Source organism: Delphinus delphis, chromosome 8, assembly GCF_949987515.2.
Source record: "Delphinus delphis chromosome 8, mDelDel1.2, whole genome shotgun sequence".
NCBI classification, from domain to species: Eukaryota; Metazoa; Chordata; class Mammalia; order Artiodactyla; family Delphinidae; genus Delphinus; species Delphinus delphis.
In genome coordinates, this window is record NC_082690.1 from 21,413,849 (window position 1) to 21,485,937 (window position 72,089).

Below are 72,089 nucleotides of genomic sequence, written 5' to 3' on the forward strand. Positions count from 1 at the left end.
GCTTTCCTTCATGTGCAGTGGTGCAGAAGCAGTGCCCCTCCCCCCTAAAGGGGCAAAGGGGAGAGAGTCTGCCTTCATCTCACTCTATTCCACCAGCACCTGGAAGCCAAGGTATAACCTGTGACTCACGTTCAATCAGAAGCTCCCCCTAAATCTTTCAGTGTGGTGAGTGTGACTCACAAATGAAGGGGAGGTGTATTAGTTACCTATTGCTGTGTAACAAATTACCCCAAAACATAGTGGCTTAAAAGAACAAATATTTATTCTCTCCATTTCTGTTGGTCAAGAATTGAGAAGTGGCTTAGCTACGTGATTCTGGCTCAGGGTCTCTCATGAGATTTCCATCAAGATTTTGGCTGGGCCTGCAGTGGGCTGGGGATACACTTCCAAGATAGTTGACTCACATGGCCATTAGCAGGAGGCCAAAGTCTGTCACTGGCTGTTGGCGGGAGGCTTCAGTTCTTCTTCTTCTGTTCTTCAGTTCTTCTTCAGGGCCTCTTGAGTGCGCTCATGGCATGGCAGCTGGTTTTCATGAGAACAACTGATCCAAGAGAGAGAAAGGCAAAAACCACAATGTCTTTTATGACCTATCCTCAGAAGTCACACATTATCATTTGCACAATATCCCATTAGCTATACAGAAAAACCCTATCACTGCCGGCAGGGGGTGAAGATCTTCAGGCGCCATTTTGGAGGCTGGCTACCACAGTCACTCATGGTCAGCCAGCTGTCCAGCACAGTGTCCTGCAGTGGTGGCAGTAGGGTCAGAGGCAGCAGCCATGGTGCCATCCGGCCATACTTCTCCTGCAGCCCAGACTCCAGACCCCCGTTAAGTCCTGCTTATTTTCCAAGCTTGCTCCTCCAGCCTCCTGTGGATTCTGTTGGTTTCTACACCCTTATAAAGCCCTTGTTTTGCTGAAGACAACAAGGCTAGTTTCTGTTGTTTGCAATCAAGAGCCCTAAACGGGACAGATGATGTTGATCTCCAGGAAGCTGTTGGTGAGTTCATGTAATGAGAGGAAGGGAGAAGACAGAACTGAGGTAGAGACTTAGAGAGAGTGAAGTTTAAAAAAGGATGCCAGGGCTTCCCTGGTGGCGCAGTGGTTGAGAATCTGCCTGTCAGTGCAGGGGACATGGGTTCGAGCCCTGGTCTGGGAAGATCCCACATGCCGCGGAGCAACTAGGCCCGTGAGCCACAACTACTGAGCCTGCGCATCTGGAGCCCATGTTCCGCCACAAGAGAGGCCTCGATAGTGAGAGGCCATGCACCGTGATGAAGAGTGGGCCCTGCTTGCCGCAACTAGAGAAAGCCGTCGCACAGAAACGAAGACCCAACACAGCCAAAAATAAATAAATAAATAAATTGATTAATTAAAAAAAAAAAGGATGCCAAGTGGGACACGAGCTGGAGTATCCAAGAGAAATATATAAGAATTGTTGAACAGCCATGAGGACCAACAGGGATTTATGTAAGACCCAACTGAGAGATCAGTGCAAAACAGGTTGTTCTTTTTTTGTTGTTTTTCTAATTCAGTAAATCACCCTCTCCTTTTACTATAGGTCCTATTTGGTCATTGAGAAATTACAGACTATGGAGCCCAGACTAACTCAGAAAATTAGGAGGTTTCATATTTTTATTAATTTATTTATTTTGAACCTCAGGTGCAGAGGATTGAGTAAGTCATTCTTAACATTTGCCCATTCAAGCCCTCCCTCTTATTTTATGTATTACTTATTCTCTTTTATTCTCATATCCATCTCCCCACTCTCACCCTCACAGTCAATCATTCTAATGGCTCAATGTGTATCTGTTTATTTGTATGTATTAATGCAAATGGGTATTGTTTTGTATGCATGCATTTTTAAATTGTATAAATATTGTGTGATAGAATTTCATTTCACGTCTTACTTTTTTTCATGAGCTCTGCTTTTAAGATTCATCTATGTTGTTATGTTTACATCTAATCAATGGCTGTTAATGGCTGCCGGGCTCCCATGGTGTATATCCACTACATTTCGCCTCCCCATTCTCCAGGAACGGTTGCCCAGGATGCACTTACCTCCTCACCATCACCACAAATAACTCTGTCATGAGTATACATGTCCCCTTTGTCATCTATCTCCAGCGCTGGAGTTACTGGGTCAGAGGGTGTGTGTATGCTTAATCTGATGAAGTCATGCCTGATTACTCTCCAGAATGCCTCCACAAGTCCACCCCCACTGGAGATACACGGGGTGAACAGTTTAACGTAAAGATTCATGGCAGTGGCTGGCATGTGGGCATCATAAGAGCAGGCTCTGGGTATCTCCAACCTAGGTTAAAAGTATCATTTACTTAGAGCTATACATTAATTTTTTTCTCTCTTTGTGACATTTTGTAGGTCCCTCCCAATCCAGTGCCCCCTCCCTGAACAACACATTCCATGAAAAACCTCAGGATATTATTGTAAAGGAAGAGAAAGGAGTTGACTGATGCAATCTTCACCTCCAATTCAGTCCTCCATCATCTTCAGACACATGTGGGCGCTCATAAACACTGGGAAGCTTTCTAATAAAAGTGAGTTTCCCTCAACAGATAACCTGATACTGAGTGTATAGCTTGAGTCCTCCTCTTTTCCCAGCATCAATAAATCAGGTGGCCATGTAAGTCCTACATCTCATCTTGGAAAAAGTAAAAGAAAATGACACAAGAGCCAAAGGGAGAGCAGGACAGCACAACGGGCTTTGCTGTTGAACATAAGTAAATGCAGGTTACAGAGGATGTGGATTATCTAACGCTGGAAAACAAAGAAGGTGAATGTGCCAAAGCAAATTGGATTTCAAACCACTGCCCCACATAAGCAGAGGGCCCAAAATAGCTTCTCCAATTGTGATCAGTATTCCAACAAAAAAATAAGCTAACAGTTATTAGGACAGCTATACCTAATGTCTCCAATTTATGGTAGATGAAAATAATGATCAAAGAGTTCAAATGACTTGCTAGCAATGATCACATTGCTGGTGAGCTGTGGAGATGAAAACCAAATGCAAACTCCAAGCTGAAGTCTGGAAAGGTGATTTATAACAATGCACTCGTTCTAACAAAACTCCACTGTTGTAAAAGAATTTAGAGCCCAAGTGGAGTTCAGTGTAATAGAATCTGATCCAAGTATCATATTCATAGCTACAAGAAACATTTAAAGTAGGACAATAAATTACATATTTCACTTCCAATTTGGGGCAGCGTTTACTGGGGAGAAAAGGATAAGAGGAGATAATCTTTGTTTCTTAAGGAAAATCTACAGTTCGTTTCCTCTTTCACGTGTTTAGTCAATAGAAGAGATAATTTCACTGGTGTATTTTTTGTTTGTGTGTTTTTGTTTTTTTAGCGGTATGCGGGCCTCTCACTGCTGTGGCCTCTCCCGTTGCGGAGCACAGGCTCCGGACATGCAGGCTCAGCGGCCATGGCTCACGGGCCCAACCGCTCCGCGACATGTGGGATCTTCCCGGACCGGGGCACGAACCCGTGTCCCCTGCATCGGCAGGCGGACTCTCAACCACTGCGCCACCAGGGAAGCCCTCACTGGTGGTTTTAAAGCGACTCTCCCAGGTTTCCGTGCGTAGAGATCAGAAGAGGCTGCTGCTTTCCACACCCCATTGTGCACACACATCTCCAGCAACTCCTGGGACTCCCCAAGGGTGCAGCCTCCCTTGACCCCACCGTGTTCAGAGAGAAACAGGGCATGGCTTCCAGGCTGGGGATTTGCAGTCCACACGGAGAAGAGTGAGATCAAAAACACTATGGTTCTAGGATCCCAGGCAGCAGTCTGTTACAGAACAGCTGCAAAAAATTTCTGTTTGATTGCAGAGACAGAAGAGACCACCTGCTCCGAAGATGTGCAGTGTCTTGTCGAAACTCCTCCTGAACCCCAGGGAGTCAGTTCGGGCCCAAATCCTGCTGTCTGTGATGCTGCTCCACGTGCCCCATTTTGGGCACTGAATGGGAGGATCCTTTTCACGGTTCCAACCAGCCCAAGGGACTCCTGATGCTGACCTCTGACCTCTGGCCACTCACTGCCCATCTCCCAGCAGGATCCTAAGGGATTAGCTCAGGCATGAATAATCACTCTTGGACATCTTCTCCAGGCTCCTACAGCTTTATTAATGACGAGAAAGAACTTGTACAAGAGGGGATGCAGGTATAAGTGAAGACAAGTAAGAAACATTAAATCAGATATAGAATCCTGTCTTGATCAGTGTCACCTCCCTGCCAGTGATGAAGATTGCTGAGTAAGTTGGCAGTCGTGGCTCTAGCATGAAGGCTATGTTGTTCCTGGGAGTGATTTGCTCAGAGGAAGACACCATTGACCACCAAGCTTGAAAATTCTGCTGTCCCTGTGCTTAAAGAATACATCTGCTGCCTCTACAGGCTGGGAGTGGCCCCCATCCAGGGCCTCTGGACAAGCCCTGGGAGCTGCCATTGAGGTTGGGATCCCAGTGGGAATCAGCTGGAGTGCAGGCATCCAGGAGGCTAGAGGGCTCCCTGGCAGTGATGCCAACAGGACAAACTCTCCTGCCGACTCCCTTTCTGATTCAACTTGACTTTCTGTGAAAGAGAGGGCAAGGAGAAAGAAGGTCCAGTTTATCAGACTTTCAATACTTCTTTTGCCCTCCTACCCACTCCCCATCAGGGATTTTCACAATGTCAATTTTTCTCTCTGCTTCCTGGTTCCCCACTTCCAGATTCTCATCTGAAGTCTTCACTTGGACGGCATTGGTGGTGAATGTCTTGATCATTAAGAGCAGGTACACAGTGACTTGCTAAATTGGCAAAGGCTGGTCTCGTCAAACAAACCCTCAGGACATCCAGAACCATCCACTGGGGACTTAGGTGAGGCCTATTAAATCCTCACATTCTTTTCTGCCTTTTATGTCCCCACCCAACCCCTATCCTCACTCCTAAAAAGGGCAGAATTTCAACTCAGTGGTGCTGAAAAAGATTTGGATTGAGTGGTGTTGCCGTGGAGTAAAGGGGTCACGGGAAGGGCTGACTTATTCCAGAAAGTCCTACACGTCCTGTCTCCTGCCCACCCCTTGACCTCACTCTTTGTGCTGTGGACACACTTATCTTCTTCCAGTTCCCCAAACATGTTGAGCCCTCGCTCACCCCAGGGCCTTTTCACACTATTCACTTTCCCTGGACACCTGTTATCATTGCTATTTGTATGGCTAATGTACTGGTTTGCTAGGGCTGTTATAACAAAGTGTCACCGACTACAGAAATTATTGCCTCACAGTTCTGGAGGCTACAAGTCTGAGATCAAGGGGTCAGCAGCATTGGTTCTTTCTGAGGGCTGTGCCCTTCTGAGGTAACTGTTCCAGACTCTTTCCTAGCTTTTGGTGGTTTGCTGGCAATCTTTGCTGTTTCTTAGCTTGTAGAAGCATCACCCCAATCTCTGCTTTCCTCATCACATGGTGTTCTACCTGTGTGCACGCCTGTGTTCAAATTTCCCCCTTTCGTAAAGACACCAGTCATATTGTGTAAAAAGGCCCACTCTATTCCAGTATGACCTCATCTTTACGAATTACATCTGCAATCACCCCATTTCCAAATAAGGTCACATTTTGAGGTGCTGGAGGCTAGGGCTTCAAGATATTAATTTTGAAGGGTGGCAATCCAACTCATCACACTGGATCTTTCCCATCCTTCAAGTTCCTAGTGGAAGCCTCACATCCCCAGACAAGCTCCTTTAACTCTTCTATCCATAGCATCTCCACCACCAGACCTGGCTGTCTCATGGATCACAACTGTCAACCTTTGCTGGTTTACTCATTCATTTCTGTTTTACTGAGATTGGAAGATTGGAAGTGGGGAGGGGGAAGCATGTCTGTCCTCCTTTCCACCAGACCCCCTCAGGGCCCAGCACACTGAGTGGTTCTGTACTGTGCTTTGTGAACCGTAGTGAAATTTGAGGTGAAAGGAGAATTCAGTACTGATCTTAACTTTATTTAAATGTTGGATATTTTATTCATAAAGGATTTTTTGCATGAATTTTGATTTTTAAAATATTATATTAAAATAGCATTTACCTTGATTACTGAGTTTTTTGTGCCCCTTATATTTCATGCCAGAGGCAAGTGCCTCACTCACCTCATCTGAGTCCTGATCCCGTGTCTGTATCATTGGAAATGAAGAAAAAAGGAAGCAGGTCCTTAGCCATCAAGGACCAAGAGACTCTTCTCATTGTGAAAGGCAACAGGCAGAAGAGGATCCTCCGCAATAGAACTAGGTGGCAATGGACTTGAGGAAAACTGAGGCAAGAGTTGAGTCCTAGAAACCCAAGGAGGACACATCATCCTTTTTAATTCCTTGTTCCTCGTAACAAAAACAAATTATTTTTGTCCCAACGACCGCATTCCCCTCTTCCCCTCTGGCCTCAGTGCCAATGTCACCCCAATTCTGCACAGTCTCAGCTGCAGAGAGCCAAGTGGGAACCCAGGCTCCTGGTGCAGAGGTGTCTCCCCCATCTCCTACCTTCTCCAAGGTGCTGACACCAGGGTGGAGCCAGGGCTTCTGACACAACTATATCGCTGAGTGGCAGGGATTTCCCCAGACAGTGTAAGGATTGTTGGGCTTCCAGGTGAGAGGGAAGCTCAACGCACCTTCCCAGGCTCCAGCTCCTCAGCTAGTAACCACAGCACTGCCAATTCCTCTCTCTGCAGGGCCTCTTCACCTCCGCTGGCACCCGCTTCCTGTCCCAACTCCCCTGCCACACTTCCCTCCTTGTCCCTTCCTTGCAGCCAGAATGAGACATGACGCCAGCTCCCCACAAGAGTCATTTCCACGTTAAACAACTCTCCATAACCCTGTTTATGGGTGATAGAGTACCTGGAAAGGCGAAAAGTGAGGAATGATATCTCCCTGGTGCTGAGTGGGGCTTCTATGCCAGAGATGCTGGGAGCTGGGAGGGGACAGATGGCTCTGGAGCTGCCCCCTCACTTAGCATCAGAGATGCTCACCTAGCAGCCTGGGAAGGTGGCACCCACCCCAGGCCTGCATGTGGAGCAGCTCAGCAGCCCAGGGGGCCCTGCTCAAGTGCAGTGGCTCTTTGAAGAGTCCAGGGCCAGCTTCGTCTCTTTGCCTGGAGCCAGCAGTTTCTTGAGCACTTAAGGACCTCAGCTTCTTCCTGTGGGGCCTGACAGTGAGTCACTATGGCAGAGGGGTCTTCTTAGAGCCAGGTACCTCTCTCACCTGGAAGGAGTTGGGAATTTGAATTACTCTGTCTTTGAAGCCCACACTATGTGAGAGCTAAAGGGGGGAGGCATCATGGTACCCTAGACCTGGAGCCAGAGAGTTGCTCTCCCCCTGGGAAACTCAGTTTTATTTACTCAAAGGATAACAATGCCACCTCCTCTGAGTGAGTTGTTGTGAGGGTTAAATGTGTGATGTACATGAACGTGCCTAAATCGTTCTGTGAATGCTACACACACACACACACACACACACACACACACACACACACACACACAAACAAACATACCTCCAAAGGGGCCACTGGGAATGGTCACACCACAGGGGCCTGGCCCATCTGGAGCCCTTTACTCTCATGCCCAACCCCACCTGGAGGGAAGAGTGTGTAGACCCTGCATCCCCTCTCCTTTTTTCTGGGCTGGACCACTTTGGATGCTGCCTTTCAGAGCCAGAGTTCTAGACATCTTTGCTTAGGAACCACCTGTTTTGCTGGGCCTTCTGCCACATTTGGATCGAATGCATTCAGTGGCCTAAACAGGACCAAGAGAGAAATGTTTAGTTTTCCTTTTGTATCTCCAACCAACAGCCGATTGTATTTTATTTTTTCAGATTCTTGGCCCATTAGGATTCCACTGCCTGACTGGTCAAGAGAGACATAGGTGAGGGAAAGGCCTGGAGACTCTGGACTGCCCAGGCTCCAGGAAGAAGCTGAGTTTGACTTCAAGAGATCAAGGTATAAGACTAAAAGAAGCAGATAGAAAGGAGTGCCAGAAACCCCTCCAGGGCCAAGGGCATCTCCCCGCCATGTCCACAAGGCACAGGGGAGAGAAGGCACAGAGTCAGGAATGGCAAAGCACTTTCAGAGTCAGCCAGTTGGCCTCCTCATCCAATGTTGAAAACCATTCATCATTCATTCAACAAGCAACTTTTGCTTATCTAATCTCTGCTTGTGGATTTGGTGACCAGAAAGGAAGCTCACCATTTCCCCGGCCTGATCTTCAAACACAAATGAGAGAATCTGGGCTCATCAATGCTTTCAGAGATTTCCCCTAGAGTATAAACTCCATGAACTCAAGGTCCATGTGTGTTTTTCTCCCTGCTGCATCTCTTGTGCCTAACTCATAGTTGTCACTCAATAAATATTTGTTGAATGAATAAATGGATGAATGCATGATTGAATGAAATACCCTAATGTCAGAAAAGAGCAAATTCATACCTCCAGAGCTCTAGGGGCATGACCAGATGACTGAGCAGCAAGAAAAAAATTGGAAGTCTCAGTTGTTTTCTTAACAATTCATGCAAAAAATTGTACTTTGCATCAAAATATATCCTTATTGGGCTTCCCTGGTGGCGCAGTGGTTGAGAGTCCGCCTGCCGATGCAGGGGACACGGGTTTGTGCCCCGGTCCGGGAAGATCCCACATGCCGCGCAGCGGCTGGGCCCGTGAGCCATGGCCGCTGAGCCTGCACACCCGGAGCCTGTGCTCTGCAATGGGAGAGGCCACAACAGTGAGAGATCTGCGTACCACAAAAAAAAAATATATATATATATATATATATATATATATATATATATATATATATCTCCTTATTTATTTTTACTATAAAAATGATGTTTTAATTGATTCACCAAAGAGTACAATTTGCATGTACTTTGTAGTTTGGCCCCAGGCACACTGCCACATGCCCCTGGTGGTACACACAGCTGATGGTCTGGGAGCCTGTTGCCAGGTGATTTCCTGATTCCACCCCTGCATCTTGTTGCCCAAATCCTGCATCCTCCTTCTGATGCCATTCCATCCCATATGCTGCCTCTTGCTCTGGCCCACGCCACGCCTAGATTCTACTCTCAGGCAAAGCCTCCCAGGTGCAGCAGGAAGTAGCACTCCTCTTGCCACATTTTTTCTTTCATAAAACTCTAGGTGAGGCCATGAATAATTGTTTTTTTCTGGAGAGGGATTGATAAGCTGTCTTTCTTGGAGCTATTACTAAGCTGGCCTGGCAAGTGGACACGTGTTAATAGGAGAAAATGGGGCAGTGGCCAGGGTAGGCAGTGAACTCAAGGTAATGGAGTCAAAAGCTACAGAGAGGTCCCCTCGTGGCAGCCAGGATATGAATCATGTCAGTCCTGGAGGAGAGTCGTAATTCATAGCCCTCCTGCCCTCCCCCTGCAGCTGGACCTGCTCAGTCTGGACCTGGGCAATTTGACTCTCATTGCTGAAGAGGTCTTGCCCCAGGGTATGGAGGACACCCTGCCACCCACCTGTGTGGAGTAATGTGAAGGGCAGCAAAGGTCCCAGTCAACAGCACCAACCTCTGAATGAGCAGCCATTGTTGAACTTACTATAACCCTAGCACAGTGCTGGGCCCTGGGGCTGGCCCCTGCTCTCCATCAGCTCACAACCGGAAATGTCCACATCCCCATCTCTGACCTGAACTGACACCCCTCAGAATCACTCCTATAGTCCAAGGGACCCTGTTAGACTGGAAGTGTGCTACCCAGGCAGTTGAACAATCCGTCGTTGTCAGGGCATTATGTCCTTTGTTTGCAGAGCATTTTCATGTTCATTATGTCATCTAATCCTTAGAATCATCTTGTAAATTTATTTTAGTAATATAAACTTAAATAAGAGATTCCTCCAAGCTCACAAATCTAGAAAGTGGCAAGCTACGATTCAAACCCAGCATTTTCTAAGAACAGAGCGCTTTCTCTTTCCTCTACTCCATGCTTGAGAGAGAAGAGGTAAACGCTGACATGATGAGATGGCAGGAGCTGTGTGTGGAATGGGTCTCAGAAGGGGGTTCAGCTGGGCAGGATGTCACTATGGGTGGCTCTGAGCAACTTTACGAAGTCTGAGGGCCCTGGGACCCTGGAAGCCACTGAAAAGGGAGAAGAGGCACCAGCTGAGCCTGGGACATGTTTATCCATATTTCTTCCTGGGACTGAGACTACTAGAGACAAAATTCCCAGATGTGCATAAGGGCCGGAACACTTGGATAGTAATGACATAGAGATTAATTATGTGGCATTTGTTTTGTTTCTTTGAGTGTGTATACAGTGACAATGAGCTTCACACTACTGGGTGCTTCTGGTCCTTGGAAGCCTGTGATCTATGAACTACATGTGTCTTCCATGTGTTTTCTTTCTTCTGCCTGGGGAGGGAGCACGCATCTTCCCTTGCTCGACAACTCCCCACTGTGGTTAGGAAGGTAGGTGCCCCCAATACTCATTTACTATCCCTCTGACAAGGTGGTTGACTGATTGAGTGTCCCATTTGCCTCAAGGACAAACAGGTGACACAGAAGAAAGCGTACTGGCCTTTTTCAGGTACATTCTATCCATGTCGTGGATGGGATTCCTATTTTCCATCACTTAAACCCTTTTTATGACCTTTTGTTTTATATGCAGTTCTCTCTTTTTGTTTGGTTTTCCTGGGATGTTCACCATGGAATTGCTGTCTTCTTGATGACAAGGAAGTTTCCCTACTGTGATTGTGGTGGTGGGGGGAGAGAAAGAGAGAGGGGGGTGGAGAGAGAGAGATTGAGAAAGAGGGGGAGACCATGATATCCTTATATCCTCAGGCTGAGCTATGAGAGTTTCCTCTAAGACCCTTGAAATCTCCAAGTTGCCTTCCAGTGAGGTTCATCATATGTCCATGATGGAAAGACAATTTCTCTAACACACACACACACACACACACACACACTCCATAGTATCTGCACAGTAAGCGTGTGGCCATCCCAGGAGGACCAGGATTAGGTGTGGCATTGATTCTAAACTCCCAACAGCACTTCCTTTTCCCCAGCCCTTCTCTCATGGAGAAAACCTGAATTCTGTTTCCCTGACAACCAAACTCCCTCTCTCCCCATATTTTTTAATGCTGTGGTGATAAGGTGTATTTAAACCCAGCAGCCATGTTCCCATGGTGATAGAAGACCCCCAGTAAGTTGCCATGGGAACAGGAGATGGCTTTGAAAGAGGATAAAAGTAAGTCGGCTTTGCCAGTGATGACAGCAAAGTTAGAAGCAGAGAGGCTGAATAATATGTCTCAAGAAGGCATCAGGTCATGGGTAATGGTCCAGCTTAGTCTATCTGAGGCCAGCAGGAGGTCGGCAGGGAAAGTGGGAATGTGACACCAAGTTTCTGGCTCTGTTTGCGAGACAACTCTGAACAAAGCAATGTGAGTGCTGGAATTTAAAGACAAGTTCTGTCCATTTGCTCTGATTTGCTATTTTCTCTTGTCTCCCATCTTCTGAAAGGATTTTAGGAAATGGAAGAACTTGGTGAGGCAACTGAAATGTGAAGACCAGAAGAATGCGGGCATTTGTTTTCTTTAGTGGCTCTATGACATGGAAAAACTAGGTTCCTCTGAGTTCTGAGTTCTGGTACCCCAGAACCAAGCTGCGTTACCCCTATTTTGTCTTTTTCCCAACATTTTATTATTTCCAAACATACAGCAAAGTTGAAAGAATTTTACAGTTAACACATGCATACCCATCACCCAGGTTGTACCATTAACATTTTACTATGTTTGTTCTGTCACGTGTCTATCCATCTGTCCATCACTCTTTCCCTTGACTGATTGCACACAGCCAGTAGGTGAACTAGGATTCAAACCGGGGCAGTTCCTTGCCACCTCTTTCCTTTGCATTATACCATATTCAGGGTGACCAGCCATCCCAGTTTGCCCAGGAAAGGACTAGGAGCGATCCTGGGACACAGAACTTGCAGTTTTAACATCAGTACAGCCCTGGGGAGTTTTACCCTGTAATCCCTACATAGTATGTTTTGAGGAATTAAAGGTGTAGTTAAGGGGGAGGGACATGCAGGCAGACATGCAGCAACTTCATGTGTAAATAACTATAAGCAGATAGAGAGACAAAACTGCGTGTTGGAGAGATATGGAGCTACCGGAACGCTCACACATTGCGGACAGGAGTGCAAATTGTTACAACTCCTTGGAATGTGGGGTTTGGAAGCATCTACTAAAGCTTAAACATACACATACCCTATGACTCAGCAATTCCACTCTTAGGTGTACCCCCCAAAATGAGAGCATATGTCCACCAAATAACAACAATAACAAAACCCCAACGTGTAAAAGAATGTTCAGAGCAGCTTTATTCGTGTTAGCCCAAACTAGAAACGATTCAAATCTTCATCAAATATCTATTCAGGAGAATAGATAAATTCTATATATTCCTAAAATGAGCTACACAGCGTTAAAAATAAGAAACCTATTGATACATGCAACAACATGGATGAATCTTCAAAACATAATGTTGAATAAAAAAAAACAGGCATGAGGGAGTACATACTGGATGATTCCATTCATATGAAAGTCTAGAAAAGACAAATCTCACCTACAGTGATAGATGTGAAGATGGGGTTACATCCAGGCAGGGAGGAGGTGTTGTGGACACGGTAGGGGAGGGCGCTGGGTGGGCAATTACATGGTATATTCACAAAAAAACATTCACTGAGCTGTACGGGTAAGATTAGTATACATCTTACTGAGTGTAGGTTATATCTCAATAAAAATTTTTTCAAAAAGTTTAAAAAGGCAGACATTAGAACTCCAAAAGCAAACATAAAGTGAAAAGTATAGGGAGAGAGCAGTAAATCATGGAGCTAAGAGCAAAAGCTACAGTGTGGTTGCCAGCAAGCCCAAAGGGAGCTGGAAAACACTAGAGTGCATTACCAAATTACTCTTTCACTCCGGAAATTTGATCTGTGAGTCTGTCAGTACCAGGAATTTTACATCACACTGTGAAGAGCCAAAGCAAGTGGTTTGAAATAGAAAGGTACTGTATTTTAAGAGTAGAAAAGTCACCTTCTCTCCTTAAACAGGAAAGAGCAAAAAGGTTTTTCTCTTGTCTGAGCTGAGGAATTATTTTGGAAAAAAGAAAAAAAAGACATTACCCTTGGGGCAGATTCTAGGAAATTAAAATCTGGAAACAAAGGCAAAGCTGTTTCTGTCTTTCTCACCCCTGAGGAAAGAACCTAGTCTGGGAAATTTCCATCCCCCTAGCACAGGAGGGGCATCTGCTGGGGACAGATGACCTCAGATCTCAGCCCGAGTCACCTCTAACTCTGCATGTCTGGAGCCAGCCCCGAGGGAACCAGGGTCGGGGGAGCCACATCTGTGCCTTCTGTGTACGCATGCCAAGCTTTCCAGCCATTTCCAGGGGCCCTAGAAAGTCAGGGACAGCAGTTTGGAGGCACATTGCACAGAGTTTTCCTCTCTGGGTGTTTTGCTCCTCAGAAATGAAAAACTCACTCTGCTTTTGGTAGCTCCTGGTTCCCGCAGCAACCATCCTCTTCAAACAAAACCTCTCCTGCCCCACAGAGAGCTGGGGAGGACAAGGGCAGGAGATAGCTAACTACCTCGCGCCCTTTGGGCCCCTCCATACCAGATACCTCGACTGCATCATTTCATTTTGTCTGGATTAATTTTGCTTTGCTGCATGAGTCTCCCTTCCTGTCTGGAGCCCAAAGCACATAACTAGAGGAGACTTCCAGAGAGGAACACTAATTGTTAATACCTTTAACATGCCTGCTTCTCACAGTGAGAGCAGGAAAAATATATATTTTCATATCACATCTATATCCATCTATATATTTTTTAACATGTCATCGTGCCACTTTGCCCAGGATTGTCATTTTAAGTGGCTGTCTGGCCTCACTCCAGGGCTTGATGCAGCGGGGTCAGGTGGCCTCTCAGGCAGCTGTAATTTTTATGCTGAGCTCCCAGAATGCGATGGGCTCGCTTGGGGAGGTTCTGCCACATTGCAGAGCTGGAGTGAGTGGCTCTCAACTGGAAGGGCACAGCTTTTAAAGAGAAGGAGAGTCTTGTCCTTTTCCTCTCTCTCTCTTCTCTGGAAAAGAAGAAAAAACCTCTGCCTGGACTGAGGGATTATTGCCAAAGACACTCAAGAAACACATGTGCAAACACCCCAACCAAAGATCCCTGGGATGTGGTTATTTTTTTCTTTTTTCTTTAATTGAAGTATACTTAATTTACAATGTTGTGTTAGTTTCTGGTGTACAGCAAAGTGATTCAGTTGTGTATGTATACATAGCCTTTTTCAGATTCTTTTCCATTACGGTTTATTACAAGATATTGAATATAGTTCCCTGTGCTATACGGTAGGACCTTGTTGTTTTTCTATTTTATGTATAGTAGTGTGTCTCTGTGAACCCCAAACTCCTGATTTATCCCCCACTCCCCACTTTCCCCTTTGGTAACCATAAGCTTGTTTTCTATGTCTGTGACCTGGAACACTATTAACTGGAGTCAGAAGGCGAATGGAATTGTAGCCCTGAGTGTTTGTGCACCTAGAAGTGATTTAGGATTGAGGCAAAGAGTCTCAATGCTTAAGGGCCACTGGGACCTGCAGGTGTGTCAGCCCTTCCCAGGTAACTACCTGCCCTCCTGCCTATAAGAAGGAGGCTCCATGGCTTCGGTGTGGGAGTACCAAGAGTCCTCCAGGGTCCCGAGCTTCTCTCTGGAGCCGAAGGGAATGTACCCAGAAGTGATGAAGAAGGTAGATAATGGATTGTCCAGACCACAGAACACCTGGCCTTTAGACTAGGGGCTAAAGAAAGAAGAAGTGGGCTTTAAATTCTCCTATAAAGGAGCACCATCAGAACCACTCTCCCCTCTTCAACTTTGGGGACCAGGATCCAGCTCCAGCTTTTCCAGGCTCTCATCTCCCTCCTCCCTCCAGGCTGGCCTGAAGCTTCCAGCTCTTGGGCAACTGTTCCTGGCCCCTCAGATTCTCTCCTATGGTACAGCCCCCCTCCCTCCAAGTGGCTATTTAGAGTCAGGGAAAGAAATGGAGGAAAAAAAATTCTTATTAAATATGTGTATTTCTGCTATCCCTTCTGGTGGGATAATCCCTAACAAACCACAGCTGCAGAAGACCAACTGAGCAAATGACGAAAGGATATAAATATCTTGAATTACTGTATCTCAAATTCAGTTTTCCTGCTGCAGTCCCAAAGAGCCAGATTTCATTTTTAAAAGAGACTTGAGAGAAGAAGCTTGGGCTCCTGACAAGGCTTTAGATACACAGTAAATGAAATAAGGCCTTAAGTTGAGTCAGCAGCATTGCCCTGTGGCTGAAAGTGAGTGCATGTGTTTTTGCATGTGTGCACGTGTGTGTGTGTGTGTGTGTGTGTGTGTGTGTGTGTGTGTTGGTGGTCAGGAAGAAGAAGGCTGGAGAGCTATGAAGATGAGCTTTACCACTTAACATTCTGATTTCCACACCCCTGATATAGGACATTTGTTTACATGAGAAGGTGGGAAGGGAAATTAAACAATGATTTTCCAATCCCTCAAGAGCTATTATGTAGCAAATGCCATCCAGCTGTTCTCCACCTCCTGCCCCCATTTCCCATCTGCTGCCTATTTTAGGTGGGGCTTACAGGACAGGACCACTCACCATCTTTTGGTTGGCAAAGTCCCGGGTAGTTTGGCTTGTGGGTTCTATATAGACTGTCTCCTTGGAGATGGAGTTGGCAGGACCTGGCCTTTCCAAATGGACTGGAATCTGAGTCTATACCATCTGGGTGGTAGGCTCTGCATAGCGGGTGCCTGAACCCAAAGCCAATATGAATAGTGCATTGACCCTCTCAGGGCACAGTGCCATGCTGCCTGTGCCAGATACCAGAGTCACTCTCTGGATCCCCTGGGAGCAGTTAAGAAAAGATCAAGACGGGTGATTTGGAAGACTTCCCAGTAGGCATCTGGCCTCTAGCCATGGAAACCAAATCAAATCTTGGGCTGGAAGAATATGGTGCATGCATATGCAATTGATTCATCCATTCAACTGATATTTACAGACCCCTATTAGGGGAAGAGTGTCTATGTCAACTTGCTGGCTTGGGCTTTATTGTTGCCTATGTTAGTTTGCTCTGTGGTCATCCTGACACAGGGTAGCATAGCCTTAAATGTTTGAGTAATTTCCACCCCTGTGGCCATTTTTCGACTCCTGTGACAGACCTCTTCAATCTCAGGTTTGCCTTTACTTTTATTGGGCCAACCAGTAAGCCAGGATGAGGGACTTAGAACCTAGGCGCACGTGGCTCACAAGGTGGATGGGATTGGGGTCATGTTTCCCATCCTCCCTCATTCCAGCACTACCTCTGGCCAGTGACGCACCTGGAAAGCAACTATTCTGATTTCTGGTACCAGAGCTGGAGGCTTTAGATGATCTGAGCACTCGGGGACCAAGAGAGATGCTATATGTTTATTAACCCGATGATCTCTCTTCCATGCCATTTATTCTACTTCCCTGGAGAGTTCTATTTATTAGTCATCCTGTGGCCATATCACACCAAAGCTCACAGAGAGAGAAGGGCCCTGGCTCCATTTTACAACTCCTTTTCACCATACCTGCTCTGTACTTTGGGCATACATCCCAGAAGTAGAAGGAGATCAGTTCTTCACCTGCTTCCATTATTGCTCTCTCCTCTTTCGATTACAGATGTTTGTTAACCTGACTTGTTCCCTCCTGAGTTCCTTGAGGGCTGCTGTGCTCATTCCCAAGGTCTTGGGCTGTACTTTTCATGTAAGGAGAGCTCAATACATATTTGTTAAATGAGTGAACGAATGAATGGATTACAAAATGATACAAGTTGTACCCTCACAGCACTTTCGTTTAAAAGAAGTTGAAAGGTCAGATTTGCAAAAAAGCTACCCTTCCATTCTCCTGGATGGAAGAGAGTAGTAACTCTCATTTTGCATTCTCGAGAAGGCAGGCAGATATATTTGAACTTAATTTGCAAAGCTGCTTTAAGCCATTTTTCTATAAACCAGCCCAACAGAATGCTTTTGTCTAGGAAACAGAAAGGCCAAACAGATGTCAATGGGCTAACCTTTCCCACACCACCATCAGGACAAGAAACAGTTAGTCCTGCCAGTGTTACTTAAGCCACTATCTCTGGATTTGATCACATACCCTAGTCATTAACCATGAATCCAACTCAACCCATCCCAACACATATGGTGAAGCACTTAGACTGGGTTTCTTAATTCCTACATTTGCATTGTTGTTTGGCTCCCCTACCTTGGCTGTCAGGGACCATGCAACCTCTTAAAGACCCCTAGAGCATGGAAAATATGACATCCCTGGTCTAATGCAAATAGCCCCAGGCCAGACAGATGTGCCTATAAGATTGTCAAATCCCCTGCCATTTGCTTCTGTCACCTTATTGACTTTCCATTTCTTTTTTTAAATTGAAATATAGGTAATTTACAATATTATATTAATTTCAGGTGTAAAGCATCAGTATTTTTACAGATTTTACTCCATTATAAATTATTACAAGATAATGACTGTAATTCCCTGTGCTGTATAATATATTCTTGTTGCTTATCTACTTTATATGTAGTAGTTTGTATCTCTTAATCCCATAGCCCTAATTTACCCCTCCCCCCTTCCCTGTTGCTGTTGGTAACCACTAGTTTGTTTTCTGTATTTGTGAGTCTGTTTCCATTTTGCATATATACTTATTTGTATAATTTATTAGATTCCACATATAAGTGATGTCATACAGTATTTGTCTTACTCTGACTTATTTCACTAAGCAAAATGTTCTCTAGGTCCATGCACATTGTTGCAAATGGCAGAATTTCATTCTTTTTTATGGCTGAGTAATATTCCATTGTATAGATATACTATGTCTTCTTTATCCATTCAACTGTTGGTGGACACTTGGGTTGCTTCCATATCTTGCATATTATAAGTAGTGCTAACTTTCCATTTCTTTTATTCTCTGCACACCTTTCTCAGCTCCACCTCTGAAGATGCAAATACTTATAAAAAATGCACTGAGTGCTTTCTATGGGCCAGACACTGTGTTAGGAGTTTCACACATTACTGAACATCACTCTCACCACAACGTTATGAGATCAGTACAATTATGATTTCCATTCTATGTGCAAGACAAGGAGACAGAGGAAGGATGAGCCACTCATTCAAGTCACACACAAGTCAGTGTCAGAATTAGAGTTCAAGCCCAGGTCCTCCTAACTCTAACGGCAACTCTTTTAACCACAACACTGTTCTCCAACAATTTGCTCTGATCTTGAAGTAACTTGTTCTAATACTGGAAATTCAACTCTGGGATCATCTGCAAACCTGTCTCATGGAAAGACTAAGAGTCTCCATCACTGCTTCTCTAGTACTAGTCCTCTCCCAGTTCCCACACACCCCCAGCACGGCTCTTCTGTGCATCATGAAAGGCATGATGAATAAATAGCAGTGGTGGGCAAACAGACGGTGCCACAAAATACTTGTTCAGCTAATTGATTGGTTGCTGGTTTTCTACCCCAGGCAGATAGGCCATCTGGTCCTAGTTCTGGAGTCACTACTTTGTCTCCTGAAGGGTGGTTCCTGGGGTTCTTCTGATTCTCTGCCTTTTGTTTGGCAGGCTGTCACCCACCTACCCAATGCCCTGCCCACCCTCAACCACAGAGGCACAGCACGCTTTACCCACTCTCCTCTCTGCCTGAACTGTGTAAATTCATAGACAAGAATCTGGGAGAGTTATCCAAGTGATCCCCACCTCGTGGGGCATCTCAACGGTCAGCACACACTGGAGCCCCTTGGAGTGATGTATTTCAGCAAGCACTGGTTTCTAAGGGAAACAAAGGCACTTGAAAAGCACTTTCTTTTTCAGGGTGAATGTGGCAGGTTAGGCAGAGTACACCTCCCCAGCTCCATCCCCTCCTAACAGTACAGAACCTCTCAAGAACCCAGCACTTGGGAAACAATCCTCCTCAGTAGAATGCAAAGCTGCACTCCCCCGGCACCCTCTGACATCACAGGCAGCCTCAGCCTCTGCCATCCTGGGGCCCTGTTTTTCACTAATATGCTCATCTTTCAACTGCTTTAGCATTTTGCTTTCCCAAGCCTCTTAATCCCTCATAATTGAATATATTTTATGCTGATGAGCAGTGGTATTAATCATGCCTCTGGGCCATGCCTAAAGGGACATTTTATTTCATTCTTTCTTGGGCCTTATGCCAGCCTGCACTTTTTTCCACCTCTAGGAAATAGGCTCTCTCCATGAGGTTGCAGTGTGAGCTAGAGGTGAGGAAGGACTTCCTGACCTTTTGAGACCCAGAAACTAAGCACCCCAAGGGAATAGACTTAAAAGAGAGATTTTTAAGAATGGAGACACTCTTTTCCCTTCATTGTCATGCAACCAGCTAAACATTTCATCTTGGAACCCTGGGGACAAATCAAATGATTCATGGATTCTTCTCTAAGGCTGAGAGTGCAAACTCCCGTATCCTACTAGGTTTCTGTATGTTCTCAAGAGGGAGACAAAACAAGAGGGGTGAGTGGGGAAGATTTACAACCTGACTGGAATTCATAAGAACACAAAGTCAGCTGAGGGTCCCCTGAAGATTAAGGATGGAACCAATTGCCTGCGAAGCTTCCACTGATCTGACCTGGTGGCCACACCATTCCGCCAGAAGCATTTTTTCCCTCAACTTCAAAGCTGGGATTTTGTTAAATTAAAAATGTATAAAGCCACAACCTTGTTTTCTTTCAATTTTAGTGCTCACGGAACTAGAAAGGATTGATATGCCAGTAATAGCAGACAAGAGGGAGAAGAATTTATGACCCCAGAAGTGCTGAGGCAAAGCAATAGAAAGAAGCATTTAAGTCTTTCTATTAAAGTAGCTCATATTAAAAAGTAATAGAAGCTGGGGTGGCAGAGGCCTTACTTATTTCATCAGTGATGCCAGCAGTCAGCAACTTGTCATGGCTGGAGAACAGGCAACAACCGACTACCCCATGAATGAGACAACACTCAGCACAGCCTGTCAACGAAAAGACGACTGTAATCTGGGAACACGGAAACAGACAGTTTAAAGACTCACATGGAGGAGACAGGAGAGACAGCAGCCTCACTGTCTGATGCTGTAGAGCAGGGGGATCTTGGGTTTCTGTCTTAGTCTTTTGGGGCTGCTATAACAAAGTACTATGGACTGGGTGGCTTAAACAACAAGCATTCATTTGTCACAGTTCTGGAGGCTGGGAAGTCCGAGATCTTGGTGCTGGCAGTTCAGTTCATGATGAGAGCCCTCTTCCTGGCTTGTAGATGGCCACCTTCTCACTGTATCCTCACATGGAGTAGGGGGTGAGGCGGAGGGAGAGGGATTGAGAGAGAAAGAGAGAGAGAGAGAGAGAGAGAGAGCTAGCCCTCTTGAGCCTTTTATAAGAGCACTAATTCTTCATGAAGGCTCCACCCTCATGACCTAATCACCTCCCAAAGGCCTCATCTACAAATTCCATCACACTGGGGATTAGGGTTTCAACATATGACTTGGCAGGAGGTGGGGAGTACACAAATATGCAATCCATAACAATTTCATTGCCCTTGAAGTGCCAAACTTTAAAATTAAACAAGAAGAAGAGAATTCAGCAGTTAACCTTAGAAAGCTGGGGTTTGTTTCTTTCCAAGTGACAGTCCCTGGAAAGTCTGGCCTAGTCATAGTAGATGTGACTCACTGTGCTTTCACATTCTTCCTTACCAAGGATATGGAGGACTTAGATGTGAACACTTTGACCTTTCCCTCTTGCTGTGAAAGGACACAACTTTCCTTAGCGCCTCCCCTCCTTCCCCAGAGAGTGAGAGAATGAAGCATAAATAGGCACAGGTTTCCTTTAGCTTTAATTAAAAAAAAAAAAAAAAAGCAACAACAATGAAAACCTCCTTCATTTGATAAATGTGTCCCTTTAGCGTCACCTAATTTCTTTCTTTATACACAGATGAGTTCCTCAACCTTTTGTGCACAATTTCTTTCTTTTTTTTTTTAAATTTATTTATTTAATTTATTTATTTTTGGCTGCGCTGGGTGTTCGTTGCTGTGTGCAGGTCCTCTCTAGTTGCAGCAAGCGGGGGCTACTCTTCGTTGTGGTGCGCAGGCCTCTCACTGCAGTGGCCTCTCCTGTTGCAGATCACAGGCTCCAGGCACGCAGGCCTAGTAGTTGTGGCTCGCAGGGTCCTGAGCGCAGGCTCAGCAGCCATGACACAAGGGCCCAGTTGCTCCCCGGCATGTGGGATCCTCCTAGACCAGGGCTCAAACCCCTGTCCCCTGCATTGGCAGGTGGACTCTCAACCACTGCGCCACCAGGAAAGCCTGTGTACAATTTCTGACCCTGTGTCTGCTCCATCCATTCACTGCCCAAATCCCTAGAGCCAAGCATCCATTCTGCTAGAGTTGTTCCCGCCCAGGCTACCAATGGTTTCCAGGCACCAAGTCCCAAGGCCCCTCAGCATCCTTTGGTACTGTAGACACTACCTTTGCTTCTTGAAATTCTTTTTCTCCTCCTTTGACCTCAGAAATGATATTGTGGTTCTCCTTCACATCTTTGATACAAATTTGCATCTAGGGATGAACATGACCTCCTACTTTCTCATTATAGCCCTTGGGTACCTCCCTTTATTTATTTATTTATTTTTTGCGGTAGGCGGGCCTCTCACTGTTGTGGCCTCTCCCGTTGCGGAGCACAGGCTCGGGACGTGCAGGCTCAGAGGCCATGGCCCACAGGCCCAGACGCTACGCGGCATGTGGGATCTTCCCGGACCGGGGCATGAACCTGCGTCCCCTGCATCGGCAGGCAGACTCTCAACCAATGCGCCACCAGGGAAGCCCCCTCCTTTTATTTATTGATGACTTCAGTACCTGGATATCTCTCTACTACTATGACTATGATGACGACTACTACTACTATTACTACTGTCATTATCCTTGGGGACTTCAATATCTACGTGATGACCCATCGAATACTCTGACTTCTCAGCTCCTTAAGCTCCATATCTCTGATAATAATGTCCTGACCCCGCCTCAGCCTCATTCACATGGCCACACCGAAACCTTCCCATCAACAAACCACCTCTGAAACCTCCACTTCAAACATCACCCTCGCAGAGCACAATCTCCTGCTTTCCCCACACACTCTTGTACTCCAATTCCAAAATTTCTATGACCTCATTGGAACCTCTAATTCATTGACCCCAACGTGGTTTTTCAGACCACCTTATTCTCCTCATATCCTCACCAAGATAGTGGCAATTGGAATTGAGAGATAGGATATTTAAGACTTTGAATTTTCAAGGGTAGATGACTGTTGGATGTATGGAGTGAAGGAGAAGCAGACTCTTGGTATCTTGCTTGGGTGACTGGTCTCAAGAACTGAAATAGGGAATGCATGTTAAGGAAGAAAGGAGTCAATGATGAGTTTAGGTTTGCACAAGTTGAGTCAAGGTGTCTGGTGGATTCCAGCAGGCACTGGTTGTACAAAAAAGTACAGAGCCAGAGACTAGGAAGTCATCAAGGTATAGGACTTCATTATCTTTCATTTATATGACAGTAGCCTCCTAATTCAACTCCCTGCTTCCAGGCATGCCCCTTCCAATCCACCCTGCATTCTAAAACACAAAATTCATCCTGTCACTGACCTACTTAAGACAACTTACCACCTCTTATTGCCTTCAAGTTAAAGTTTGAGATATACTGGGACTTTCAAGATCTAGCCTCTGGTACCCAGCCAAGCCTAATCTTCCACCCATTCACCATTTGCTTCCAGTTCACTAAATATGATATATGCATTCCTGCATTTTATCTCTAGTAAACTCCTATTCATTCTTTAAAACTCAACTCAAATGCCACTGAGTTAGCAAGGCAGAATCCCTGCTTCCACCTCTCTTGTTTCCTCCCACTGTTAGTTGTATTTACATCTTACAGCACTTACCACACTGGTTGTGTAATGCATGCGAACTCGTTCCATTAGACAGTGAACTCTTTGTGGAAAACAACTTTGCTTTGTTCCTCACTATTTCTCCCCATGTTCAGCTGAGTGCCTAGTACATCATAGATTCACCATTTGTGTTGTTGGACTGAATGAGTAAAAGCCTTCGCTGGTGTTTTGGTCCTTGATGCCACCGTTCTACCCCCATAGTTTCTTTGCCAGAGAAACAAATGAAAAATTGATGATAAAACAATCCCTAAGGATTCTAAAGGAAAGGAGAGGAGACCATTCTGTGTTCTTATTTCTTCTCTTCTCTTAACTTCCTGTATGCAAATAAAACTCTAGCTTCAATCAGACCTAAGAATCTCTACTCCTCCTCCTGCACAGCCAGAGATAAGATGAAGACAAATTCCTCTAGGACCAGAGGTTTTTCCTTGGACTTCTGTTGGAATTTCAAGCAACTCAGGAGGGCAACTACTATTTTGTATATCCTCTCAGGATACAAATAAGTGTGTGGGAACTCCTGAGACTTCTGAATTTGCGGATTTCTCCCCATAGTGCAATTTAACTGTTTTGAAAGAGTATTTTGTTGTTAAAGAATGTAAAGGAAGTATGACTATAGTCTTGGCTCTGCTCCTGTGTAACCCTGAGAGAAATGTTTGCTGTCACTGGGACTAAGTTTATCATTTGTAAATAAAGGGGTTTGGAATAAATAATCTCTAACATTTATCTCAAATTAAAAAGCTTATGGGACTTCCCTGGTGGAGCAATGGTTAAAGAATATTCCTGCCAATGCAGGTGATACAACTTCGAGTCCTGGTCTGGGAAGATCCCACATGCCCCAGAGCAACTAAGCCCATGAGCCACAAGTACTGAAGCCTGTGTACCACTACTACTGAAGCCCGTGCACCTAGAGCCCGTGCTCCACAACAAGAGAAGCCACAACAATGAGAAGCCTGTGCACCACAACGAAGAGTAGTCCCTGCTCCCCGCAACTAGAGAAACACCTGCACAGCAACGAAGACCCAGCACAGTCAAAAATAAATAAATAAATAAATAAATAAATAAATAAAGGCTTATGAGGGCTCTAAGTTCCAGTAGGATAATAGTAGGTACTTAAGTCCAAATCAATTCACACATCTCAAAAAAAAAAAAAAAAAGAAAAGAAAAAGATCAACAGAAGAGTAAATACACTCATAACCCAGCTATAGCATAAGTAGGAAGCCAAGAATAGTATGAAATTAAAATTAAAATCATGCACAAGTCAGGAAATAAACCAAATCAGCAGAGTCAACTGGAGAATGCATGCCAGAGAGGAGAGAGAAACAAGGGGTGGAGGAGGTGAAGGAGGTGCAGGGACCAGAAAGAGAAAGTACCACCCAGAGTGGGGAAGTGATGAGAAGAATTTGGAGACTTATTTTGAGCTCTGGCTACTGGGACATCAATTGGAAAAGGCTTGAAGATGCGAGGGGCCAAAGGCAGCAGTCTTGAGTAGGGGTTATTTCTGAGGAAGAGAAAGAAGACTTCCAAGGAGCATCATTTGAAGGCTTAATAGCAAAGGGAAAGAAGGAACAGGAGGTAGATATTAATGGTACTACAGAAACTAAAGAGAATCACCAACTCAGACGGCACTCCAACCCCTCTCCTATCTCAGGAGAAAATTGCATTTTGTATCTCAACAAGAGGGTACTCTTGAACTAACAAAATTCTTGTAAGTCTTACCCTGAAATAATTTTGGTAAAACTTCTTCATCCCTGTCTTCATGCAACTGTTACTGCTAGTCTGGGAAAATAAATAGTTCAAAGTTAGCAGAAAATTACAGAGAGTATCCATACAAAGTTACTATAAAAAGAAAAATCAAAATGAGATTTTAAAATATTTCAGTTGGTGAAAATTCTCCCCCAAATCCAACCACGAAGCAGAAGAAAATTATACCACAACACCTCAACCTGGATTAAATATCCTCAAACAGGCATTTGCATATATAAAAACAATTCAAATTAGATATTATAAAACGGAAAACAGGGCTTCCCTGGTGGCGCAGTGGTTGAGAGTCCGCCTGCCGATGTAGGGGACACGGGTTCATGCCCCGGTCCGGGAAGATCCCAGATGCCGCGGAGAGGCTGGGTCTGTGAGCCATGGCCGCTGGGCCTGCGCATCTGGAGCCTGTGCTCTGCAGGGGGAGAGGCCACAACAGTGAGAGGCCCACGTACAGCAAAAAAAAAAAAAAACAAAAAAAAACGGAAAACAGAAACAGACCCAAAACAGAAAGATATGAAATAAGTGTTCACTAAATTTAGAAAACAAATTGAAGAAAAAGACAAAATCATCTTAGAAATGAAAACTAAATTACAAAGGGCCCAAGAGAGAATATAATTAACTAAAAATATAATAAGAGACATTAAGGAAAGACACAAAACAGTCAAGAAAACAAAAACGATGGAAAGATGGTGTTTAAAAAATAATTAGAGAAAAAGTAATTACTATAGAATACAGCAAAGATAATCCAATATAGATAATTGGAGTCTCTGAAGAAGAAAAAAATAGAACAGAAATAATATTTAAATCTATCATTCAAGAAAACTTTGCAGAAGTAAAAGACCAGGATCTGTGTATCGAAACGCCACACCATGTACCTGGGAAAACTAACTGGAATGCTTAAGTTAACACTATCTGGACCCAACTTAGAACTTTAATCTCGCCTTGATATTTGAAAGAAAGATTTGAAGTTAGGCTTCTCCATTTCTGCCAACAATGGAACAATACTTTCAAGAAACTCAAGAAAAGAGTGTGAGCAAAGAATTTTATATCCAACCAAGCAGTCCTTCAAATACCAAAGCTAGAAGAAGAAAAGTTTTAAACATACAAAAATGGAGGGAAATCTGTACTCAGAAACTTTTTCTGAGGAATCTACTAAAAGTCAAGCTTCATCTAACCAAGAGATGTCTGGGAAACTTCAAGAAAGGAGTTAGAGAAAGTACTGAATATGTTTAATTGTTGCTCTAAGACTAAAACCAATGTGGGTCAAGTGTAGAAGACCATAATGCAAATGCTAAATGTTCTATAAAAGTAAATATAATTCAAAATTTAAAAAGACTGAGGAAGTGACGGATAAAGAAGAAAGAGAATAAACTCATTGATGGTCACATAGGTAAATAGAGAGGAGTCAAAGGTTACATTTAAACTTAACAACTAAATAGTATATCTCTAAGTAAGAAAAAACGGGGTTATGGGTGTCATAAAAAGTATAAAGTACTAGAACAACCATAAAAATTCTTAACTTCTGAGAGAAATACAAAAAAGAAAAATAAGCAAAGAACAGATAATAGAAAGGAACACAGTAAATACAACATAATGCTTATAGTAAATATAACAAAAATGATGTCAAAGTTGGAGCCAAACCTTATTCACATTAGTAAATGTAAAGGTACTTAACTTATCTATTAAAATAAAGAAACTTTTGAGTTGGCTCAAAGAGCAAAACCCTATTATGTGATGAATACAAAAGATAAATGTAAAATGAAGTAAATCAAAAATGCTAAAAATAAATTGTTGGGGAATTGTATCAGGTAAATGGAAACAATAAGAAAGAAAGGTTCTGATTCTAACATCAGACAAAGTAAAATTCAGACCAATGATCTGAATAGAAAATGCAGAAATAGTCCAAGTACACACGGAAATTTAGTATATTATAAAGCTGATGTCACAAATCACTGAGAAAAAGATGGACGTTTTAACAAATGGCATTACAACAACTGAAGCACCTCTGAGAAAATGATAAAATTGGCTTCTTTCCTTCACATCATTAGCAGAAAAAACTCCAAATGCACAAAAGATCTAAATATAAAAGATGGAACCGTACAAGTACTAGACAAGGGGAAAGTCTTTCTAACTACGATTGAATATCCAGCTACAACTTAAAAAAATAAACTCATTATTTAACTACATTTTAAAAATCTTCCCCATGATAAAAAAACACCATAAGTCTAAAGACAAGTGAGAAATTGGGAGAAAAAATTATAACATGTATAACAAATAAAAAACTAATATCTCTAATATATTAATATTGAGAATAAATATTTTAAAACCTTATAAAAAGTATTAAAAGTTATAAACAGTTCAACAAAAAACATAAAATGTCTCTTAAAGATATTAAAAGATATTCCACTACTATATATAAAATATATATACATATAAAATAGGTAAACAAGGACCTACTATATATAAAATAGGTAAACAACAAAGACCTACTATACAGCACAGGGAACTATACTCAATATCCTATAATAGCCTACAGTGGAAAAGAATCTGAGAAAGAATATATAGATGTATATTTATATATATATGTATAACTGAATCACTTTGCTGTACACTTGAACACAACATTGTAAATTAATTAACAAAAACTAAATAAATAAAAAATAAATTTATGCACATACACACACAAATATTAAAAGATGTTCTACTTCATTCTTAATGAAGAAAGGCAAATTGAAACTAAGTTATTTTCTCACCTAAAAATTTAGCAAACATTTCAAAATCTTGACAGCCAGTCTGTTGGCACTCTCATATGCTGTTGATGGGAATGAAAAAATGGTACAACTCCTATGGAGGGGACTCGGGCAATATCTGATACAACTACAAAGACATTTGCCCTCTGGCTCAGCAGTCCCATTTTCTAAAGTTAACCCTGAAGATACCCCTCCAACAACTACACAATGAAAACAACCACAAGGTTTTTCTTTGTTGCACTGTTTGTGATAAAAATGATTGGAAATGATCTAAATGCACATCCACAAGAGTCTGATTAAATAAATGGCAATACCATCACATAATAGAGGACTCTACAGCTGCAAGAAGGAATAAGGAAGGTGTCTATGAACTGCTACTGAGTGATTGATGTATTGTAAACTAAAAAAAAAAAAAAGCAAGATGCATAGGACTTTTTACAATACACTGACTTTCGTGTAAGAAATTAGGGGAGATAGGAAAAAATACATACGTATATACATGTATATATGTATGTATTTGTTTATTTTTACAAAACAAAACACAGGAAGTTGAACCAGGAAATAATGAAATTGGTTACGTAAAAGGGGGTGAGTAGGAATGAGGTTAAAAGGATTAGGGAGGGGTGGGAGAATTCTGAGTATGATTTTTATATAGGTGTAAGAAGTTAACATTTTATGTATTTTAAAAAGTAAGTTAAATCAACAAGGAAGAAAGAAGTGGATTTACATATTCAAAACATTAAGCTAAATCAGTAAAAAAATCTAGAGTTGAATACAAATAAAACAAATAGCCCTAATTGTACATCAAAATAATAAAGTGACCAAATAGAAAAAAAAAAAGGTAATTCAAGTAACTTTTGAATAGAATACATTGGCTGAATACCCTCAATGAAATATATTCTAAGGACAAACAAAACTGTAATGCAATCTTGAACTTTAATTTGTTGTTGGTAGTGGTGTCGATGTTGAATTCCAACACTATTTTGTTTGTATTGTAGAAGCAGGCAAATCCTACTTGCCAGGGTTCAAGATACAAATGTAGGCTGGGGAGGAGGAAAGGGAGACCCTGTGGCATTGAATTGGAATTCAGTGCATCAGTAGAAATTCATGATTGTGTATGAGTGATATATAATATACATGTATATACATATGTATGTTTTTTTCAACCTAGCTCTGTTCACTGAAATGGTCCAGAAAAATGAAATCTTACTTTCAGTGAGCATACTTGGTATTGTGAGTTGAATTGTGTCTCCCACAAAGATATGCTGAAGTCCTAACCCCAGATACCTGTGAATGTCACCTAATTTGGAAGTAGGGTCGTGGCAGATGTAATCAAGTTAAGATGAGAGCATACTAAATTAGGATGAGCCCCTAAATCCATGACTGGCGGCCTTATAAGAAGACAGCCATGTGAAGACACACAGACACACAGAGGAGAGATAGTCCTGTGAAGACAGAGACAGATATTGAAGTGAGGCAGCTACAAGGCAAGGAACACCAAGGACAGCTGGGAAGCACCAGAAGCTAGGAAGAGGCAGAGAAGGATTCTTCCTTAGATCCTCCAGAAAGAGTATGACTGCCAACATTTTGATATGAGACTTCGAGCCTCCAGAATTGGGAGAAAATAAACTCCTGTTGTTTTAAGCCAGCCAGTTTGTGGTATTTTTGGTATAGCAGCCCTAGGAAACTAATATATCCAGCAACTAAACCTTGGATTCTAAATACCATTTGACCCACACACAAAAATAGGGGCTCCTTAAAGAAATACCTGGTTCCAGAGGTCTGGGGCATCTTATTGTGCTGGAAAGCAAGAATGTGCTCAAAAACTGATGGGACTATGACAAAAAGACCTAGGAACCAGCTTAAAGAGGCTCTCATTAACCAAATCTGGAAGAGTTTGAGTGTTAAAAAGAATAAGGAAATGTGATTGCCTAGAGTGATTACAAGAATTAACAAGGAAGGGATACAAGGAAGCTTTCTGCAATGATGGAAGTGTTCTGTATCTTAGCAGGGGTGTGAGTTACATGAATATATATGCTCATCAAATTCAGCTAACTGCATATTTAAGACCTGGACATTGTACCATGTGTAAATTATATCTCAATTTAAAAAAAAGAATAATGACAGTAATAGATTATAACATATTGAACTTAATTTTTTCTAATTCATGAGTCCATAATGATACTAAAAACAAAAGTTGAAGGAAGGAAAGCTCTTTTTCACAGAAGAATGCCAGCTAGCACATGTAGAATTATAGGATTAGAAAATCTGCATTTTTCAACCACCAATGCAATACTTACTTCAAGCAAGGATAATCAATGTAAGCTAAAATATTAAATGAATGGTTTTGGAGATCAGGACATTCAAATAGTCTCAAAGTACCATCCAACAGGTAAGGGGAAAGGTGCCTTTGCAATGAAGAAATCTGGCAGACACCAACTTAACCAAAAGATCAAACCTAACAGCAGTAAAAATGGAACAGATCAACTTTATGTGCCTTTGGATATGCTCTGATTGGGATGCAGCCCCACCTGTATTACACCTGCCAAAACCCATGAAATTGAATCTAATCATGAGGAAGCATTTGGACAAATCCAAATCCTCAGGCATTCTTCAAAGCCACTGGTCTAGATTCTTCAAAAGGTCAATGTCATAAAAGACCAAAAGAGAAGGGGCTACTGCTCTAAATTAAATAAAATTTAAAAGACATGAAAAAGTAAATGCAATGCTGGACCATTGACTGAATACTAAAAAAAAAAAAAAGCTATAAAAGTCATTGTTAGGACAATCATGGAAATTTGAACATATGTTATATATTAGGTAAAACTATGGTATCTTTGTTAAATGTCCTGAGTGTGATCATTATAATGTGGCGATGTAGAACAGTACCCTTTTTCTGAAAAGAAAGAAAGAGAAAGCAAGCAAATATGGCAAAAGATGCTAACAATTAGAGAATCTATGTGAAGAGAATATGAGTATTTATTGTACTGTTTTTTTCCAATGATTGGTTTAGTATTTTTCAAAATAAAATAGTAGGCAAAATGCTATTTTAAAGGAAAGGAATCTATAATTTTTGCTAAGTTTTTGCAAAATACCTTTTGCATCTCTCTGTCACTTTCTCATCTTACTGCCCCCACCCTAGCTCCCAGCCTTATCATATTATAGACAGGATCATTGGAAGTTACCTCACAACACCTTTTCCTCCTCCAAAATAATTTTTCTAAACAGAGCTTTTGTAAAGAAACACCTCTGCATAATTTTTTTTTTCCAATAGGTCCAAGTTGTCCTGGGGCTAAATTCAAAACCCTTTAATCTGGCAGTTTCATTAGTTCTGAACCTGTGTTTCAAATTGTTGGCCTGACAACTCCATGTGAAAACAACAGTATTCTCAGATTTAACACATCCAGCACAGAGTTTGACACCTCCCCCTCCCAACCTGACTCTCTGCTCTGTTTCCTATTATTTAGTGGTGTCACCATCCTCCCAGTCACCCAGGCTGGCCCTCTCAGGATCAGCCTAAATTCCTAGCCGTGCTTCATACCCTACACCAAGCTCTTACGGTCTGTTGAATTCATCCTCTTAATCTCTCTTACATTAGACCTTTATCAACTCTAAGCTCTAACCTATTAACTGCCTACCAAATGGTCTCCCTGATGTTCCATAATAAATGTTAAATAATTATCTACTGATGGAGGCAATGAGGAAATGAAGACCCTGACTCTAATTATTACCCTTTCCACCCCCTTATTCTCCCCAAACAGGCTTATGACAAATGTCTCTCAGAAAGAAGGAACAGCAAAGAAGTTATTGCCTACAGTCTTAGAGGAGAAAGTGTCACAGAATTCACTGCCTTGTCACCTGGGGTCCTGAATTCTCAGTGTGACCAATGGGACAAGGAGATTAAAAAACAAACAAACAATTCAGTCCTAAGGCCTGCTGTCCTAATTCCCATTTCAGAAAGCAAGGGCAAAAACCCAGCTGGAACATTCTAGCTGTTTGAAGAGCACAGGCTTTGCCTGCCTCTAAATCATTACTTGCTGCAATGTGCTGGGTGTTCATGGTGCTTGTGAGGCACAAGCAAAATGGAATTGTGCCCCATCTGGCCACCCACTCCTGGCTATGGTGGTTGAAGACAGATGCTCTAAAGCAGGGTTTGGCTAACTGTGTCCAGCAGTTCAAATGTGGCCCATGCCCTGTTATTTATAGCCCTCTAGCTAAGAACAGTTTTTACATTTTTAAAGAGGTATTAAAAAAACAATATGTGAAAGAGACCATATATGGCCTGCAAAGCCTAAAATATTTACTATCAGAGTCTTTGCAAAAGAAGTTTACTCTAAAATCATACAGGCATGAGTCTGAACCCCATTTGTGACCTTCAGTAGCCGTGAAACCAGAGGCAACTGTTTCACCTCAGCCTCAGTTTTCTCACCTGTATATGTAGATGAAATATTCAGGATGTTGTAAGAATTAAGTGAGCTGGCGTTGGTAATCTATTTAATATAATTCTTGGTACATAAGTACTCCATAAATGTTACTGATAATTGTAATAGCGAAAAAAATTATTAGTTAAAACAATCACATCTGCCTTTTAAAGAAGAAAACATAATTCATATTAAGGAGGATATAAAGCTCTAAACAGCTCCCTTCCCTGGCTGAGATTCATGGGGGAGGATGAAGGGAAAGATGGAAATTTCAAAACTTCTGCCGATTATTCCAGGCTGCCAAAGAGGCGACTTGGAATATATAACCTACTGTTTAGTAGAGGACATCAATGTCTTTGCATATATAAACAGGGGATCAGAGCTGAGCAGGGGATGGGGAGATAAGTTGATCTACAAAATAAAGAGAGGAGAATTGGGTTGAAAAGTGGGAATCAGGCTTCCTGTCAGGGCATGATGGCAGATTGAGCACACGATAAGATCTCCTCCTTTGCTGAACTCACAGAAATAGTAGAAAATGTAAAAATAGTAGAAAAAATAAATACACACAAATTCAGGTTCAAAGGCAAGAAACAGTACTCTCAGTAAAATGGAAAACAGAAAGATATCCCTAAAAAGAAGAAGCGGAACTCTTTAGCTTAATCCAAGTACCATGACAGGACAATTAGGGTGGCATTTCTAGCTTTTAAAAGCTCAGGGTTCCTACGAGTAGGCTATCAATACTAATGCGGGTCAATGACCGGATCCCCCAAACAAGTCCAATCTTCTAATGTTTGACCCAAATCCTGCTTGTATGAATGGCTTAAGAAACTAAGCCATAAAGGAGGTGGTCATACAGGACTTCTATTGCATGGGCAAGATAGGACACAGAGAGAGAGGGAGAGACAGGGAGCCAGGACAGTGGCACCATTGGCTTTTGAAAGGCCATTCTACTTTTCAGTGATGCTGACTGCCTGAAGGTAGAGGCTAGGTAGAAAGTCCACCTAAGGTTCCTCTTTCATACTCACAATTAGGCAGAAGCATCAGTTGAATGAATGCTCTGGTCACTGAAGATGGAAAAGAAGGCTCCATGGGGTGTCTTGCTGTGAAATTCCATATCTCTAATGGCAGAATTGACTGCCCTAACAGCAAACAACAAATTAACCAGAAAGCAATGTCAAACCCAGAGTAAGAGTTCTCTGTGGTCAGTATAAATTTTTTGTCCCGGCAAAAAGTGAAGAGTCCCATAGAGTCAATAGGCCAACAACACCTAGCCGATGTAGTCATATAAAATGGACTCTCAATGGGCCCATGCTGCTAGCAGTTGATACCAAAAGAAAATGCATCTGCATAATAAGGAGGTGGAATTCTCTAGTAATGACCACTGCCAACATGTACTAGTGAGACAAGGGTCAGGATGGAGGATAAGACAACTTGAGTCACAGCATCCATGTTAAAGACAATGGCAAGAAGAGGAGTTTTCTGGTTGTTATCATCCTAATAGATTTGGATACTCACCCTATCCAATAGGCTTAATATCTTTCCACAGGTGCCTCTGCCAAAGCAGTTTGGTCTTAATGGGAAATATGTCCCCCCGAGAGGACCAGTGAATGAGGCCATTATCCACAGTCCAGGAGTCATTCAGCAGGAGATGGAGGGAGCGGACAAGTGGGCAACCTTGGTGATGACTTTATGAAGAGCCTCCACCCCACCCCCCACTAGAACGAGGCACCAGAGCCCTTATACAGTCATGTGGAAATCTCTCAGGGATGGATAATCACAGTTGCTCTCATTCTCTAATCATATCACACAGAATCATCCAGAACCAGGGCAGATAGTCTTCCTCACCCACTCAAAAGTCAGATCTACCATAAAGCAAGAGGCAGTTAAGAACAAAGAACCCCTGAGGGTACCACATGCATGGCCAGGGGATAGCTCACCACCACTACATGGAAGTGAAAGATATCCGTGGAAGGATGCCATGATCCAGATATACCACTTCTACCCAAATACAGTCATCTGTGGCATGGCCAAGATTGTTTTAGTCCAGATAGGATATAACCTAAGTAAAACACTAAACACTAAAATGTGGGGTGCATGTGGCTTCGTTGCTTTTCTAAAGTAAGTGGGCCTAATGGCCATGATATAGAGGCTCAATTTTAATGAGACCTCTATAAGCAGATAAAAGTTGACTTTCCACAGGAGTATCTAAAGACTAATAGTAGGAGTTTTCTTACATAGACGTTCAGGAATCATGTCTTCAGGGAGGAACCTACCAGAAGCTCAAGAAGGCATATGGATCTAACATAGGTGCAAAGGAATGTGCTGCAGAATAGCATGCAGCCAGGGTAATAGGATATCCAAACAGGGCTCACTTTACCAGCCTCCACACCAGCTCAAGACCTCTTGTTTGAGTGTCCGTTCAAAGATAGAAGGCATGCGTGAACTCTGGTGGATGGCTTTGTGCAAGAGGCTGAGAGCAGGACTATAGATGCACCGTCAAACAACAACATGAGTAGGTGCTGGACCACCTATTTGGAAAAGGGCTCCTGCAATGACACTTTAGCCTGGAGTCCTGACAATTCAAGGCCTAGACAGTGGTGCTGGGATCCTGGACTTTAGATTAACTGTGAAGCCATTCCCTAAGAAGCTATCTCCTTGTCACATGGGACATGAGATCTTGATGATCAGCAAATGATCCCTGAATAAGGACACATCAATATGCTATCTCAGGACAATTCCTGGGATAGGGTGGGAGTTATATCAAGAGGAGAAAGGTCTCATTGCACTATAGAGTGACAGAGGGATGGACAGTGAACGTGTATTGGTGAGATTCCCAAGTAGTGGTTAGAGTGGAAAGGAATAGAGTAGACAGTTTTGGCTAGATCAATGGCAACATACCATTGGAGTGGACAGCTATGATTTGCTCAATCGTGGTGATGTTATCAGGGAACAAAGACAGGCAGGCAAAGCTATATCAACTAACCATCTCCAGTAAACAGTGAGGTTCCAAAAGCCACTGCACTTTTTAATTAACCATGCCAGGAACTGAAGGGTGATAATGGTAAGACTTCAAATGAACTTCATCTGAAGAGGCTCGTGCCATTAAGCTTTGCGGGGGAAGTAAGATTCAAAAGAAGTAATGAATAAATGAAAATCTGATTTTATCCATATCTTAATCTAGTGATGCTGAGGACTTCTCAACCCGAGGGAAGATCTCTGGTAGCCAAGACATGAAGAAATGCTGTGTACTAACGTGAGAGAGCCTGGAACAAATATAGGATAGTTATAATATACAAGATAGTTATATTTTCTTATCTGGTTAAAATAAATCCTGAAAGACCTTAGCAAAGCTAGGCACAACTTGACTACAACGTTTCTGTGTGTCTAGTCATAAACCACCTGCACCTGTACGGGGTAAAACAGCTATTTTTCTTGACAAAGGCTACCACCAGCAGCTCTGGAACAAATCAGGCATGAATCAATAATGACCTTTCTTCTTGTCCCACAAAAAAAGAGTTGCCACTCATTGGAAGCAAATTTAATACCATAAATGGAAGCAAACACACAGGACAACATCCTAAGCAAAAGTGGTGAGAAAACATCACCAAGGGTGGTCGGGATTTATGGGGTTGTTGTTGCCTGGATGCAAGAAGCACTCCGGTGTCTCAAGTCTCGAGTTTAAGACTTTTTCTAGATCCTGTTTTCTAGATCCTGTTTCACCCCTGGGGGGTTGAAAGCAGCTTCTACAAGAAGCAGCCCTTGAGAGGAGGTCGGGGCAGAGCTGTGCTGGCCTGCTCCTCCTGTTATGCTCCGGCCCAGAGCTCCTCCCAGGTCCCCTCAGGGTGGCGCTGTGAGAACCTTATTCTTTGTGCTCCTATTGAGCAGCAAGCTTCAGTGATGATGCTGATGATTGGATGGATGAAGTTCATAAATATTTCATTGGGGAAGCCAGCCCCCGAGATGGCCCCAATGATCCTGGCCCCATGGCCCCTGCTATAGTCCCCTCCCACACTGGGCTGGGCTATCCTGTATAACCAATAGGATGTTGCAGAAATGATGGGGGGTGTGTGTGACCGCCAAAACTAGGTCATGAAAGACATTGTTCTTTCTTGGGTTACTTGCTCTGGGGGAAGACAGCTGCCACGTCATGAGGTTACTCCAGCATCTCAGTGGAGAGATTTATGTGGTAACAGATTGGGGGCTCCTGCCATCAGCCAGCACCAACTTGCCAGCCATGTCAATGGCATCTGGAAAGTGGATCCTCCATCCCAGTTAAGCTTTTAGATGATTGCAGCCTCAGTTGACGTTTTGACTGCAACCTCATGAGACACCTCAAGCCACCCAGCCAAGCTGCTCCCAAATTCCTGACCCACAAAAACTGTGAGGGATGGAAAAAAAAAAAGGTGTATTAGAGTTACTTGCTGCACGGCAATAGATAACTAAAACTCACATAGATAGAAAGCAAGTAGCTTATGAGATATAGGCAAAACACGTAAGATGTGTGAAGTATAGATGATGAGTAAGTAGCTTGTGAGACATATGCAGAATTCATAAGATCTGCTAATTGTAAATAATTATTTAGTAACCTGTAAGACATGCTAAAGATATACAGAATAAATGGAATGTACGATGCAACAAGTAAGAGTGTTTCTTACAGACAGAATGTGGTGGAAAGAACAGGTTATGCTATCCCCCCTCTGGGCTGACAGCTAGGTCATGCTTAAACCAGCAAGCCATTGGTTGACATCCATATGGTCTCATTTTGGCCCCATGTGCTCTGTGCAAGAAATGCAAATAACATTCTTGGCTGTTCAGAAGGTTAATTGGCAAGCTATAGCTGTGGCCAATCATACTTATTCTTGCCCTTGTGATCCTCTTATCAGAGAGCAAATGCATGCTTTGTCCCAAGGGACCCTCTGTGTACCGGGCCTTAGGGCTCAGATCTTAATTCCCATCCTCATAACCACCCCATCAGCAGGCAAGGCTGATGCAGCAGAGAGAGGGGACATAGAAGCATTGTGTAACCCAAGATTCAGGGAGTATGGTCCTTCCACCTGCTTCCCCCGCCTAAGTGAGTTAACCCACCCCAGCCCTCTCCCCTTGTCTCTTGATTTATGTTTTAAATAAATGTAAAGAAACCATGTATTTTGATCACCTTAATTTGGTCTGTGAGCCTTTCTGTTCTGAGACCTCTGAGATAACTGACGTCATAGAGTACTTATTGCATCAGGGTAATTTCTCACGTAGGAGGGATCGCACTTTACTGCTCTGAGCCTCAGTTGTCTCATTTTTGAAAAATGGAGCTAATGCTACATACTGGGAAGCACTCTAAGAACAAATGAGATACTTGTGAGAAGGCATAGCAAAAGTGCCAGGCACAAGGTAGGCACTCACCAAAAGCAGCTCCTTCTGCCTTTGTGTGACCCCGTACAGTGGCTAAACTCCGCTTTGTCGTCAATTAAAAAGGTATCATAATACCTACCCCACAGAGCTGCTACAAGGATTAAGTGAAAACATTTTTGAAAGCACCTAGCACAGCGCTTGACACACCATAGACGGTCGATCCATTTTAAAATTCTGTTTTCTTCTTCTTACAAACCAAAAAGAACAATAATAAAACAGTATAATAGCTGTTTCAAAAACGTGGGAAATCTCTCTACCCCCACCACCAACTCAGGTTACCGCCCTGACTACTTCCCCTGCCCCCCATCACTTTGAAGGGTTAGAGCTTTTGTTCCTTTATGGAGAATTACAATTCATCCTAGAGGAAGAAGCCAAATGACTTAAATTCCACCCTAAGACACAAATGACTAACAATAGATCCTTGCACAGAAAGAAAGATTTTATAGGGAGAGGGAGGAGGGAATAAGAAGACAGGGTTCACAGGAAGGGCACTCAGAGGTGAGAGAAAGAGAAAGGCTTCAAGACCAGAGCCTGGAGACAGGCCATAACAGAGGCAACCTTAGCTGCCAAGGGAGCCCCTCCCTCTGACAGCCTCTCCACACACAGCCCCTCCCTCAGACAGCCCCTCCCTCAGACAGCCCCTCACACAGACAGCCCCTCCCTCAGACAGCCCCTCACACTGACAGCCCCTCCCTCAGACAGCCCCTTCACACACAGCCCCTCCCACAAGCAGCCTCTCCCTCAGACAGTCCATCCCCCACACAGCCCCTCCCACACACAGCCCCTCCCACACGCAGCCTCTCCCTCAGACAGTCCATCCCCCACACAGCCCCTCCCACACACAGCCCCTCCCACACGCAGCCTCTCCCTCAGACAGTCCATCCCCCACACAGCCCCTCCCACAAACAGCCCCTCCCAGAAGATGAAGATGTTCAGCCCTCAAGGTTGTAGGAGTCAACGGGCAAGAAAGGAGACAGCATCCTGTGGAAAGGAGCTGCAATAAGTTGAAATGGTCCACCTCCTTGAGAAAAGACCACCTCCTCCTCTCCTTAGGGCTTCTCCTTGGCCTCCAGAGGAGGGAAGGGAAGAGGATTGTGAGATTTGTGGCTCAAACCAAAAGTGGCCCTTGAGTGGGTTTCAAGCTCGACCACCAGAGTCCCAGACCAATCTGCAGCCATGCAGGAGGCGGTAGAGTGCAGTGAAAAGCACATCAGGCTTGGAGTCAAAAGTTCTGATTGCAGATTTCAGCTTCACACCTTTTTAGGGCTGTGCCCTGGCGTGAGTCACGTACTGTTTCTATCAGAGTCACCAGGGTAAAATAGGGATCATCACATACCTGCAGAGCAAATTCATCTCCAAGCTAGCTGAGCCAAGCCTCTGGCCCCTGCCTCTCAGGGCCCCAGTGAGGGCAGACTGTTCTGGGGGAAGGGGGAAGCCAGGTTGCCAGGGGGATGTGTTCATATGTAAGCACTTCTGGTAAATTGCCTAAAGAGATCTCAGAAGAAAGAGATCTGAATTTCCAAAGCTATAGTCATTTTTTTATGTGTGAGATGAATTTTGCATCATACTAAATGAATATTCACTTTTATATCTAATTGTATGTCTGTTTGCTTTTTATTAAAGCCCCCTCCCCCTAGATTGTACCAACTTCAAGTCTCATAAAACCTGGACCCACACTTAAAGGCCTCAGAAGGTTGTTGTGTGGATTAAATGAAATGGCCACAAAAGAGTGACTGGCACAGAAAGCTGGAAATAAATGCTTATGAAGTCAAATTCTGAGGTCCCTGCTCAGTACCCCTCTACCCAGGTGAGGTGGGGTAGGAGGAGAAAGGCAGCCAGGAGACCTCCCCCTCCCCCGGGCTGGGAAACAGAGTGAAGAGCTGGCAGGGAGCCTGCTGCTCTCCAGCCAGGGCCCCTCTGGTCAGCCAGGGCCAGATGATATAGTGGCTTGATTCAGTGGATAAACATCCAATGCAGCTTGCTGGAGGCCCCCAGCCTCATATTACTGTTGACACAGAGCAGATTCCCTTTCTCTAAACCACTGTTTATATTTTAGCCAAGTGTCCTACATAAATCTCCGAACCAACCAGCAGACTCTGGCTGCTACAGAAGTAACCAACTAGAAAATAGCCTAATAAGGAGCTTGCTGCAGAAACTGGGGGTATCTCCATACAGAAGGCTGCCTTGGGGGCACTGGCCAGGAAACCCTGATAGGAGACCTTCCACAGCGGAGCGCCAGAACAGGGTTGGAGGCAGCTTCAACTAAAAGAAAGGTTCTTTTAAAGAACTTGTCTCAACCGGGTTCAGAGAACATTCTGAAGCCCCGGTTCAACAGCTCTAGGAATAAGTAAGTTCATTTGCAACATTTTTTTTTTTTTTTAGATTCCACATATAAGCGATATCGTATGATATTTGTCTTTCTAATAAACTGATTTACAAAACAGAAACAGACTCACAGGCTTACAGAATGAACTTACAGTTACCAAGGGGGTTGGGTGGGGCAGGGGAGGGATAGATCGGGAGTTGGGGATTGACATGTACACGCTGCTATACGTAAAATAGATAACCAACAAGGACCTACTGCATAGCACAGGGAACTCTGCTCAATATTCTGTAATAACCTAAATGGGAAAAGCATTTGAAAAAGAATAGCTACATGTATATGTATATTGGCATCACTTTTCTGTACACCTGAAACTAACACAATATTGTTAATCAAGTATACTCCAATATAAAATAAAAATTTTTTTAAAATAAAATTTAAAAATAAATAGTTCTAGGAAATATGTAGGCTTGGTTCCAGTTCAAACTTGTATAGGGGATTTTCAGAAGAAAAATAGAACACAACTTTGTAATCGCTTTGTGGTTCCATAAATTAATATTAGGCCTTGGTTCAGAGCTCAGCACAGTTGTGTGGTAAGCTGCGGTTTGGGGCTCATGGTCTGGCTGAGGTCTTTGATTGCAAGGCCCAACGCCTGGAGAGCTGGGGCTTAAAAGGAGCAAAGGAGCAATCTTCTCCTTGCAGTAGGAGCTCACAGCTGCCTCCAGTTCATCTTGACTCAGCAAGGGGCAGTTCAGAAACTGCTCCCGCAGCTGTATACACAGGTCTCTATTTCTTTTCTGCCGAAGTCCTGCATGTATCATAAACAGCCTAGTCCAGAGTAGCTGTTATTTTAAATAATAATTAAAAAGAGTAAAAGTCATCCTCAGGGAATGGAGGAGGGGAGAGGGAGTCTTTAGATATTCTGGACTTGATTATAAATCCTAGAGCTTGGCTGCTCTGCGGGGATCTCGTTTCTCTAGGTGGGCCTTCTCTACATGATTAACTCACTACTGCCATCTAGTGGATTTGGAGGCCTTTGATGATCCAGCTCCTATGGAAAAGATGTTGGGCGTTGATCTTGAGAGAAGCTATGCTTAATTAGGGCAGCAAAACTGAGGGTGGCCTGTAGGTAAGATTATGGCTCAGTCACCCTGGCATATCCCCACGCGTAAGTTCTCCTCTTCGACGTAGATTAAAAGAGAAAAAGGAAAAGTTAAAAAATTCAGTGCCAATTGGTCATCAATGTTCTGGAGTTTATTTGGCAATTGAATCAAAACTGCCATGGGGAGGCTTACAGACTTAAGTCAATGCTGAGGCTGTGGATAGCCAGCCTTGCTACTCTATTCCAAGCTTTCCGTGCAGGCTGCAGGGGCCAGACTGGATGATGGATGTGGCTAGGACGATGGGAGGAAGGCTTCAGCCAGGAAACAGAAACCCAGGTCCTGCAGCCATTCTCAGAGAGAGCTGTGCCAACCTGTCTGGGCAGCCCTCTGGGCTCAACCCCAGGTGGTGGGTATGCCCTTCCTTGAAGAAGGAGGAAAAAAGGAGCCTGGATCCCTGTAACTTCCCTCTATCGAAGCTTCTGATTACCTAGAGTGGTTGTTCTGAGGACAGAGCAGATCAAAGAACTGCTGATCTAGAGCTTTCAGGGAGCTTAGGAAAGGGATCAGATCAACTACATCAGGAATCAGTCAGTCTTTAAGATGGACAAGAAGCTTGGTGTGGGCCAAGACATTTGAATCAACCACCATAAGCTACACAAAGCATTTCGTTGAGGTCTGTAAAGATTTCTGTCTCAGTTATTGTAGCTTCATTTTCTCCTGGGTTACAACCAAGCCCTTTCCCCTGTCTACTGAGGCTATGAGGTTTCTGTCCAAAGCTGGGAATGGACCCAAATCACGACACCCTCCCCAACCCAGTCTTCAGTTTTCTCATCTGGAAAATGAAGACGTGGGTTTGATTACCCCTCAAATCTCTTCCAGCTGAATTTGAATTCTTCAAATCTAAATTTTCTCTTGTAAGTTTTAGTTGGGTTTCAGCTGCAGTCAGGGTCTGGAGTGGACCGAACTCAGGATCTTTTACTAACACCTGGAATGTCTTCTAAGGAGTGTTCATCCAGAACAGGAGGCTTTGGGGACTAGAATATGAACTTGAACGACCGGCAAGGGAGGTGTGCTAAAATGATTTTTGTAGAGCTGGTCTACTGATAAGACAGCCTACCTGGGTTCCATCCTGCCTTTAACCCATCATGTGACCTTGACAATCATTCATTCACTTAAACTTCGCTTTCTAGATCAAAAATTAAAAATAATAACCCTCTATCTTGTTTCCTTCCCAGGTTTGTTGAGGGAGGGAAGGCCTAAACAGACGCAAGAAGCTAAAAAGCTCAATATGGATTTTAAATGCCACTTTTCTGTTTAGGTTGGATTAAATCTATTTAATATTATAAATCTCTTCCAGATGATACCTAACAAACAAACAGCCAAACAGTCCGTGTCTGGAAGATCGCAGACTTTGCCTTTGAGAAAAAAAGCTAGGCCAGGCCTGAGCTAAATCAGTCTTTCTAACCAACAGGGAAATGCTGACCCTCCTTTGAGCCCATTCGTTCCTACCCTTGGAGCCTCGTTGCCTGGAACTGGCACGATGAGGTGAGGACAGAAGATGGTCTGGAAACTGCTGGTATCTTGCTCTTAGTGGGTGGTAATGAGGAGAGCTGGAATTCACGTTTTTACCTGGAAGATCTGATGCTGCTTCCCCTCCTCCATTGTGAAACCTCTCCATGAAAGAGCAGAGAACCAAAAAACCTGCAAGACATGATTCATAATTGTCAATAACATTTGTGTCATTTTGATGCTCTAACTCTATTACATTAATTGCTTTCCTCTCTACACTTTATTTTAAGGTGAACATTAATTGATTCCCAACTGTAATCACAATTAGGGTGAGTTATCCTGATTAATGGAAAATGTGATTAATAGGTAGGAAGGTGTAACTGTTTCTCCTTCCCAGGGAAGAGATGATAGATGCTATTATAGCTCTGCCGTAGGCTGCATTTTCCTCAGGAATTCAGAGCTAATGCACAGCTATCCATCACCAAATTCCATTGTTCTGTCCAGTTGACTAGACACAGCTCCCTTCAGCCTGGCCTGTTTCTCCTTGCCCATTGACTGGCCATGCTTCCTTGGGGAACTCTCCTATTCCAGACCACCAGTGTCTCAGAGATAAGAGAGATGCTGGTATGTCAGCTCTGAATTCTGAATCACAAATTCTGGTGCAGTTAAGATGGGCCAGGTGATGGGTGTGTACACCCAGGGCCATACCCAGAAAAGACAATGAAGTAGGCAGAGGAGGAAAACTCTGTGCCTGGTACATGATAGCTCTTCACCGCATGGCATTTGAAAAGGAGAATGGGCAAATGAAATTTCTCTTCCCTTCCTGTGCCCTTTGCTATCCAGCTCCCTGGCTGTGGGTTGTCCTGCTGTATTTCTGGACTTCCCATCTGCCACCCCACCCGGCCTTATCCTCCTGAAGAGGAGACGCTTCTCCAAACCTCTCTTCTTACACCCAACCTCACCTGCCCTCCGTCCTGCTCTATCGGTGCCTTTCTGGGAGACAGGGTAGTTCATTGGATATACTGATCGGTTTGGTGACCAACAGGGAAATGCTGACCCTCCTTTGAGCCCATTCCTTCCTATCCTTGGAGCCTGTTGACTGCTACTGTTGTTGATTACTGTTGACGTAATGAACTCTCCCCAGTAATCCTGTAACGGGAAGCTTAATACTCCTCTTTGTGACTACTTTACATCCGTCATACTTCCTCCCCAGACTCGTCTCTGGGCAGCGTCCGCTCCTGCCAAGCTGTCTCGCACACCAGTCACAGATGTCCTATAATTCAGTCTCATTAGTCCAGTGGCATATTCTGCGTAGAAGCTTCAGGCTATGTGGAAAGGAGGACTAAAAGACTTGCTTTGAAACATCAATGCTTGTGGTATTTGTTTATTTAGGGCCTCTCGTGGAGAATTTTTGTGGGGAGCTTATGTCTGCACTCGCATTATCAGCCACTGATAGTGTCCAAAATTCATACTTCTGTGCCTTTCCCAGGGGCAAGAAGATCCTTTGCTCTGTCATCTCTCTGGTGACACTCTTCTCATCCCCCAGCTTTCAGCTTAAACCTAAGCTCTTTCCAATCTGGGTGCCCTTCTAGCCAGACGGATCGCACCTCCCTCCCCTGGGCTCAGACCATACCACTACACGGTCCACACAGAACAACAGCCTCACAACCTTGTAACCCAGATGCTTGCTGTCCCCCTTCTGTACCAGACAAATGTCTGGGCCCCTGCAGACCTCAGTGCAGCTTGTACCTGCCCAGAGACAGCCAGCAGAGGGGTTGGGTGGAGACTGGAGTCCAGCTCTCACTCTGCACCAGGGGTGCTCCCTGGCCTGGGGCTAAACCTGCCTGTGTGAAGGGACCCTTTTTCTTTCTAGAAAGGCTATTAGCTGTTAGCCCTGGCTGATCAGCCCAGGGGCGCCTCATTCCCTGCAGAGCCCAGAGATGCTGATGAGCTCACAGCCGCCCCACTCTGGTTCTGTGGGCATGATTCTACTGGCATCACCCTTGGGCATGACCCCAGCTCCTTCACTGTTTTTCATAAATAATCAGTCACACTAAGCATTTTGTGGCTTTTCTGTAGACTTTACTGAAAATCTCATGGGGAAGGAAAGGGAGAGTTTTGCGTCATCCATACCAATAGCACACAGTCTCGCTAATCCACCTGGGCCGCTGTGTTCTCCCCACCAATAAGCATCATCAGACCTCCTCCTCCTGGCCCTGCCGCTTGCAGCAGCATCACCTTCCCACCCTCCACTCCTGTCCCGTATCTTCTTCCTCCCAGATTCCCCCTCCTCCTTACACCTATCTTCTGATCCACGCCCACCCCACCTCCTACCTCAAACTGCAAACTGTCCTCTATCACAGCTCAGCAAAAAGCAGCCAAGATGCACATTTCCCCATTTTACTGTTTCCTCCCGTGCCCCACCCTCAGACTAATAACGAGTTTAAAAATACCCTTCTAGGGACTTCCCTGGCGGTCCAGCAGTTAAGACTCCGTGCCACCAAGGCAGGGGGCCCAGGTTCGATCCCTGGTCAGGCAACTAGATCCCGCATGCCACGACGAAGATCCTGCACATGGCAACGAAGATCCTGCGCGCCGCAACTGAGACTCAGCACAGCCAAATAAATACTTTTTTTTTAAATACCCTTCTATTATAATTTATGAGTTAACCTACCAATTCAAATGTGATCTGACTAGATTCAAACTCCTGCTCCTTCACATATTGGCTGTGTGGCAAGTCACTTACCTTTTCTGAGCCTCAGTTTCCTCACTCATAAAATAGAGGCAATTGTCACGCTACATCAGAGGGTTCAATAACCTTCTCGTGCAGTTATGAGGATTGAGTGAGATGATGCACATAAAGAGCTTGGCGTATGTGTTTGATAGGTAGGTATTAGCATTAGTATATTACTAGGTATTATTATTATTAGATATTAGTGGAGTGATTACTGAACATGAGCAGTTGCCAGCATGCATGGGATGATATTAGGTCCATCCCTATCCTCCAGCCATAATCACCAGCAATATTATTTCTCACCAAAAATCATGCCAGGTTTGTATTTACACATGAGACCCAGGAACTGCTTTATCCAAATCGTAAGCCAGGATCTTGCCCACACGTGTCAGTTTAGTCCCAGGATTGTACATTTTTTAAAATTTATTTATTTTTGGCTGCGTTGGGTCTTCGCTGCTATGTGTGGGCTTTCTCTAGTCATGGCAAGCGGGGGCTACTCTTCGTTGCGGTGCGTGGGCTTCTCATTGTGGTGGCTTCTCTTGTGGAGCACGGGCTCTAGGCGCGCGGGCTTCAGTAGTTGTAGCACATGGGCTTAGTCACTCGGCGGCATGTGGGATCTTCCTGGACCAGGGCTCGAACCCCTGTCCCCTGCATTGGCAGGCGGATTCTTAACCACTGTGCCACCAGGGAAGTCCAGTCCCAGGATTTTGCCTTTTAAGGGTCTGTGGTTGCTGGGTCTTCCTTCAGCCTAAGGGCCTTGCTGCTCTTAATTGTTTGGTTTCAAAATAGCTCCGCCCTTCCAGGCATAGGAAGCTGTAGGCTAGGTCCTGATGGACCGTTAATAGATGCGTGTGGGCATGTGGGCATGTGTGTATGTAAATGTTTAACCACCTCAGAGGGACTGAGATTCAGAGCTGCAGACCTGTACTTGAAGGATTATGTTACAAGCTGGGGCCCTTCAGCGAAAGCCTTGCTCTGAAGCTGCCATAGAGACAACAGATACATTTTCAATTCAATTCAGATCAACAGATATTTTATCTACTAAGTGCCCAGCCCTGGGGCAGACGGTCTGATGGATCACCCTGTGTTGCTACAATAATACTGTATAACAACAACAAAATACACAGCAGCTGAGATTTCTTTCTCATGCATTACATTTCTTTCCCACACAGCTGGGGTCATCTGGAGTCAGATGTTCTAAGGTCTGTGGGTCAGCTGGAGACAATGCGTTATGTGTTTCTCATCCTCTGTGGACCCATAAGCTACTCCAGGAATGTTCTTCTCATGGCCTTCACAAAGAGGAAAAGCTCAGGCCCAGCCATGCCAGCCTCTGTTTTGTCAGATCTACAAATATTCCATTGGCCAAAGCAGTGATGTGTCCAAACCCCAAGTTAAGGGACAAGAAACTATTCTCCACCTACTATTGATACCGAACAGGGTTCTTGGCCTTCCCCAATAAATAGAAATTGATAAGAGGCCAGACAAGAAATTCAGGCAAAGCTTTATTGGGGCACCTGCTGCAGTAGGGGGTGCAAAAACAAGTAACAGTTTCCCTTGCTAGCTCCCCAAGGCGGTGGGCCTGGGGCACCAGCTGTTTCCTTATACGGGGTGAGAGTAGAGATATGTCCAGGGGTCAGGCCAGAGGGGTGTCTTAGGTGGTTTGCCCACCACCCTTTGGTGGTGTTGAGTGCAGGGGGCATGTGCAGTACCCTGATTTTGCCCTTGACACCCTGTTTTGGCTCCTAGCTCTTCAGAAGTGGCAGTTGGGTTGTTTTTTTGTATCTTGTTGTCCATAATTTGCCCCAGCTGCACATGCACACAGTTATTTTCAGTCCCTCATAGTTTCTTTGTATTCTGTTGCTCGAGGAGAGGTGTGTCCAGGTACAGCCCTGCAGCCCGGCAGCAAAGGGTCCCAGGTCCCAGCCTGTCTCACTTTGAGGCCAAACCAAGCACCCAGCCAAGCCCCAAATCTATAGAGGAGGGAAATATACCATCGCCAGTGGCAGAGAGTGAATATTTCTGCACAATAATCCAGTTTACCACATGCTTCCGTGAGACTCAGTATGAAAGAGAGCTTCATCTGAACCCCAGAAGTGAGTTCAGGCTTTACCAAAAGAAGAGGTGATCGTACGTTGTGATTGTGATTTGTGTCGTCATTGTTGTTGCTGGCTTATGTTTAGTTATATCGGGGGCAAGCAGATCAAGGAGGAAGCAGGATGGGTCCTCAGAGCCGGTGTTCTGATCCATTCTCTGGATATTTAGAAGCATCTCAATAGCAATGCTCAGGTTACAGCTTTAAGTGTTCAAGCAATCAGGTGCTGTTTGAAGTTTCAATTTCTCATTGAGAGTGTGTGTGTTTTATTCTTTCCAATATGGAGATCATTCTCTTTGAAGAACTTAATCAAGGGTTTTTGGCCTAGGGTTACTGATAATAAAAGCAGAATGTTAAATGTAGGGTCCACGGTTTCATCAGGTTGTCAAAGGCCGGTAATTGGAACAGGGGAATACTATCCTGGCCTTCCACGAAAAGGATTAACAGGAACTTCAGAAACAAAAGCTCAGTGTGGAATCCCAGTAAAAGTCCAGACAAGATCATGAGGGAGACGGTTTCTGAACCCTGATTAAATAAATGGTGGTCGCGTTCTCCACGACTCCATTCAAAGTATCCAAGCCACATTTGCTTCTTTCCTTTTGAGAGGTCCGTAGATTTTGGTAAGAAATTTGGCATTGATGTCTATAATACTTCTGTAGTCAGGCTAGAAATATGAGCAACATAATAACACAGTTAGGTCAAATCTTTGTTGTTTAAAGTGCTATGTAGGCAATGTTGATTAATGTCACCCTGAAGGTGACCTCAGGACTCTGTCCTTGGCCCTTCCCACACTTGTATCAATTACTTGAATTAAAAAAAAAAATCAGAAAGCGTGCTAATCAAGTGCGTAAGTGACACACTGCTGGGAGGGTCACTAAAACGAGCACAAACTCACACCCAGAGAAACAGGCTAGAAGTGATAGAGAACATTTAGCAGAGATAATCACAAAACCCCACATTTAGGCCCTGAAGCAGCACAGGTTGTGAAAGTCGTCTGCCTCGACAACAGTTTAAGTAGAAAACATCTGGGGGTTTCAGAGGGTATTGGAGCTCAGTGCGAATCCAAACTCAGGGTGATACAACTGCCCAGAGAGCTGAGAAAATTTGAGAAGCCACATTCACAGCAATCATGTTCCGGATCAGAGAAAGTCATAGTCCTACCAGACACGAAGCTGATTCAGGCACTTCTGTCGCCCCAGAAATGACCAGGGGTAATTTGATTCTTTAGATAGCCAGAAAGACATTCTCCTCTTCTTTCATTTTTGTCTGATTTCCCTTCCTGGAGCTCTACCTTTAGGCACAGAGGGCATAACATTTGATTTAGCAAATAATCATTTCATGCATTCAACAAATATTTATTTAGCGCCTATCATATGTAAGCACTATACTGAACACCTCTTCCAATGCTGGGGGTAGGGTGAGAACCAAGGTAAACACCAGGAGTCCACAGTAATGGGGGAAAATGCACAGACACACACATTACAATGTGAAAAATGCTAAAATGATGGTGTTTGCAAAGTGCTGTGTTAACACTGATTGCCCCCAGACAAGAAGTATATTCTCGGGCCACAGGAGGTATCTTGTTGTTTTAAAGAGAATCAGAGTTTGAGTCATTTCATTTCCAGGGCCAAGCACAGAGTCTGACACAGAGTAGCTATTTCCTAAGTAACTGATGAATGGAGGCCTGGGAAGGAAGACTTCCTGGCAGATCTGAGAGCAAGTCCCAACCCCGCCACCTCCCGGCAGTGAGAAGGTGGGCAGGCTGAAGCAACTCACTGAACCTTAGTTTCCTCCTAAGTAAAATAGGAATGACCATCTTTATCTCCCAGGGTTGTTTTGCAGATTTAATGGAATGGGACAGGCTAACAGATGTAAAGAACCCATAATGCTGGAAGATACTTGGGCCCTTGTAAGAATAAACTTAATACTAAAGTATTAATACTTAATACTAAATAAATACTTAATACTAAATAAAATTAATACTAAATTGTCCCTGTGACTCATCGGCCAGCAAGATCATTACTCTGGGCATCATATTTTAAGAAGGGCATTTACAAACTATAGTCTGTTCAGAGAAGAGACCAAAATGAAGGGAAGTCTAGGTAGCAGGAAAGATCAAGGGGCAAAGGAGGTGAAGAAAATTTAAGGGCCTTCCTTGGTGAAGGGAAGAGCCCCAGAAGTCAGCACCCAAAGGGGGAGGAATCGGAGGAGTTCGATTCCAGCTCAGGTAGGGAAGAGCATTCGGCAATGACAGCTGCCCAGAATACAGTGAGCGGCCTTCTCAGGCGAGGAGCCCCCGTCGCTGGGACGCATAAAGGCGAGTCTGGAGGGACATCTGCCAGGGGTGTTCATACCGTCACTTATTTATTCATTAGAGTGCCTACTGTGTGTTCTCATGTTAGTCTAGGGAATTTTGGATTAAAAAGGAAAAATCTTGCCCCTGAATCTAAGGCACTCACAAAAAGCAAACCACTACGTTCATTATGCTCTAAGCGGCTGCGGGAATGCAGAGGATTTTGTCGGAGGGATTTTGCATCTGGGTGGGAGGTGGAATGGGATGACCCCTACGGTCTCTTGGCTCCAATTATTCTGTGATCCTTTGTAAGTCATAATCTCTGTCTGCAAAGCACTTACTCATCTAATCCACAGACTTTCTTCGAAATTAAACCTGGGCCTGGAGACCCAGGCCCCCAATGCTCGAATGGTAATACTCCACAAAAACAATAAAAATGATTCCTGATACCAATAGCACACTTCCCCCATGAATCTGCTGGAAGAAGTTTTCCATCTATTATAACATCCGAACCTCACATCTGACCTATACATAAGATCATGTCTAAATAGATAAGGAAATAGAACAACAACAGCAACAATATCTGAGACTCGCCTGACGTTATCCAGATCGTTCACAGCAGGGCTGGGTAGAACTCAGCTTTCCTAAGGCTCATTTACTGCTCTTGCCAATGGACCATAATGCATTCAGGGTTCTCCTTTGGTGGCTTTTATCCTGGAAAGTTTCTCTTCCTCTGCCTTCTCCCCTCCTCCCTACTCTGTTACTGCAAGCACAGAATCCGGCAGATGAATGACCTGGCTGATCTCCCAAGTTTTCCTCTGAAATGTAGACCCCAGCATCCTTTCCATTTGGAATTCCAAACACAGTCACTGCCGTGTCAGAAGGATATTAACTGTTTAAGCGGTGGACCTCGCCACCAGCCCAGAAGAATGATAAGCACGAGCAGGGAAGGAAGGCTCCGCACTGCCTTTGTTCAGCTCTAAGGGAAGATGCATGACCTAGTTTGGGTTGGTGATGCTGTTTTTTAGAAATAAAATATAGGGATTTGGCCTGTGCTGAGCGAGTGAGCTCTATGGGGAAACGGCCTTCTCCGAGAGACCAATAAACGTCTGCTTTGGCTTATTTATTTGGCTTTCATTGGAGGCTGAAGCAGCAACCAGTGGGCAGGTCCTGAGGCCAAGACTTCTGCAAATGTTGGGCCAGTTGGGCTGCTGGCAGTTCCGTTGTCACTTTTTATTCCTCGGAGTGAATCACTCTGATAGCCTAACAAGGCTGCTGAGAGACAGCGTGAGGCCCCTGTATTGACAGTTGTCCCATCAGACTGAGTAGCATGCTGTGGCTTCATGGACAGGGAGAAAACCGAGGAAGGATGCGGGTGCCTGAGCGGAGAGCTGCACAATAGCCTGAGCGCGTCCCACTGCCAGGGGCCCTGGAGTCACCGCGGAGCCACTCCCCAGGCTGGTTTGGAATTCTCTGACTTGACCCATCAGGTGATTTATGTGATTTGCTTCTAGAAACACCAGAGAAAATATAGGAAAACCTCTAGGCTTTCACCCATGAAAGATCAGGCTTTGAAGGAATTCCCAAAAAGGAATTTCATATGTTTGGCAATGGCAGTATCATTGGAAGATGATCCACACCTACACTCACCCACATCCACGCCCCACCCCCCCGCCCTGTCACACACACACATTTAAGTGCACTTCCTAAGCCCCTTCTCTTGCTTTATTTTTTTCCATAGCACTTAACATTTGCAGAGTCATGTGCTTGTATATTGTCTAGAGAACTGGCCTGCATGAAGCCAGGACTTTGTTGCTCATCGCCACAGCCCATCCATAAAACAGTGACAGGCACATAAGTAGTTCTCATTAAATAGCTGTTTTTTCTCTTGTGGCCTGAAGTCCTAGTACTGCTGGATATTTATTAACTTAGTTTTCAAAGGCTTCAAAGTTATTAAAATGCAAACATCCCTAGAATAGCCCTTTAAGTCTTAATAATAGTTCTCAGCTAATAAATTTTCAGGGCAGGAGACTCTTCCATGACATTATGGAACATAGATACTTTCTAGAATTATGCTCGAGAGGGAAGCATACAGGTCAGGAGGACCTGAAACAGGAGGGGGAGAAACAGGGAGGAGACGGTAGGTGAAGTCTGAAATGTGGCCTCTTGATGATTTTGCCTATTGGTCCTGCCTAGGAGTCATGTTTGAATGTTTGACTCTCTAGCCTCTCCCAATCCAGCATTAGCTCCCATCACATGTAAATCAGCTCTGGTGCAATGACTCTTTTCCTCTCCTCTCCATTCTCACTGTTGACCCCAGAGAGCAAGACCTCATTGCCTGTTCCCTGATGTCAACGGCCAATCCGCTGCCTCCAGTCTCCCTTATGAGCCATGCATACCACTTTCAGGCCAGCTTGATAGAATACCACTTCCACCTTGCTGCCCTGTAGTAGACATTTTGACTGCTTATCAATATTTCTGATTCTCCCCCACCCCCACTTTTTTTCTGGCCATCCCCTGCAGCTTGCGGGATCTCAGTTCCCTGACCAAGGATTGAACCCAGGCCATGGCAGTGAAAGCCCGGAATCCTAACCACTAGGCCACCAGGGAACTCCCCCTGATTCTCCCTTTATAGGCATATGATAAGTGTGGGACTAGTTCTGCTCATTGAACTGGGAGCAGAAGTGATGGGTGCCTCTTCTGGACTTGAGCATTTCACTGCTAATGCAAGACCCTCCAGAGCTCTTTCTCTGTGGCACACTGACCATGAACATTTGAGATTAGCCTGGGTCCCTGAGTGACCAGGATGAGCAGACCCCCCCCCCACCACTACCCCATGATGGACATGGGGCAGAAAAAGTAACATCTGTTGTTTGAGGCCCTGCTAATTGAGGATTGTTTCTTACTGCAGCATAACATAGACTATCCTAACTGATACATGCCGCCCACACAAGAACCTACCATGTCTCTCAGTACCCATTATTGTGTGTGAGGTAGTACACAGGCTGTGAGTAAACAGACCTGCATCTAAATCCTAGTTTTGCTGCTTACCATTAGTTAAAGACAAGCTACATAACCTCCTAATTCTCCTCATTTGTTAACTTCGAATAATAATAATACTTCCGGTTGATGAAATGAAATAACCCAGGTGTAGTGCCTGGCCAGTATTAGCCATTCGACAAGTGTGCCTCGTATGGATAAGTTCCCTTCTTCTTCCTCTTCTCTATGCTGACATTTGCATGTTTCTAGCACCTGCCCTACCTGGCCCACCTGACTCCTCTCCCAGTCCTTTCCTTCACAGCGGAATCTCATGGTATCAGGAACAGCGGTTCTCAGCCTGCCATCACCGTCAGAGTGCTCTGTTAAACTGTTCGTGACTCACCCTCACCCGAGACCAATGTAATCAATCTCTAGAACTGGGGCCTGGCCTTGGTTTCTGGAAGAAGCACCTCAGGGGATTTAAATGTGCAGCCAAGATTGAGAACCTGATCTAGAAGCATGCCGTATGCGTTATGAGTATAGATTCTGGAGCCGGTTGCCTCCTGCCACTTCCTGCCCATGTGACTCAAAGTAGGTTTCTCTGTGCCTCCATGTCCTCATTTGAAAATGAGGCTGAGAATACTAAAGCCTTTGCCTTGCGGGCTGTTGTGCAAGTTAGTGGAATAGCGTGTAGAGCACTTCCACAGCGCCTGGCTCAAGGTCCATCCTCGAAGAATGTGATGGCTCCTTCCCTCCCACGGTTCTCAGCTCTGCATCCCCCTCTCCCTCCTCTCAATCCCACCCCTCCCTGGAGCTTTTTCCTGTAACTCCTTCCATGCTTTCTCTTCTCCAGATATGACTGCACGTGGAGCGTGCACTGCTTTTCAGCCTTCAAACACTCAGCAAACTGCTCTTCGACCGTTTTTTTGTTTTTTGTTTTGCAGTACGTGGGCCTTTCACTGTTGTGGCCTCTCCCATTGCGGAGCACAGGCTCCGGACGCGCAGGCTCAGCGGCCATGGTTCACAGGCCCAGCTGCTCCGCGGCATGTGGGATCTTCCCGGATCGGGGCACGAACCCGTGTCTCCTGCATCGGCAGGCAGACTCTCAACCACTGCGCCACCAGGGAAGCCCATCTTCAACCTTTTAAGTCTGTCTCCTCAACGAGACCAGAAACTGCTGGAAGACATGGTGATGGCCCACTCTTCCTCTTCTTCTCTGCTTCATCCCAGAGGCCTTTCATGTGGGAGAAGGAGAGACAGTAGAAACTTGTGCCAATTTCTGAGGAGGCTGGGCTCGGAGGCCCACCAGGTTGGTATCTGTTATCACTGCCTCTTCTCTTTCCAGTGGTCTGCTGTGAGCAGAGATATAGTGACTGATGGTTGGGAACTGAAGCCAAAAAAAACTTCTCAGATTCCTATGATTCCTTCCACCCTCATCCAAATGTCCTCAAGTAGGGAGGGGAAAGGGAAAAAAGGAACTAACACTTGCCACCCCCTGTGTCCCAGCTTCAGGTTCTAGGTGCTTTACCTAGTTTTGCATCAACTCCTTGTCACAACTGGTGGATAAGTATTGTCCCAGTTTCCCAGATGAGGCAAGAGTCTCAGAAAAGTGAAGCGACTTGCCTGGTGAGGGTGAGAGTCAGAATTGGAACCAAGTCCGACATTTATTCATTCACTTATTCACCCACTTACAGGATTTAGAGTTCCTCATGATGATGACAGATGATGGTAGCAGGAATTGAGGTCGAAGCGAGGAATGTGAGAGAGTTGAAGCTCAAGGGAGGGTGTATGTATTAAAATTGTAACCCGGGAATTGTTTTATTCAGCCGTGGTAAGACAGCAGACATGAAAATGATTGTCATGAAGGAAGAAGTTTATACTCACAGATCCCTAAAAATGGCAGGCACAGCATGCCACCCAGGGCCACATGGGGATGGACTAGGGTCAGTCAGGAAGCAAAAGAAGGAGAAGGAAGGGCATGGCCCAGAGCCTTTCCTGGGGTTCTAACAGGAAGGAACAGGCAAGGCAGGTTAGGTACACTGAGTAAGCTTAGAATTGGATAGTCTGAATCATTTCAGGTGGCTCTGAGCTAGAGTGGTCCTAGCTGTCCAGCACCTGGCCCTGGGGTGAGTTTGGGCAGGAAGAATACGGGCTTAGTGCATGAGAGTTTGAGAAAAGAGGTGGCTGGGGGTGTGGGCTCTGGATTGCTTGGCTTGTAATATCAGAGGTACAGTCTTAGGGGAGCTGTTGGTGCTCTCTGGGGATTAGCTAGCCAGGCCCTCCTAAATGCCAGAGCTTCAAGAATACAGAAAATGAGAAAATATAGACAATACGGTACAGGGAACTCTGTAGATGAAAACAACTGAAAGAAATAAAAGGTAACTTCATTCCACAGCTGAAGCCACAAAAGACAAACTTTCCCCTGAGTTGAGTCTGCAAATGACAATGAGGGTGCTCGGAGAATGCCAACACCTACTCTGGGGTCCATGCAGCAGAAAGGACGCCGCATCCTTTGGGAAGAACCAAGTTTTGGTTAAGGCCTAAGGATAGAGGACGGAGTCTGGAAATGTAGGGAGTTAGGACTGAGTGACAGCTCTGGAGAGAACCATGGCAAGAGTGTGAAAGAGTTAAGGAGTGGAAGACAGAACACAGAGGCTGAAGAGAAGGCAGAAGGCAGTAGGCAAGAGGGTTGCAGGGACTGAGGAACAAAGGGTCATGGCTGCACTGACCACCCTGGGTCATGGACCCACAGAGGCTAAAGTCCCAAGTAGTTCAAAAAGCCTGATTAAATTAGCAGTTTGTAATCAATGCTCATTGGTTTGATAATATGTAGCTAAGAAGTTCATGATTTCTTTTTCTTTTTTTTTTTTTTTTTTTGCGGTACGTGGTCCTCTCACTGCTGTGGCCTCTCCCGTTGCAGAGCACAGGCTCCGGATGCGCAGGCTCAGCGGCCATGGCTCACGGGCCCAGCCGCTCCGCGGCACATGGGATCTTCCTGGTCCAGGGCACAAACCCGTGTCCTCTGCATCAGCAGGCGGACTCTCAACCACTGCGCCACCAGGGAAGCCCCATGATTTCTTTTTATTATGAGAATTCTGCACAGGCAGCTATAGAAAGGATTTCTTGGCCTCTGAATGTCTTACTCTCAGTAGAATTACCAAAGCTCAGGATGGCTCAGGGATTTAAGGCTTCAGTTGTGTACATGGAGAAGGCTGACTTCTCCCCACAGAAACAGGAAAGGATGAGCTGAATCCCTGGTACCTCCACATGGAGTCCATGTGGCCCATATTTTGGGGGGTGTCTTTGTTTTTGAATCTGTCACTATGCCAATGGACAAGATGAGCACTCAAGATATCAAGATACAGGAGACAGAGCAAGTGGGCATAAGAGGTCGTTGATCTGAGATCACTTCTGAGACTTCTAGGCTTGAAAATCAAGGAGCTCCAGGTCGTCATACCAGGGCATGGAGAGGCTGTACCCGAACATCCTCCTTTTAACCGGAAGAATCAGTCATTGCTCCGTTTTCCCTGTGTGGCCAAGTGGAGAGCCTGAAGCTTGACCTCCTCCCATGCCTCTGCACCTGCCTCCTAAGACTTCATTCTTTCCATGTTGCATGACCCCTTGCTAGTGCCTACCTTTATTCTTTCCCTCCCTACCGCACCCCACACTTCGTACTTGCCCCACGTGACTGCTTTTTAATATGCTTATTCATTCATTCCTCAAATGTAGAGCATCTACCAAGTATCAGGCACTGCACCAGAGGTTGGCAGCCCCTGATTTCCATCCTCCAGACCAGCCCTCAGTCAACCCAGATTCACGAAGGATTCGCTACATGCGAACACAAGGACCAGAGTAGGTCCCAGATGCGATGCAGGAGGGGAAGAATGATCAATTCAAACCCTGACTGGCTGGAGCTTTCAATCTGTGGAAAGGTCTTCATTCTGCAAGACAAGACGAGCAGTGGATGGGACACTGCTAAGAGGTGCGTTTTCATTTATGAGAAGAGCAGAATCAAAATCCCGGACTGTTCCATTTAACTCATGTTTGATCTTGGATGAGTTTCTTATTCCTTGGAGAGCTTCAGTTCATCAGGCTGTAAAATGAGAATAATAATGATCCGCCCCTAAAGTTGTGTTGAAGATCAGATGAAATGTTGCCTGTGGAAGTGTTTTATAAACTGTGAAGAAAGATGAAGCTTATTATTTATCTGCAAGTTAAAAAAAAAGTGTGCCCCCCAAACCTCACTCCTGAAAGATAAGCCCTAGTGGTGAAAATGTTCCCCATCTTATCCAGATCTCAAAACCAAAGAAGCTGGGTTCTGAAAGTTCTGTAAACATAGCCCTGGAGGAAACACCACACCCTCTTCCAAGTTTCTATCACAAACTTCAGTAGTTCCCAGAGAGCCACGGGAGTAGGGACTACACAGCTACCTCAGATGCTCACACCCCATTAGGGCCTCTATACCTCATGGAAAGCCTCTTTAGGAACACACCTGGTCCCAGAGAGCAGCGCTGAGTGCCCATTTAGATCTCAAGCTGCACAGCTGTGCAGCAGCTGATATTTCCCCAATTATGGTGGCATTAGTGAAAGTTATTGGAAAGGACTTTCTCCCACCATTGACTAGTACATGTTTTGCTAATTTGCCTGATGATACATTTATGATGGTTGCTTGCTGATCCTCTTCCACAATCCACCTTTAACAGCATGTGTGTTAGGAGAGGCCAGTGTTCTCCAATGGGCCAACTTTATTTCATAATGGTTTATTATTGTATTTTGTTCAGGGAGTGCCTGCAAAATGAGAAAGTGGCCTGCAAAACTCTCTCATCGTGAGTGTAATTACTGACTCAGTGCTTAAAAAGAAAGAGAAATAAATAGTCATCTTTGCTAATTGAAACAGTAAAATATGTGCAGTTAACTATTCTGTATAAAATTTTAAGAGGAAAAAAACCTACAAACACACACACAAAAGTACACACTCACACTCAAAATGGAGCATTGCCCCTGAAACTATGAATTATAACTATACAGGACTCTGTCTCCTCTTTCTTACTTGCTCATCTGTCTTCCACAGCCCCGTGTGTGTGTGTGTGTGTGTGTGTGTGTGTGTGTGTGTGTGTGTGTGTGTGTGTTTGAAGCTCAGTGTACTGGTGAGTTATTTTTCAGATTCTTTTGGCAGAATTGTTTGATAATTCAATCCATTTCCCTTGGGGGAATTTACTTCACTTGTTTGCATTTCTTGTGCTTCTTTTATGGAATGAAATATGAAAAGAAGGCTTTGTTCGCACATGGTTCTGCAATAACTCCACTCCCTCTTTTACTTTCTTTTTTTCCTCAGGTTCTTTGTGCCTCTGGCCATAACCATAAAACATAAACAAATCAAGGGTTCTCAGGACAGTTGTGTGCTGTTTGGGTTAGGGGTGGGAGAGTGGTGTTGTCATCCATAAGAAAAGCCAATCATCATGTAATTAGTTTCTCTGGTAATGATAAACTAACTGCTGGCCTCTGCTGGTTCTGCCTCCATAACTGAATCAGAAACACTGTGTACGAAGGTAGAGAAAGCAGCTGAAGCTTCGTGGATAATTTTCTGGCCAATTTGGTAGTCATGAATTTTAAAAGCATAGGAATAGGAGGCTGTGTGATATGCGGAAAAATGGAAGCTTAATGGTCAAACAGTCTTAGCTTCAAACCCTACCTTTACTGTAAGGACATTCCAAGATGGAGCAAACCTGAGAAAGCCTCTCTCTCTCTCTCCCACTGATTACAACTAAAAACTATGAACCAAGTACAAAAAGCAACTCTCTGAAGACCCTAAAGTAAACCACAACAAGCAGATAGCAAAGAGAAATTAACACTAGGAGATACAAACCATCTGAAGATGAGTTCCTGGGCATTTCTTTCCCTTTTCTCTCACAGCATTGCCCTGAGCATGGCCCCCACCTGGAGTTGTACCCCGCTGGTGGCAAGTGCAGCCAAAACTCTGATTGAAACGCCACTTTTCTGGAACTAGAGAGTGTGAGGGGAAAACTGGAGAGAAGAGAGCTGGAGAAGAAACTCTTCTAATTCTGTGTATGAACCCACACAAGTCCCAGGACACCCCTAAACTGCACATGCATGGGACCTTATAACAAGGGTGTTGAGAACTGAGCTGAAATATGAATCACCACCCACAGAAGGTAAGACAAAACTTACAATCTGAGCCTAACTGATCTAAACTAAAATAGAACAAATAAAACTAAATCAACCCTCTCTAGAGGGTTTTAATCATTATGCAGTAGGCACAACATAGCATTTATACCATCCAGGATACAATTCAACATTACTCGACTAAGAAGCAGAAAAATGTGACCTAATCTCAAGGGAAAAGACTATCATCAGACACAAACCTACAGCTCATCTGGATACTGGAGTTATCAGACAGAGACTTGAAAGGCTTTAAAACAATTATTAGAATTATCTTGCATGAGGTAAAGGTAAACACACTTGAAAAGGATGGAAAACAAGTTCTCAGAAGAGAAGTAGAGATCATAAAAAAAGAACCAAATGGAAATTTTAGAACTTAAAAATAAAACATTTGAAACTTAAAAAAAATTTTCCCACTGGATGGCCTCAGTAGAACTTGGAGGTAGAGCAATAGAAACTTCCCAATCTGAGAAACAGAGAGAAATTAAAACAAACAAATGAACAGAGCATCACAGACTTGCAAGACAATACGAAAAATTTGTTGGTGTCCCATGAGTAGAGGAGAAAGGGTGTTCGAAGAAATAGTGACTGAAAACTTCCCAAATTCGGTGAAAGATATAAATTTACAGATGCAGGAAGCTCAGCAATCCCTAAGGAAGACAAATTCATAGAAAACCATGCCTAGACACATAATAACCAAACTACTGAAGAACAGAAATAAAGAAAAAATAATGAAAGTAGCTATATAAAAATGTTATTATAGGGAAACCAATTATTTACAATATGATGGATTTCTCATAAGAAACCATGGAGGCCAGAAGACAGTGGAACAACATTTTAAAGTACTGAAAGATAAAAATGTCCACTCATAATTCTATGCTAGCAAAAATATTCTTTATAAATGAAGATCCAACAAAGATATTCTCAGATGAAAGAAGACTCAGAGAATTCATAACCAGCAGACCTGCTATAAAAGAACTGTTAAAGGAAGTATATCCGGATAAATATAAAAAATATTTTTCTCCTCTTAAGGTCTTTAAAGTATTGAAAGTTGAAAGTGGAAATTATAACGTTATTTGGTGGGGTTTTCAATGTATGTAGGGGTGATATATAAAACAATTAAAACATAAAGAGACCAATATGGTTCTAATGTTTTTCCATTTTATTTGAAGTGGTAAAATATTAACTCTAACTATACAGTAAATGGTTAGGAATGTACTTTGCAATCCTTAGAGCAACTACTAAAAAAATAATACAAAGGGAATAGTGGAAAAGCTGATAGATAAATTAAAATGGAATACTAAAATAATAATAATCCAAAAGAAGTAATTAAAGAGCTAATAAGGGAACCAAAAATAGAAGGGACAACAGAAAAAGAATATTGTCATGGTAAATGTAAATCCAACCATATTAATAATTATATTAAATTAAGTAATCTAAACACAAGTTGAAAGATAGAGATAGGAACATGTGTATATGTATAACTGATTCACTTTGTTACAAAGCAGAAACCAACACACCATTGTAAAGCAATTATACTCCAATAAAGATGTAAAAAAAAAAAGATAGAGATCAATTGGATTTTATTTTTAATCTACTTTTACTACTTACTAACTGTAAGACTTTGGAGAGTCATCATGGTCTGATGAGGCTTTGGACCTACTGCATAGGTGTGGCTCTGTAGTAACCTGGTCTCCTTGAAGCATATAGTGTTTGCCTTTCAAAAAAAAAGGACGTTGGAAAATTACTTAATCTTAATGGTTCATAGTTTCTTTATCAGTTACAATATCTACCATGTCTATAATATCTACAATATATGGCTATCATGCAGATAAAGTGAGGTGGTGTTAGTTAAATGCCTAGTGAAGAGTAAGTGCTCAATATATGACATCACCAGTCTGCTAATGGCCATTAACAGTGACCACTAACAGTTACTAAATTCATTAACAGTGGTCCAGGGCCACTACTCATTTGGCCCTATATTCTTTGGACTTTGAGGAAAGCACTAACAGGATGGTGTGTTTGCAAAAGATTAAGTATGTATCATCCCCCAAAGCATGGTTTCTCTTCTCCCACCCTGAGTCTGACACAAAATTACTATATAAGTTTTCTTTAGCATCACTACATATTTATAATGTCTTTAGCATTATGGATTGGTAAATTTTATAGATTGAGACCCCATTTATACATATTCCATCAAATCTAAACATTATTTTTTGGACTAACTCCTTCTACCCTCATTGAAATAATGCCTGCTTACTAAAGAGTAATAATCGATTTTACTTCCCATAAGCATATTTGAATTTAATAATATTAAATGTCATAGCAAGGACCCAGGCCCCTCAAGATCTGCCTTTACTGATTCATAAAATTAAGACATTTGCTAATGAGCACACAGCCTCTATTGGAAGGCACAGCAGTGATCCATTCTCCTTGCTGAGAAGGTAGGCAGCTGGGATTCCAGCCAGAAAACACAGGGACGTAGAGATTGTCTGTACATTTAACAAGGCAGCGTTGCCCAGGTGGCAGAGAGGGCATGGACCTTGAGATCCATCAGTGGCTGTCAGATTTGCTCAGTGAATATTGATTGTTCCAGAGGTAAAAATGCAAAGTTCATCTCAACAACTATATATTGAGGGCTACCCATGTGCAGGGTATGGAGCCAAGTGCCAGGAATGGAGGGATGAATCAGTAGGATGAGTCAACATGACTGCTGTCCTCAGATGGCCGAAGGTCTGCTGGGGGAGACAGCTGGTCGACAGACCATTTCAGTCAGATGTCATCATTGCTCCATTAATACCCCGTTGGACCTGCCCTCTGAGAGACCACGTTCCCTCAGATGTCCCAGAGATCAATCTGGAGAATCCCTGTTCTGGGAACTACTGGGTTTACTTCCGTCAACATCGTACACACAGGGAGGTCTGGGGAGTCGATAGGTCCTGGTGGTGTTTGCAGTGTCATTTACCATTTTTGTCGCCTATCCTAGGAGCCATTATAATATTTGCTTAAGTATTTAAATCAAGTCCTTTACTTTAAGCCAGTGGCTGCTGAGCTTTAATTAAAGCATATTTGCATACATTAATATCACCCAGCTTCTCTACATTTTAACTGTATTTTTGCATTCAAAACATGACATTTCAATAACAATAGTTGTCAGTGCCTGGGTTCCTATTTATGTCACAATTACAGGTCCTGTTAATTACAGCCCTGGCTGGCTTCTCCAGCTCCTTCTGACAGTCCAAGAGTCATGGCTCGACTCTTTCAGTCTGTGCATTTCACTGTTTATAGAGCAGCTCCACCAAGCTGCAAGAGGTTTAAAGACATTGGGCTCCCTTTATCTCCAGCCCTGCTGATGTTCTGGACCTTTGGGAGCCAAGAGGAGCAGATGCAGCTTTGGTATCAGAGACTGCAGGGCATCCTCTGGCTAATGTCTCAGTCTTTACTAAGGATGGATCTGATGTATTTAAAGCTGAGGACCAACTTGAACTTTGATCCAGGCTGGGATCTTCTCTGATGTTGAAGCAGTTAAAAGAAAGAAAAGGATTTTGGTGGACTGTGAATGCTGCGAGTTGCAGGTGACGAAGTGATAGGGCCCTTCCCACTGCGTGAGTACTGCTGAGTGTCCCTGGAATCTAGGAAGTGGTGGGAGTGGAGAGCTGCTGCTTAGTGAGCGTAAGTGATGGGCTGGCTGCTCGGCACCGTGGATGGTACAGTCCCCTGGTGAATTCCTGCCCCTTCTTGAGGATCAGGTCCAGGTCACCACCTCTCTTGACGAGCAGAGTCAGTCACTCCCTCCTCTGTGCTCTCCAGGAATCTTGTCCTAGTTCTGTTAGCACTGACGTCTCATTGTTATTTTTCTCTCTCTTCCCAACTGAACCATGACTCCTTAGGGGAGGGGCCATACTTTGTCTCCCAGTTAGCTAACACATAGGGGCCCCCAATAAACATTTCTGAGAATAAAGTGAATAAGAAACCATAATACCAGACCTCAAGTGTCTGAGCTGGAGCCCCCAATCAGGTAAAGACCATACCTACCAGTGGAAAGGCCAAGATCAAGGCCACGACCACACCTGATAGAGGGCAAGCCTGTTCCCTCTAGTGGCAGAGCCCAGCCAGGCCAGATGCTGCAGGGCATCCGGGAGCCCATGACATTCATTCTGCCCAGACAGTCTCACCAAGTAGACTATGCTGAACTCCACACCCCTACCCTATGGCCCCCGTGGAAATGTTCGGAAATCAGAAACACAAGTGGCTTGCGGTGTCCCCAAACTGCAGAGACAGCCAGAGACCGTAGGCCCTTCCAAAACCTCCTCGGTGGGCACAGTGCCTTTCTGACCCCTGCGGTGAAGCCAGAGGAGGGAAGAGTCAGCCTGAGTCTGACATTTCCAAACACTGAGGCTAGAACAATAAACAGTGAGCTCCCCAGGCAAGGACACAAGCCTGTTCTGCGTTTCTCATGTTTCTATCAAAACCCTCCCCAGCAGGAACTTCCCTGGCGGTCCAGTTAAGACTCCGCACTTCCAGTGCAGGGGGTGCGGGTTTGATCCCTGGTCAGAGAACTAAGATCCCACATGCTGCATGGCATGGCAAAAAAAACAAACAAAAACAAAACCCTCCCATGCAGTCCCAGCCCCCAGATGGTAGTTTGTTTCTGTGGGCCCCTGAGCAGTCACTGACCTCCAACAGCAGGCAGAGCTTCCTGGGCCCAAAAACAAGGTGACAGTAAATAATCTCTGCAGCTCAGAGAACAACAGGACACTGTGAGCCAGAAACTGCTTTGAGCCGGATTGGAGCCCTAAGGGGGCAGGGATGGTAGGGCCGCTGGAGGAGAGAATGTCACTTGCGTTTGAGCTGTCTGCACTGGACAGGGAGGCTTGTCTGTCCCACTTTAGCTGCCCCTTTTTTAAGCCCTGTCTGTGTACTGCCTTCTCTGCCAGGTTTTCTGTCTCCCTGACTATCAGTTCACCTCAACAAAAATATACAGAACGCAGATTAAGTGACAAGCACTGGGGATTTTGGAGATAAAAGATGAATTAGACTCAGATTCTGTCTTAAGAGAGTTTGCCATTTAACTGGAAAAACAAATAGGTAATACTTCTATAGAATGGTACATGGTGATTTTGGGGTGTACAAAGTACCACAGAAGAGACGAGGACCACTAGGCAGAGCCTGGGCTTCCAGGAAGCCTTCCTGGAAGAGGAGACATCTGAAGTGAGTTCAGAAAATAAATAGTATCCAGATGAAGAAAGATGGGAAAGGTATTTCAGGCAGCACAACCAACAGGAGCAGAGGCACAAACATGTGAAGCCCCGTGGTGTGTGCGGGAAGCTAGAGACAATGTAATGGGACTACATGCACCGAGCAAGGTAGAATAAGGAGGGGCAAGGCTGGGGCACCAGCGGGATCAGGTCTAGAGGGTTTTGTAGGGTCCTTCATGCAAAGGCAGGAGCTTGGATTTTTTCCTGAGGAAAATGGGAAGTCCCAGAACAGGTTTAGGTAGGGAAGTGACATGAGATCTGCTTTTCAGAAAGATGGCTTGGACTGTGATGTGAAGAATGGGTGATCAGAGGACACTCCAGAGGTACAGGGACCAGTGAGGGGGCTGTCACTGCAATCCAGGAGAGAGTGCATGTGGTGGCAAAAAGTATGGGTGGGGTGCATCGGGTGAATCTGAGCCATATGGAGAGAACAGGTTGACCAGACTTGGTCATGAGGCTTTAAGGGGAGAGAGAAGTACTAAGGACAACCTTGATCGTATAGCTCAATATCAAAAAAACAAACAACCCAATTAAAAATGGGCAGAAGACCTAAATAGACATTTCTCCAAAGCAGACATACAGACGGTCAAATGGCACATGGAAAGATGCTCAACATCACTAATCATTAGAGAAATGCCAATCAAAACTCCAATGAGGTATCACCTCACACCAGTCAGAATGGCCATCATCAAAAAGTCTACAAATAATAAATACTGGAGAGGGTGGGGTGTGGAGAAAAGGAGCCCTCCTACACTGCTGGTGGGAATGTGAATTGGTGCTGCCACTATGGAACACACTATGGAGGTTCCTTAAAAAACCAAAAATAGTTACCATATCAGCCAGCAATTCCATTCCTGGCCATATACCCGAAAACGATGAAAACTCTAATTTGAAAAGATACATGCACCCCAATGTTCATAGCAGCACTATTTACAGTAGCCAAAACATGGAAGCAACCTAAATGTCCATCAACAGATGAACAGATATAAAAGATGTGGTACATATATACAATGGAATATTACTCAGCCATAAAACAGAATGAAATAACGCCCTTTGCAGCAACATGGATGGACCTACAACTTATCATACTGAGTGAAGTAAGTCAGACAGAGATAGACAAACATCATATGGTATCACTCATATGTAGAATCTAAACTATGATACAAATTAACTTATTTACGGAACAGAAACAGACTCACAGTCATAGAAAACAAACTTACAGTTACCAAATGGAAAAGGGAGGGAGGCATAAATTAGAAGTTTGGGATTATCAGATACAAACTACTATATATAAAATAGATAAACAACAAGGTCCTACTATAGCACAGGGAACTATATTCAATATCTTGTAATAACCTATAATGGAAAAGAATCTGAAAAATAATATATGTATAACTGAATCACTTTGCTGTACACCTGAAATTAACACAATATTGTAAATCAACTATACTTCAATTAAAAAAAAAGAACCTCAAGATTTCTGAATCGAAGAGCTCTGGGAAAGGTAGTGCCGTTGGTTGAGATAATAGTGATGATTATTATTATATTAACAGCTTACTATGTGCCAGACATTACTGTGAGTGCTTTTCATACAATATTTTATTTACTATTCACAACAATCCTATGAAATTGAGACTATTGCTTTACTTTTATAAATGAGGAAAGCAAGGGACTTCCCTGGTGGCGCAGTGGTTAAGAATCCTCCTGCAAATGCAGGGGACACGGGTTTGAGCCCTGCTCTGGGAAGATCCCACATCCCGTGGAGCAGGTAAGCCCTTACGCCACAACTTCTGAGCCTGCGCTCTAGAGCCTGTGAGCCACAATTACTGAGCCTGCGCGCCTACAGCCCATGGTCTTCAAAAAGAGAAGCCACCGCAATGAGAAACCCACTCACGACAACAAAAAGTAGACCCCGCTCGCCGCAACTAGAGAAAGCCTGCGCGCAGCAATGACGACCCAATGAAACCAAAAATAAATAAATAAAAATAAATGAGGAGAGCAAGATACAAAGAGTATTAAGTGAGTTGTCCAAGGTCACACAACTACTAGAGGGTGACACTGAGACTGTGAACCCTGGGCAGTTGGGTTCTGAAGGCTGTGACCTTGACCACTGCGCTGTGTAGCCCCCAGGTAGTGTCACAGGCATCTCGCATAGTGTCTGGCACTCAGTCGTGGGAATCTACCTTGGTTTGAGTTACTGCAGCAAGTAATTTATTTGGGAGATTGTGACATAGTGAGAAATACATATTTGGTCTCTGTCCTCAGTTCTTGACAAAGCTACAAAACCCTTGTAATTTCCTGAGTGATAGGGGTACTAGAAACATCTTCTGTTTTAATATCTGGTCTTTGATCCTGGTTCCTGACACAGAGCCCCTAAAACCCTTGTAATTTCCTGAGTGATAGAGTTGCTAGGAGCATCTTACACAGAGCTACTAAATCCTTCGGAATTTCCTGGATGATAGGAGCATCCTTTGTTCTAATGAGGTGGCTCTTAGTGGGCTCCTGGATGGCTTCAGGATGGGTGCTGGTCGCCAGAAAGGCCAAGCTGTAATTAGAAGCTTGGAACTTTCAGCCCCATCTTCATTCTCAGGGCAGGGGAGAGGAACTGGAGATGGAGTCAATAATCAATCACACCTACATGATGAAGTCTCCATAAAAAATCCCTAAACTATGGGTTTTAGAGAGCTTACAAGTTGTGGAACACATGCCAGGAGGGCAGTGCGCCCCGACTCCATGGGGACGGAAGCTCCTGCACTCAAGACCCTTCTAGACTTTGCCCTATGTACTTCTTCATCTGGGTGTTCAGCTGGATCCTTTGCAATAAATGGGCAAATGCAAGTAAACCTTTCCATGAGTTTTTGGATGCATTTCAGCAAATAATCAAAACTGGAGTCAGGGGGTGAGGGAGAGAGTAGAGCGGGTGGGCGGGGTGTTATAGGAACCCCTGCCTTTGTAGCCAAGTCCGAGAGAAGTGTGGGAACCCTGGGGACCCACTGCTTGCCACTGGCCTCTGAAGTGGGGGCAGTCTTGTGGGACGGGGTCCTTAACCTGCGGGGTCCGACACTGACTCCAGGTAGCTAGGGTCAGAATTGAATTAAGTTATAGGACACCCAGATGGTGTCCAGGGAGTTGGAAATTGGTTGGTGTGGGGAGAAATGTTCCCCACACACTTGGTATTGGAAGTGATGTAAGTAGAGAAATAGTTTTTCTTTAGAAGTGACCTCAGAAAACATCAGTAGGGTAATGGGGAAGTGAGATGGGGAGGGAAGAAAACCAATAGGGATGAGGTGATGTACAGGTTACAAGTGTAACACCCAGGCTCAGTCCTACTAGGACCTCTGGCCTCAGTGTAGAGCGTGTGCTTCAGAGCCTGAGGGTTTTGCCTGAGAGATGGGAGGCTGGGATGCATCTGCTCATTCCCAGGTACTTCCAGCCAGCTGCTCTGGCAGGCATAGCAGGCTCTGGTGGCCAGAGAGAGCCAACAGGCAATGTATCCTAGGTGCTGGCAGTGGAAGCCTGGCTGGAATGCAGATGAAGGCCAGGGGGTATGGGCGGGGCATTGACAGCACCTGCTACAAAACCTAGCAAGCACTTTTGAAATGCAAAACGCTCTACATAATAGATGATTACTGCCAGACTTCTAAGCTGAGCAGAGCAGGGAGGCCACTAGACACAACATAAACCAGATATCCCAAGTGTGTAACCAACAGACATCCAGAGCCTCTTTAAAGTAACATCACGAAGCGTGCAGGACTGAAGGATACTAGATAAAGTTTCTGCTGGGAAAGGCGGGAGTTTGGGGGGGAAAGGAGAAAGGAAAAATGCTCTTGAGGCTTTTCTACCCTTCCTCATTCCAAAACCATGAATGGAGGGAATACTACCCAACCCAAGCCTGCTGGAGCATCCTCTAAATAAAAACTTCCTGATTCCACTTGCACAGGGTCCAGTCTGGGTGTGTATGGGGAGTGGAGGCCTCCACTGTTTTTCCGTAGCCCATACACCCATCAACAGCGTCTCCCCACGAAACCTCACCTTGAACACAACCTTGTAGACCTCACTCCTGGCTGCAACGAACTATAGGTATGAATTTCCATTCACTTCTCTAAAGTAGAAAACTAGGCAGTTCTGTAGCCCAAGGTCAAGAGAATGACCATGCAGCCACGTTCCTGAAGTTTGGTGCAGAAGAAGTGGAGAGATTGAAGTAGAGTTCAATGTTTTTTATAGTCTTAAAGGTAATTAAGGTTTAGAGGATTAGAGGAGGTGCTTTATAACAACATCTGCCCATTTAAGATAAAATGTGCCGATCAAGACTTGGACTCTGTGTTCAAAACCATACAAGATTGTCTTCCATAGAAAGATAAAATTATCCAAGGTGGACTGACTAGATATGGAAAAATCAGAGAGATGCCCCTTGTAGATACTGAAGTAGGAATTAAATTTCATCAAGGCTGTCACCTTTGTCACCATATGCTATCAGGTGAACTGTTTACCGGGTTACTCACTGCAAGTACCACAATTCAAAATTATACCAATCTCTCCACCCAAAGTTTTCAATAGATTCTTTTACAAAGACAAAGAGAAGGTTTAGCTGAGAATGACCCAACCAGTTCAATGGAATGCACTAGGTACAGTTTCTTAAATGGTTACGTTTTAAGCATGAATGTATGTATGAGATCAAGTAAGTAGGGAAGTGAAGTCCCAGCTAGGTCTGTCAGACACCCAAGTTCATCGGTTTTCAACTATATCCTCCCTAGCTCCCAGATGAACAAGAAGGTGTAGGGATAAACACAGTCTGAAGAGTGACTGAAGGTTTGGTGAGGAGGAGAGTTAGGCGGTAAGAGAAGGGAACCCTGATGCTGGGCGTGGATAAGAACTTGGGAAACCTGTGGCAAAGGGTGACTCCACAGCACCCCCCGTTGGCCTGTCTGTGCCACTACTGGGCAGCTTCCAGTTGGAAGGGTCTCTCCAGATATCTCTTAACACCTCCCCCCTTAACTCTCCACAGCCACCACCAAAGGACTGGGGAGAGCTCACCTTCAAATACCACTCCTTTGGGATTCTTAGGTTTGCCTCTTTCTCTTGTCTTTTGTTTCCTTCCCTGTTGTGAACTGAATTGTGCCCCCCTCAAAATTCATATGTTTAAGTCCTAACTCCTAGTACCTCAGAATGTGAATGTATCTGGAGATAGAGCCTTTACAGAGGTAATTAAGATTAAATGAGGTAATAAGTAAGGGCCCTAATCCAATAGGACTGACATCTTTAGAAGAAGAGACAGCAGGGATGTACATAAGCAGAGTAAAGGCCATGTGAGGACCCAGGGAGAAAGCAACCACCTGCAAGACAAGGATGGAGGCTTCACCAGAAACTGACCCTGCCAACACCTCGATCTTGGGCGTGCAGCCTCCAGAGCTGTGAGAAATAAACTTCTGTTGGCTGAAGCCACCCAGTCTGTGGTATTTTGTTTTGGCAGCAATAGCAAACTAATGCACTCTGCCTGACCTTTTCCTCCCCCGCCCTCCACTCCATCCCCCCACCCCGAGACCCCAGCAGTCCAGCATACAAAGTCAGCGGCATCCTCGTTCCTTCATCTCTAAACCGAAGTGCTCTAAGACCCTCTCTAGTCACTTCTAACTATGGTCTTCCATCCAACTGTAACATAAATTATTCCACTGGAGTGGGAGAGAAGTCAACATGTAAACTATGAAAGACTGAGACGGCTGTCTCTCGGTTCTGCTGACTTTTAAAGCATTGCTTAAGTGCCTGCAGGATTTTATGTTCCACTTGCTTCATATTTACTGAGGCCCCCATTAGGTGCTGAGATAGTACTGGGCTGTGGGCTGCTGATTTCTCTGTGGCTCTGTCTCCCTAATTTACCCCTAGGTCCAAGTAAAATGCTCTGATAAACTTTGTCCCACACTCTTTTTCTCTTGCTCTCCTTCTCACCTGTGTTCTCTTTCTCTCTCTGGAACTTCAGAGTCAGACACTCTGGATTTGAGACCTAGTTCTGTTGCTTAATATTCAACACATGATTTTAGGCCTGTTGACCTTCCCGAGGCTCACATGCAAAACACATGTGGCAAAAACTGCTGCACGCCATCCTACATCCAATCTTCCTTTCACCCTTAGAGGTAGACTGACTTTTCTTGGACATAAATGTGCAAAGCTAAAAGTCACAGCAGCTTTGCAGCTAGAAGCAGCCATGAGACTAATATCTGGACAATAAGATGGAAGTAAAAGTACTGTGTGCAACTGGTAGAGAAGCTCCTTATAAAGAGCTAGTTTGGCTGGGAAATAAGCTCTTTGTCTTTCCCCCTTTCTTTCCTTCCTGCTGCCCAGAATGTGGATGTGATGACTAGATCTTAAGCAGCCATCTTGGACCATGAGGTGAGCGAGAAGAAAAAGAAATACACTAAGGATGACAAAACAGAAAGATGGAGGACACTGGATCCCTGTCAACTCTGAGGAACCTCCATACCAGCCCTGGGCTGTCTTGCTGTAAGCTTCTTTTACATGAAAGAATAAATCCTTATGTGTTTAAGCTAGTTATTTTGGGCTGTATATTATGAGTAGCCAAAACGTTACCTATCAGATACAGAAGATAATAATACCTCATAGAATTTTTGTCAGGGTGAAATTAGATAATAGATGTTAAAAACTTGGTATATTGTGATATACAGAAAGTGCTTGGTATATCATGCAAAATAAATAGATAACCATGAGGGACTGTTTGTTTGGACCCCAGCTCCATCATTTATCAGAAGCTCGCCTCCTAGTCACTCAGCCTCCAGTGCCCAGTGTCGAGAATTCTGCCCTGATAACAGCTCCTCTCTCTGTTGTGTATAGATGCAGACCTGGTGGCTGAACTTGGTCCGCTGATCTCAGCGCTTTCTTGGACCTTTCGTACTGTTTATTCTGTCCCAAGTTTGTGTACAACATCACCCCTCCCCCGACATTGGTGCTCCCCTACCTGACCCCCTAAATACACTCTCCCCCAATCTCTCATGATCACCACACACACTATGTTTTCCCACGGAGTTACTGCCACTTGTGGAACCTCATCTCCAGGTCTAATCCTTCTCAAATACCTGCCTCTCTCCTTCTGAATTATAGTCCAACTCCTCTGGCTTGGGCAGAGTGGGCCTGCCTTTAATGAACAGTAATTTCTGAGGTGAGCATTTGTGTGTTTATTTGTTTACAAAATCTGGCCCCTTCTATATAACAGATACCTTCTGCTTCTGTTAGAAAACCAGAGGCACGTGGCGTGTTTATTCCCAGCTTCTTGCCTTTGCTCATGGCTATTGTCCCCTCAGAAAGGCTCCCCCACCTCCTTTTCTACCCACATGATTTTGTATTTTTCTTTTTTATATTCTACATTTTCAAAATGTCTATATTGTGTACTGCTCGCTTTTAATAATTTTTGAAAGAGGTAGTGTTTGTTTTTTAATGTTACACTGTTTTTTTCAAGCCTGGCTCCTGGAGGTCTTTGCTGACCCCTAGAGTCCACACCTTCATTTTCCTGATCTTTGCTCCAGGGACAGGAGCTTCTGGTCAGTTCTCCCTATAATTAGAGGCTGCCCTTCATTGTCCTACAGTGCAGGGATGTTCAGGCCCCTCATCTCCGCTGTAAACTCCTTGTGATGATTTTAAAATATATCCACAAATTCTCAGTGAAGCCTAATTCTCCTTTCCTTGAATGTGGGCTGTACTTAGTAATTCGCTTTTGATGAAGAGAATGTGACAACAGTGATGGCACGTAACTTCCAAGACTAGGTCATAAAGGCACAGCAGCTTCTTTTTGCTCTCTCTCTCTCTCTCTCTCTGGGAAGCAGCTGCCATGACATGAAGACACTCAAGCAGCCCTATGGAGAAGCCCACATACTGAGGAACTGAGGTCTCCTGCTGATAACCAGCAAGAAACAAAGGTCTGCCAACAACTCCGTGAGTCATTCACTAGAGAATGAAAGAAATTTCAGAATAGGGTTTTCTGATGCTAAATTCTAAACTTTCTTCCATCTTAAAAGTAGATCCTCCAGCCCTAGTCAAGCTTTCAGGTAACTGTAGTCCAGCTGACATCTTGACTGCAGCCTCATGAGAGACCCTGAGTCAGAACCTCTCATCAATACTTGCTAAGTAGCAACTGACCCATAGAAACTGTGTGAGATCAGAAAATATATATTGTTCTGAGGTGCTGAGTTCTAGGGTTGCACCATAGATACTAATAGGCTCCTTGAGGATCGTGTTGGGGCATCTTTCACAATGTCTTTCGCAGGGTGCTC